Genomic DNA, 72,089 nt, shown 5'->3' with positions numbered 1-72,089 from the left:
TACTAGTTTTTTTAGCGGTTTTTAATAATCCCTGTTTCTAAGATTTCTAGGCATTTTTGTTGCTCTCTATTAGACTCTTCCTAATTGTCCATGTCCTTCCTGAAGTGCAGTACCCAAACTTGTACTCCATGGTACTTGAAGTGGTCACACCAGCACTGAACAGAGAGGAGGAATCACTTCATTTATTTACATTCAATGCTCAATACAGACCAGTATGCTGTTCTGCCAACCCTCTTTTTTGGCAACAAGAACACGCTACTGACTCATTTCAAGATAACCTCCAGATGCCTCACTGAAGGACTGTAGTCTAGCCCATCGTTCTCTGGTCTATATTTATGCATGTGAATGTTCTGCCTCTAATGTTGGATGTTGTCCTTTTCCTACTGAATTTAATTTAATTCCAGACTATTTCTCCAGTTTATCAAGGTAATTCTAAATCCTAATTCTGTCCTCCAAAATATCTGCAGCTCCACCCAGATTGGTATCAAATTTGCTAACTGTACACTCAGTCCCATCCTCCCAAAAATTACTAATGAAGAAAATTAAAAGTACTTAACCAAAGACAAGCCATGGGGAACACTATTTGATACCTATTCTTAATTAGACATTGAGCCATTGATGTGTACTCTTTGAGCATGATGATCCAACCAGTTAGGCACCCAGTTTACAGTACTTTCATCTAGACTTCTTTTCCTTAGTTTATTAATAAGAATGTCATAGAAGACAGTGCTAAAGTTGAGGTACATCATACCTACTGCTCTTCCCCATGCAGAGAGCCCATCATCTTGTTATAGATAGAAATCATGCTGGTCAAGCATAATTTGGTTTTAGCAAATCCATGTTAGCTGTTCTTATCACCTGTTATCCTCTATTTAGAAATAAATGTCATGATAACATACCCATAATGTTTGCAGGAGTCAGGGTCAGATTGGCTGAACTTTAATTCCTCAGATACTCCCTTTTCCTTTTGTATAAAGATAAGCACTATTGCCTCCTTTCATGGGTTCTTAAAGATAATAGCTACTGGCTCTGCATTTACTTCTTGGATGAATCTCCTCTGGCCCTGTGGACCTAAAACCATCCAGCTTCTCTAAATAATCCTTAACCTGTTCTTTCTCTACTTCAGGCTGATTATCTCTTCCCCTATTCAATTATGCTGAACATCTTATAGCTATTGTATTTGTGAAGATTGAAGTTAAATGGGCATTTAGTATCTCAGTCATCCCTACATCATTTGTTATTAGATTGTCTTTCCTGTTAAAAAGTGACTTATATTCATCTTACTTCTAGCAGAGGCCAGGTACAGAAGATACACTTATTGTGTGGTAAGCACAAAGAAAGTGTTCTACAGCCATAACAGAACAGATGGTTAGGGCACTGAGAGCCCTGTAAAAATTGTGGATCCCATTCTAAGATAGCCCTGTATGGATGTGTTTTCAGGCTTAAATGCTATAGGTTAGAACACTGTAATGAACATCTGTACCAAATCCCATCATGATTCACATTAGGTCACATGCCACTGACTACCCATGGGGACTTCACAGCACCCCACTTACCCCCCCGCAACACACACACACACACACAGGGCAGCATTCTAGCTGTGGCCAGAGTATGTGTGGCCTGCCCAAGCATTGGGCCAGCCCTGCCCCCAGACACTCAGTGACCCAAGGCAGCAAAGCCCCTCTTTCCAAACTTATCCCCATCCCACTTTCCCTCCAATCAGCTATAAGCCACTGTCCAGTGTTATTACTCAGTGTGCAGATTCCATCTACCCCATCTGGGCATTTGTAAATATTGCAGCTTTGGATTAAATGTTGCACTGATTGTGGACACTACATTCACACAGGGGGGTGTCCAAGACGCTCATCTTGTACAGTGTTGTTTTGAAGTATATGTATCTGGATCTCAATCTGTTCGGCTTCAGCCATGTTTCTCTGTCAAAGTCATCCCTAAGAGGGGCCTCTTTCATGTTAGTATAAAACACCATAGGATTAAATTTCAGACCAAATTACTCCAAACAATCATTTCATTATGATTCACCTCACCCCTTAATTAAACTTAGTGCACTGCACAAAGCCATGGTACCTGGCCTGCTGGGCTCTCCATGGGCCCAGAAACCTGGCAACAAGGGAGCATTTAGGGTCTGTCTTACGTCACTTGATCTAATGGCCTAGAGTGCAGGGAATACATCTCTATGTGGGTCGGTTGTGCAGCCTATGTATGAGTCTCTGTTCACTGTTAAGTACAGTGTTGAGCTTCTTAATGTGACAAGTTCTGGACCATACAGGAGCACAGTAATCCGCTGGGCCATATACCATTCCAAGTGCCGTGGTTCTGTACACTTCGAAGTTGGCACACCATGTCATGCTGGCTAGACATCTTAAGACAGCTACCCATGCAGAGACTTTACTGCTGACCTTCTGAGTGTGATGTTTATAGGTCAGGGAACAATCTAATGTGACTCCTTGGTAAGTTGGGGTATGCTCATGGGGAAGGATGTGGTGTTTTTCCTCTAATATTCAGTATGCTCTTTGCTCAATGGTTGTGCTGGTGCAAGACTGATACTGTTTTATTGGTGCTCCCCACTGACCTTGTGCCTCTCAAACACCTCCCCCCCCCACCCAACCTTTGTGCCATTGGCCTGGAATGAAGCAGGGGTACCGTGGTCATTACTCCCTACTTGTGTTGGGGACTTATCAGTTTGTTACACTGAGTAGGACCATAAATCTGGTTAATTGAGAATTTTTCACCCCATCCCTCAAAGTTCTGTTGCTTTCCTGAGAGAGGCTAGCATATTCACATGGATCCACTTAATGAAAACCCAAACACACCCTGAAAGACACTGAAAGCTTTTTTTGAGCCCCACAGCTGAGGTGTTACAATGGTTGCAACTCTGGGCACAGCTCTGGCTGCCATTTGGCAGAGTACCTACTTATGATCACTGCTCATACTTAAGAGTACGATTATGAGCCCACCTCCCAAGGCCAGGTCACTACCCCTGGCTGCTGGTGGTCACTGGTGTAGGTGAGGGGCCCTAAAGAGGTTCCAGATTAGTCCTGGAAGGGCACAGGACCACTCAAAATGGGGGTTTGGGAACCACCAGCCCACTGAACCAAGCCACTCCAGGTCCAGCTCCCTCCCTGCGGGAGCACAGCAGCCTGTGAGGCTAGGCAGCCCCCTGCACTTGGGTCCAAGTTCCAGCACCGGCAATGTTCCACAGTTTTTCTTTATTTTTCACATAAAGTTTAGCAGCTGCAACATTTAATTAAACGAAGGGGCATCAGTTTCATGCACGGCTGTGGCAGGCCTCCACGCTGCCATATAGGGGTTGGACTTCATCAAGCCAACTCTCCTGCCACAATTTATGTGAGATGTACTCAGCTCCCTTGAAGATCTTTCTGCTGGCTCAGGGTCCTCTCTGGCATTTTCTGTGGGGCTGCTCCTCCCCTACACCCGACCTCTTTCCTCTCGGGTGTTACAATGGATCGCAAGCTGTGTTTGAGGGCTTGATGTGATCTATTGGAGCGCAGCTGTGTGACATCCCTTCTGTAGCTGCTGACTGTGGAGTACTGTAGTCAGGATGAAAAAGGCTAACGCAAATGAAAATGAGCAAATAAAACATTCCTCAGCATGGGTGGGGCGGGGTTCTGTCACCCCGTGCTGAGCTGCTCACTCCTGAGCACTGGAGTTTTGGGGGGATTTCTGATTTCACTCCCTTTTCTCTTCTGTTCTTTGGGGCCCCTCAAACCCTGCCAACCACTCACCCTGGCCTGTCACAGTGTCCATGGCAATGGCGACATCAGCGGTAGCAATACTGGTGGTGGTGGCATCAGTGGCAGTAGCAGCAGTGGTGGTATCTGCATCAGTGGTGGTGACAGCAGCAGTGGTCACAGCAAGCCTCAAGTGCTGTGAGCTGTGTCCAGTCCCAACTTGGGTGCCCAGCATCCTCTGCACTGGCCCTGACTCTGGGGTGTTCTTTTATGTTTTGGCTGTAGTGTCATGCTCCAATCCTGGCCTAGCTTGTTAGCTGACGTAGTGGCAACTGTGCCGCACACAGCCCAGTCACCTGTACCACAGGGATCAGGTAAGTCAGGCAGAGGCTGACATTCCCCACAATGGCATTCCCCAAGGTTTCATATTTGATAAGCTGATCCCCTATGGGTTCCCACCCTCCTCTTTCCTCAATGTCATAACCACCCAGTGCAGCCAGGGTCTTTCCCCACTCTATAAATGTTAACTGAGAAGAAGGGTCCAAGTTCTTGAGCAGGCAACATTCCCCAGTTTTGGTTTAATAAACAAACTAAAAGTTTAGTAGCTTCAACATTTGAAATGAGGCAAATCTCTTCCTGTGGCTGCATTCCTGGTGTATGACCCTGGGGGGTGTTCAGGAGGTAGAAGGAAGGGGGTTGGTTCTCATGCAGCTGCGTTGTCAATAGTGTGCCCATGATGCAGGGCCAGAGGAGCCTGGGGCTGGAGACCCATGGCCCGGTGCTACAGCAGGGGCACTCAGTGCCCTCAAGTCTTATTCATCCAGGGGGTGCTCCCAGTCAACAATGGTAAAGAGCTACTCAACCAGGGCTTCATGATCTAGACAGCCTGCCACTGTGCAGGGCTGGGGCCACCAGCATTGGTGGGGGGGTGGGGGGGAGGGAATACAGGCATCCAGGTCACATGCACACGCATGGAATACAAGCATCTGGGACACATACATGTGCGTGCACACACACAAAATACAGGCATCTGCAACACACACACACAAAGAACCCAGGCATTTGAAACACACACACTCTCACACACACACACACACACACACACACGCACACTTGGTGGGCTCAGGGTGAGCATGGACAGAACAGCCAATTGATGGTTCATGGCCATGACAAGTCACTGCTACAACAAGTCCTTGTCTCTACCAGCCAATAATGAATGGCTTAGCTGTTCAGCTCTGCTTGGGTGTCTGCAGCAGCTCAGGGAGCCCAGGGGCATGCTGAGAGGCATGAGGGATGCTTCCCCCTAGCCTGCTGGGCTCAGGCCATATAGGCAGGTTCAGAGGCCCTCCCACCAGCACCATCACAATGGCTAGTGTGTGTTTTGCTTGCTTCCAGACTAAACCTGGGTGGTTTTAGTAAAGCTCAAAAGTTAGAGCACTTCTGCCTCAGGATTCTTGAATGCCTGTACTTAGCCAGAATATTTTTGTCGTTTAAATCCCTTGCTAGCTTCCTTTCAATCCATGACTTAATCTTCCTGACTTTCTCCCTTCATGGCTGTACTATACAATATACTCATCCCTAGGAATATGGTCAAGTTTCCATTTTTTTAAGATTCTTTTTTGGAATATCAACTTGCTGAAGAGTTCGCTGCTCTGCTATGCCAGCCTCTTACTGCACTTCCTGTTGTCCCTTCATATTGCTATGGCCTGCTGTTGAGCCCTGACAGTTATATGCTCCAGAAAGAAGATTCACAGCTATGAATCCAGTGTGGGAGTCTTTTGCAGCCCAGGGAGCCCACGATGCAAGGCTCCAAGCCCTTCTTCTTCCCCATACCAGCACCACCACCGTGTGAGAGAAAGACCTAAATCTCTGAAGGATGAGAAATAATCCTTACTCTTCACCTCTATTTCTTACTAGCTAGCTCAGGGGCCTTCCCTCTCAACTTGTCAACCTTTATATGTCACATTCTTGGGTACCTAACTCTTCTAATACATTGAATAAGGAAGTTTGGCCAAAAAACAGCCTGCAGGTTCTACTAGGCAGCAATGCACCTAAAAAGTAGATGCTGCAATGCTGCAGAACCTTGCAAAGCTTTCATTTGCACATCAAGGCTCTACTCACTGGTGCTTCCATTCAGACACCTCCACTCAGTGCAACATGTAAATCTATGCTTGTCCCATTAGCTTGAAGGCTTAATGATGTGCTTCAGCACTAATCTGAGTTGAGTCCTGTAAGTCCCTAAACACTCTTGTGAGGTACTGAACACCTTCAAAAACTGTTGTTTCTAATAGGAGTTGAGGGTACATCATCATTCTGTAGGAACAGGCTGCTGTGGCTTACTACAGATCCTACTGACATCAACAGAAAACGTCTGATTGACCATGAAGGACCTGACTAGTCAGATCCTTTAAAACGACTGCGGAAGGGGCTTTATACCTGTGAGCAGTCTCATTTTGAAACACTGACTGAAATACTGACTGAAAGAGTTGAGTGAGCTTTAGATAAAGAGCCCCCGCCACCGTTTTAAAGCATGAGAACACAAGACACTCCTGCAGACTCAATTAATTGAGCTTATTATCTTTACCTGCACATGAAAGAGAGATTTTGATTTTATTTTTCAAGTCAGTAGTGGAATGTAAGATATTTACCATAGGGCGCACAGAGTACTGCAGCACAGGGTAAGACTATTTTAACTGTAATCTGAGAAGTTACTTTTAGCAGGAGTCATAACTTGGCCATTATTACTGATGCTACTCATAAAATTAAGCTTGAGCTGGGGTCAGATTAAGGTCATAAAAACAATAATGTAGAATTATGATCATGGAAGGCAATGGTTGTTAGCTGTGGACCGGAAAACACTACAAAATTGTTGTAATCTAAACTTTTAAGGAATGCTCTGGCAAATGACCAGGAAAAAGTCATGATGTATTTGTGTTTTCTTAGAAATTTCTCTTGAGTCATAGGAACAGATTAAAACCTAGTTTATCTGTGACATGAGATCATTAACTCCAGGAAGAAACAAATGATTCTTCTTCTTGGTGAGTCCTTTAAATACTATTTCTAATCATTTGCTGGTTTCAGAACAGTCACAGGATTCTCATATTTACTGTTTCCAAAGCACTAATGGCTTTCCATTCGGTCATTTCAGGGCCAGCTATCTTGATTCATATAGTGTTTAATGTGATATGTCAGTCCTATACAAGGAGTATTTTTAAGCTATAATTTTCCTCTGAATGTTCACTGCTCTGAGAAGTGTCATATAAAGATGATTATATTTCCATTTTAGACGGGTTCTAATTGATTGTACCACTGTTAGCAGGCCTAGTAAAGGCAATATTGCCTGAACAAGATGAAGCCTCAGTGACCCTTTCATGCAGATGGATAATATTGTCAGAACAGAGGCAAGGCATATGGGTGAAGAAGTTTGCACTGATCTCATTTCTGCAGACACAGGGGTTTAGTTTCCAGTATTACTAACTGGGTATTTTCCTAAAATGATATAATAAGCGAACACATAAACCTTATTTTTCATTCTTATCTGGGGGGAGGGAGGGATGTTGCTTTGATTTTAAGGAAATTGTAAGTTGTAGCCCTGATTGTGGCTTTATTACAACTTTAGAAAGGCTGGAGGAAGAGCACTGTATCTGCAACAATGGTGCAGGAAGTGGTCACCACTTCACAAGCAGTGATCACATTCCATGCCTGGCCCAAAGCGGACTTTAGGTGGACTGTAAGCACGTAAGTCCAAAACTCCCATTCGAGCCCCCTCCTTCTTCAACCCATCATTGGAGGCCTATCACTAGGGGGGTCCACACTCGATAGGTCCCTCCTTTTGCACATGGTAGCTTCCTAGGAGACTGCAGCTCTGCCAGAACTGCTTGAGTCTGAGCAGCTCCTGCCTAAGTCATTCAGAAATGCAGACACTAGGCAGAGCACCCCTAAGTAAAAAAAAAAAAAAAAAAAAAAATCTTTGCACACTTGTTCCTGCTTAACATGCACCAAAATTAATCAGTGGTATAGCTGGTTTAGCACAAGACTGAGAAACCATCCATAGCTGTTTTGGGGGTTCTTTGTCTTCTTGGTGTGTGCTAGGAACAGTGATAAACCAGCAACACCGCTTCTTTTCTGGAGGATGCTTGCACTAAGTAGAAGTAAGTGAAGTGAGCTTCTCAATGGCATCTCTCATTATGTGTGCAGGCCATAAGACAAGCCAAGAGCAGTAAGAGTTAAAATCTGGAAGTCTAAAGTTCTGTGAAGAGCGCCATAGTGCGTCAGAACGTTTGGAACCTCACCAAGAACACTAGGACGTAGGGATCCACAGAACCTCCAAAGACAGCAAGGTCTCTTTCCTGAGTCATAACAGCAAATTCAGACCCCAAAGCTGTGTGTGTATAGCTGAGATTATTTTTCCCCAGGTGCATTACCTTGCACTTCTCAACATGGAAGTTCATCTGCCATTTTTTGTCCACTCACTTACCTATGATCTCTAGCCTGGCCTTTTTCTCAAAAACAGAAAACTGAATTTTAAGAAATACAGCTTGCAGAAAGCAAGCTGAAGGGTCACAGTAAGACCTCTGTACACCTCTTAAATCCTTGTTTGATTCTTTTAAACTAAATGCTGCCTCTCCACAGACTTTTACTTCTCATTTTGTTAGTTAAGAAAACATGACTTTTCATTCCATTAAAGACTTCTAGGAACCTTCCCCAGTCTCCACTAACTACTTTCTAAATGAGTAGACTCTTGTTATGGTAGCTGGAACCAAGACTGGCAGAGATAGCTCAGAGACAAATGATAAATCTCATAGTGGGGCTGTTCACATATATGTTACTAAAACTACAGCTTCACAGACTTCCAGCTACATATACTCTTCAAAAAGGTTAAATATACGTATATATTCTCACAAAGGGGCATCAGCTATGCCTCTAAATTCCAGGAGATCTACAATCAAACAAGAAGACTAATGAAGATTTTTTTTCAAGAAGGCAACCCCCCCACCGAAAAAAACAAATGGAGCCATTTTGTAAAAATGTCATGTGTTCAAACCTTCTGTGCCCTGCCATTAGATGGACTTTGGTATAAACAAGATAAATTATGCACAATAAATGTGAAGAACAGCCCTATATAAGCCTCCTTAAAATTTGTCACTAATCAACTTTACCCTTCTTTAGTTAAGGGCAAAAATTTAGTGCCTTCTAATTGAAATTTATTTTGTCAACAAACCTTTACTGCCAATTTTTAATTTAAACTGAATATCTAATTCATGCAAGCTGGCAGACCTTCTCAGTGAGAGAGATTTCATAAGGCTTTCTAAATCTAATCTAAATGACATAATGCTATTCATTTAATTTCAATTACTATTAAAGCTTGCTTAGTTAATTTATCCACTGTGTCCTTTGTGCACTGTATTTGATGAATTCATTCAGAAATGCCTGTATGAAGTAGTCTAACTAGACAATGAATCAGGAAAAGAATCCTGTCCTATAACTACAGGTCTCTCAAACTGTCAAAGTGGTTAAAGGAGGTAATTAGTAATTAACTGCGAATGACAGATATTTTCCCACTGCTGTATCTTTAGGTAGAATCAGTAGGTATTTTAGAAATGTTAATTTCTACTTTTTGCAATAATGAGAATTTCTAAGAAAGACAGATTCTGTACAAAGACACTCTAAAAATAACATAGACTCAGGAAGAATCATTTTTAGGCCTAACATAACTGGGAGGGAAAAAATGGAATTTTCACTCATTCTAACAAAAAGATATGGATTGAAAGATCCTTTTATCATTCCCATACTAATCTCTCCTGGCAATATATAGAATGGCCCATTAAATCCACAACAGTCCAAAAGCAGAATACATTTAGCACCACCAAGTAGGATCTTGCTAAAAATGTTAACACACTGAACCCTTAACTCTTGGGAATGGAATAGAAAGGGATGTGGAAACTCTGGTTTACAGTACAATACATCTAGCTAATTAAAGAAATATGAATTTCCATGTGCAGCTCTTACCCCATCGCTCTTTCACGTCCCAGGACTTTGAATCTGTGGAGATTTGGGGGACCCACTGCAAAATTTGATTTACTGTTATGTGGGTCATTTAATGCACAGAAAACTGTATGGTAAACAGCTTCATTTGCAAGCAAAAAAAATAAAAAGTCACAGATTATGACTACAAGGCTATTCCGCAGTTTATAACCTCAAAATAAGACCTACTAAATTTTCACATAAATGTGAATGTGACTTTTCCCTGGAGTTCATGTTGAATATTAATTTCTTACCCTTAAATGTCATACTGTAAACAGCTATAATCCTTTCTAACTTGTTATTTGTTCTTGCTTTTCACACATGATGACTAACTCCTGGGTTAATCTTCATTTTATTAAGTGTAACAATGGTTACTGATGGCTTTATTTGATTGGAGCCGAACTTTTTTTAGCACAGGTCAGAAACGTTTTTTTTATTTCTATAACTGATCACAGCAGCATAATCCAATGGTAGGTGTGACATGTCCCTGTTTGTGGTTTCATACAGAATCAGGCTATATAGCTCATGCTTTTTAACGTTCAAAATCTCCAAGTCAACAGCCAGTCAGCCAAGACAGTGGCCATCACAGTCACTAGGACTAATAATTTTAATGCCTAAACATGATGCTGGAATGTATCAACCTTATAATGTAGGGAGCTGATTTTAAAAAATCAGCTGAGCAATGGACAGTCATTCAAAAGGCACGAGCCTGAATTGATTCAATCATTGCAGGTCAGTCTAACCTGGCTAAACTGAACCAGTTTGCAAGCACACAGACAATTCCTCTGGACATGCCTGCAGTGACTCAGGCTAGAAGCTAGAGGGGGCCACTAGAGCGAGACCTCCCTTCCTGTCTAAAGTGCTGAGCTGGGAGGGCATGGCCAGGCCCCAGCAGGATGATATGATTAGAAAGAGGTTTTAATCCCCACCCTGGCCTGCACAGTCCCCAGCCAAGGTATGCCTGAAGTGGGAGGGGGAAGCAGTCCCCGCCAGGCTTTTCCCTACTTGCTGCTCAAGGGATGGGAGTGGTGCCAGACCCTGGCCCCGGGCTAGCACTCTGAGGCAAACAGGGAGTGAGGGACAGAGGACTGATTGTGTAAAATGCATGCATTTGTTGCTGATACTGAGCTTTTAAATCTTCTTCTCCCTGTTTCTTCATACTGTCTGTAGCAAACTGATGGCATGCACAGATCCCATGCATTGCAAATCAGGTCATTTCTCACACCTCGCTCTGTCCCCTCTTGAGCACTGATAGATTGTGGCTTTTGAAGCAAGCCAGCAGGGAGCTTATCAGAACACAAAGCTTATCAGCCATCAAGAAAGCACAAGTCTCTCCCTCAATAGTTCAAGCTCTTCTTCAATAGCTTCTTCCAAGGCACTTGTAAGAAAGAACAGAGGCACATTACCAGCTGACCTGTTGATTAGTTCCAAAAAGCCCTAAGTGGACACCATTCTGTCTGCCTTTGTTGCAGTGAAGTTGGACACACACACACACACACACACACACACATTCATTAGCTAGCATGGGGGTGGCCTGGCCAGACGCCAGCTGGGGTCCATGCCACTGTGGTCCCTGCTGTGGGGGGGAGGGTAACCCTGCTTGAGCAGTAAGCAAGGGGAAGCCAAGCAGACACTGCTGTGCCTGCAGTTTCCACCTCCTTCTCAGCCAGCCGAAGCTCCAGCTAGGAAGAAGAGGGGCAAGGCCAGCCCTACTCTCTGGAGCAGACAACCCAGTCCAGCCTGGAGCTGACAAGCATGCTGGGATGCTCTGATTTAACTTAAATCAGGAGGAGGTCTAGGGCAGAAGGTTCATAAACCAGTTTGACCCAAATCTGTTAAGTCTGAAACTACCATTCAGCCACATTTATCTTAAACCAGTTTTGGCCATTTTGAAACTGGTTTATGTGCACTGAACTTATGTTCTGTTATAGGTTTAAACCAGTTTCTGATCACTTAAACCAGTATATGTGTAACTTCTGTCTCTAGCCCTGGGGACCCTGATACTATACACCTATCCCCAACATCTTTCCAGTAAAAGGCAACATGTCAGGATTGGGGGAAATGGTCATTCTCATCACAAGCCAACAGAGAGACTATTTCTGCTTGCACACATTAACGTACCTCTGAGGCTGCTGCCAGAATCAAAGCTAGGGTTGGAGAGGTGCTTATAAATTACCTAGTCCCCTCTCCCCTTGGGTATGTTGAATGCTGACATGACACTCCAAAACATCTGGTTCATTACGTATAAAAACATTGTTAATGCTTAGATAAGAGAGCACATTATATTTTGAGATAAATAATAGGTGCAAGGGTAAGGACAGACCTATGCATAAATGTATTTTATTTTACAAGGCAGTCATTTCACTGCACAGTTAAAGTCTGTAGAAAAGTGTATTCTAATTTAAAATGTATAGGAGCACATTATGTTACGTTACGTTACATTCTATCATGTGAAATCTATGAAATCTATGTATTTGTTGTGACCAGTGGAGCCTATACAGGAATTAAGACCCTACTCTATTTGGCAGTTTTTACCCAAATATATTAGTATGGGGTGTAAAATATGTGGTCCACAGCCTAGATCCAGCCCATGGATGTAGTCATCTGGCCTGTGTGGCTTTTTGTCATCATTTGCCTGCAGCCACGGATTTAATGCTGCTGTTTTTCAACCCCATTGCTGTGGCTGCCAAATTCCTAGTGTTCGGCATGGTCAGTCCCAAGGGATATGTTGCTGCACAATTAAGTGCTGTTGGTTGCCACTGGTGATTAAAAGCAGTGGTGCTCACCACCACTGTGGCTCTGGAAGCTGCAGCTCTGGGGATTGAGTGAAAACATTAACTCCTTGACTTCTCATGCCAATGCAGCAGTGTCAACAGTTGTGGCCAGAAACCCTGCAGTCTTGGTATGGGTCATGAAAATCCCCATGGGTCAGATCCAAATTGCAAGAAGCTTTCTGGTCCTGATCCACCTTGGGAGGAGCCCCACAACCCTACTCTGGCCCACAGGGGCTAATGAGTTTGACACCCTTTGCCCAATGATTGAGAACCAGGTTCTAGGCCACCTCACCCAGAAGACATTTGAATGTGCATCTCCCCCTTTCTAGCAAAGTGCTCTAACCACAAGCTATGAACTAGACATTTCAGAGAGAACTCTCCAAACTCTTCTTGATGCTGGCCCCCTAGGCAGCCAAGAAAGGAAGATACGTGAGACCAAAAGGAAGTAAACAAGCTGAGAATGTGACCAAGTGAGATGGAGGATGCCCTTGATTCTAGCGCCACTGCAGAAACTATCCCACTTCTGTTTCTCCATCTTATTTGATGAATTATTAAATGCAAGGTGCAAAAACCCCAATGTGGGCCGGGGCAGAAGCCAAGGTGTTACATGTGTGCTGTAAAGTTCTTCACAGCCAGAGAAAAGCCATACAAAATGCTTTCGCATCTTTATCATGTGGATCTATGTGCAATTCAAACCCATTCACTGGAGTTGTATGGCCCTTTCGGCAGGGAGGAATAACTTGCAAGAGAAAACTTCCATCCATAGGGTTTGTTCGAGTGTCAGGGCTCATTCTGGCCCTTAGTAAAAGATATGGAAGCTTAAGTGAAGTGCTAGAAATAGACCAGAATGGAGACGAATGTAATCTAATTACACACATACCAAGGTGCAGCAATAGCAGTAGAAGGCCGCCCTCACTGGTCCACCAATATACCTCATTTTTATTATGGAGAAATTGCTTTTAGTACTTAGAGTGTCTCCATATGCAGTCTATTTAGCTAAGGATACCCACCCCTATAATACTTGAACACTCTTCTCTCACCTATGTGTGAAGAGCATAAATTGTAGTAGTAATGCTATATTATGAGCAGCCACATTAATAATGGAGCTAAGACCGCTCATTTACTTCACAAATGCTACCCTCCAGCCATCTGTTAATAATAACTTTCAGTCCTTTAGCAAAGGATATTGCAGGATAATTTTTAAAGGCAATGGTATGAGAAAAACTTTTAGGACGAAGAAGTTAATGTTTAAATGAATAAAAACCATTGCTCAGGAGAAAAATGATATTTGATGTGGAATTGAATGCAAATGTTTTATGCATTTCAAAGGTTTATCCACTGTCTCTGATTTGCTGATAAAATAAATGTTATTGTGTGCTTGTTTCATCACATATATCTTCTTGTTCATAGTGAAAAGACTACATTACAGTTAAATATGATTCATGACAGTAATTTTGTAATGAAACCCTAATAAGTTTATTAATCCCTAGAATCCAGTATATTTTAGAAAGCAAAGTGACTGCTCAGAGATTTTATCTAGCCAATCTCAGAAGTTATTCTTTTCTCTGCTACATATTATTGAGCTTGATATTACTGTTAAGGCTCAAATGCTTTTGTAATGGTAGATTGTCTTCTGTATGCTTCATGCAAGCTAATAAAATCACTGAGGATGATGGCTTAGATAAAAAGGAACTTTTTTTTCATAACAAAATAAAGCATCACCAACAGATATTACCTAAAAGGTCTGTCATCCAATCTGGAATTCAAGTGAGTTTGTAAGTATTGCCTGGATGACCTGGGGACTCTCACTATACACAGCTTATGATTTCAGTTTGATAATGGAGATGGTATGTGTGCATGTGTTTGGGTTCATGCTTCTGTGTGCATGCATGTGTCAAGTCACTAATTATATTTGAAATGCAGAGCTTAGTCACTTTTGCTATTTTACTTTATCCAGAGCAACAGAAGACCCTCCCCCAGGGCCTTATTCCCTCTGTATTAAGTTTATTTTTGCTATTGTGGCAGAAGAAGCATCCCCTGAGTCTTTTTCTACCTGGTCCCTTCATAGCATCAATGGATCACTGGTGAGATGCAGAGATGCAGCCACGGTTGGGGCTGGGTGAAAAGCAATGGCATACAATGGTAAGAGTTTGCCAACCTTTGATCTAAAGCTTACAAAATGTGGAAAGAGAAGTTCTTATTTCTGGCCCAGAGCTAACAAGATTTGTCTTTATCTCACCACTTACACGCTTTTGCTTTGATTATGCATGAAAGCATTTTCAATTTGTTTGGAATATCATTTTACTTATCCCTATCTCACTTCTGTGTTGTAGCATAATAGAGTTGCGAAGTATTACCTAAAGTGTTTGACTCCTTATTGTCTGACACTCTTGTGGGGGGTGTTTAATAGATCTCTCTTCCTTTCTGTTTAATAAATCCAATTTTATTTCTGTTTCTCCCAGATGAGATGAAAGAATTTATTTATTTAAGCAAATCTTTGGAGACTCCTATCTAATTAGAAAGTAAGGACTAACTGGCAAAACAGCTTCCCAAAGCAAAGGTAACAGCCACATTATCTTATAAAATCAATATGTCCTTTATTTTGAGGATAGTTTATGGGCAGAACACATTTAAGCTGCAACTGGATCAGCTGGAGTGGGTGCCACATGAACAAGATCTGGCATGCAGGAAAGGTTCTGTGAGGCCAATAGGACCAGGCCCACACCATTCATTCACCTGTGGGGCCAGATGAATTTGACACCTTTGCTTTTAGCAGACTTATGTGATGTTTGGCCCAGGATATGAATATTTGGTGGTGATGTGATTACCTGTTTTTATAATCAGCAGATTATATGAAACATCAATATCGTTAACAGCTGCAGATAGGTCACCTGTGAATAATACATATTGAATATCTTCAATTACTTGAATATTATGGGTTTGAAAGCTTCCCTCAAAATTAAAAACTTTCAAGGGAATACCCTCACTATTAGGCTAGACAGTCATGTTCTCTCCTACTTGCTCTTTGGCCCATAAATGTTACATTCTTGGCCCAAGGAGGCACAGCTTCAACTGAAGGTGTTAAGAGGGTTTCTCCCCCTCCATAGCCTATGGACTAGTGGCGAGGGCACCCTACTGGGAGATGCGGGTTTAAACCTAGTGAGGATGATCTGTAACCAGGTTCCCTTCTTTCCAGGTGAACACTCTCTGAACTATAATATAAAAGTGGGTGGAGACAGTATACTCACACCAGAAAAGAGTGAGCCAATTATCTGTAACCAAAAGGATATCTCAGGTGCTTTACTCCAGAAGGAGGTATTGACCGTGATTCTGACTTGGATGCCTAAATCTCCTAAGTCTGGGTGAGAGACAGGATTTCAAACATGTCCTCTTTCAGAATGCCCTACTAACTGGCTTAGATGCCCCTGCTCAGGATGCTTAGCTGTTGCGAGTCCTGTTCTTGCGAGCCCCTAGCTCTCTCTGTACTTTGCACAGGGAAAGTAGATACCTAGTTAGGTTTGTAAAATGCCACCCATAACATTTAGAGGTGGTGACACTTAACATTATAACTTGTTCGTCCAGTTCTGATGCTGGATGCTTTTCACAAACAGTCTGTCATAGCACTATGCCACAGGGCTTTCTTTGGATTTATACATGTAACACAAAACAGAGAGAAGTGGGGTCCTTTTCTGCTTAATCCTTACTGATATTGGCAAGCACTTTATGTGAGAATTTTCCATAAGTTACCATCTCACATAAGTGAGCAGAATCAAGCTGTAAGGGAAGTTTCAGTTAGATATTACGAAACACTGTCTCACTAAGAAGGTAGTAAAGCACTGGAACACATTACCCAGAGAGGTTATAAAGTCTCCATCCTTGGAGGTTTTTAAGACCTGGGTAGACAAAGTCTTGGCTGGGATAATCTAGTTGGGGATGGTCCTGCTTTGAGCAGGGGGTTAGACTAGATAACGTCCTGAGGTCCCTTCCAACCCTAATTTTGTATGATGCTATGATATTAAGCACATAACTAAAGAAATAATTTGCTAACATATTCAAAGTATATTGGGACAAAAGGGGTGCAGAAGGGAACATTTCTCTCTAGGCTAGTGTTTAGGGCACTTGCCAGTGATAACATAGTGATCCATGCTCTCACAGCTGTTATGTATTTTATCCAAAAGAGCAGGTACTAAAATACAGGATGCCCCTTTCTCAGTGCCCTAACCACTAAGTTTGAGAATAAGATCATTTGGGGTATGTGCAGAGTGGAAAGCCTAAATATCTAGGGACTTCTGAAGTAAAATATAAGGAATCTGTTGTTTAGGCCCCTTCAGGTTTAGGTGACAGCTAAGTTGGCATTTTGGATTTAGGTGGCTTGAGGTGGAACTTAAGTCCTTTTGGGATCGTAACAGGGCACTAAGGTGCTTGCTACTTGAAAAGCCAGAATAGTGGCTCAGGTGCTGGTTGAGGGGCAACCAGAGGGAGTTAAGGACACACACCTGTTTGGTCAGCTGAATGGAAGGGGCAGGACCTGGCTCAGACATAAATCACAGGCCAAAGTCCAGAGAGAAGGGCAGCCTGCGGCCAAGGAAGAAGGAGCTTGGCCCTGAATGTGTGAAAAGGAAAAGGCCTGGATGTGCGAGCAGCTAGTGACATGAGTGAAAGATGGGACACCTGTGGTGTAGGTTTGGAGGACGTTTTAGCCACGAGGCATAGATTTGTGTTATAGCCAATTGGCTTGTGTTTTGGTTGTTGTTACACCAGAGGTTCTGGGTGAGGCTATAAGGGGATGGAGGAGGCTTCATAGGGAAACCATGTTAGAGTGTGGGAGCCCCAGTCCCAGAGTGGCAGTGCAAGAAGCCCCAGAGAGAGTGGGCACTGCTGAGAGGCCCCGAGACCGTGGGCAGCGACCATGAAGCCAAAAAGGGTGCAGCAGAGGAAGTGTGCCTCCCAGACTGCCAGAAAGGACAGTGCAGGGAGGCCATTGACCCAGAGCATCCGTAAGGGCACAGCAGAGGGGGAGGTGTCATCCCTGAGCGCCAAGGCAAAGGCTCAGTATTGGGAGAGGGCTGACCCCGAGTACCCCAGAAGGCAGAACAAGGTCATGGAGAACCTGAGCGCCAGTGAGGCTCGGGGTGAGCGAGACGCCCCAGAAAGAGGGCAGCAAGAAGCCCCAGAGAGAGAGGGGCAGTGACCGTTTGAGCACTGTGAGGTGCAGTGTGAGGCAGGACTCCAGAGAGCCCAAGTGAGACAAGACTGTGAAGGGACAGAGCGTCAACAGGATGCGGATCAAAGCAGGGCTGTAGAGTGCCCAAGTGCCAGGGAGACCAAGGTGGGTCCGGCACATAGCAGGAAACCATAGCCAAGGGAACAAAGGGCAGCCTCCCTACAATAAATGCATAACATTGAAGACGTGGCAGGCGAGATTCCGAGGCTGCTTAGAGAACGCTTGGCACGGTACTAAAGGTGATCCCAAGGGGAGTGCATGGTGACCCTAGAACTCCCATCCTGCTATAGCTGACACCAATTCCCGCCCCATGCCCCCCCCACTTGCAGCTTGGGCCAAGGTAGGCTAGCCTTGGCCCAAGCTGTCTGCTCCAGCCAAGCAAGGAGGCATGCACTGGCCCCCCAGCCTCTAGCCTGGACCAGTGCAGGCATGTGGCTGCATTTCCAGAATCAAAAGTGAATGTCTGTTCACTTGCTTATCATGTCAATCTGCACAGCTTAAACTAACCTGCAAAGATTGAATCAATTTAATCTTGGACATTTTGACTGTCTGTACTTAGCTTTTACATCTATATCACCACTGCCAGCCAAGCCACATTTAAACAGTATACACAATGACCTAATTTGATAGGGAATAACTACTACACTGAACTCAAGACAACATGTTCAGAGGTTGGTTTTCTGAGTTGTTACTTAGGAATATCACTAAGTACTTTCAAAAGTACCGGAGACTCAGCAGCTCCCTTCATTAACACAAGCTAGCATGCTTTAGAACTTATGGGAGCTAATCTGGCACCCAGCTCTGTTGAAAATTCAGTCAGCTGCTGCACTACCTAAAGATGGACTTAAGACTCTAATTTAAGGCACCAGAGCTACTTCTGAAATCACATTCAATATATATATTTGGTCTATTCCCTGGGCAACCGAAGTACATGGGGCACTGCCAGCTGCTGTACTGCCAACGATGGCAGTGTGCTCAGCCACTACTTTAGCGGCAGCAGTTTTTGTGCCTCCCCACAAAGGTTGCACCTTGGACTACTGGCTTGGTCACCACCCCTCCCACCCCTAATTATGCTACTAAATCTGTCATGGTCACCCCATTTCTCCCCTTAATTATATTACTAAATCTGCTGAGGTCTGTACTAGATAAAGTAAAACTTACAAATTTTTGTATTCTCTTGCAGTAGAAGAAAGTCATGGGAATTGAGAGGCAGTGACTGATGGGTACCAACCACATTAGGAGGGTAACAGAATTGTAGATAAATGCAAACTAGTCACTACAAAAGAAATAGAGGTAACTGTGGGTCAAATAAATTCAACAAACAAGGGGTCCTCTCATAAGAAAACTAGCCCTCGAGTAAAAGATGCTGTTAAAATCTATTCATTTAACTTTGAACTACTTCCCCCAAAGGAATCATGCTGTATCTTGCTGTACAGATCTCCATCCTAAAATGCATTAAAAGTAGATTATTGGATCTGTTGCCTGCAAATTGTATCTATAAGTGGATAGCAATTCCATTTTGGATGAAATGCTGAAGACAGCATGTGTTGAGGGAAGATGCGGGTGCGCATGCTCCCCACATCAGATATGGGTGTGCAAGTTCTAACCCTTGATAACTGAGAAGAACTCTTCCTTAGATCAAGCCACAGGGAATTCTGATTCAGGAGAATGATGTAGTAAATTGTATCCACCGACTGTAAAGATAGTGAGGCCTGTGACCTCAGAATAGTTACCCTTATGAAGTCCCATGTAGTCATGCAAATAGATCTGAGTTTGAAACTGTCTTGGAAAAAACATGTGTGCTGCCAACACAGGAGTGGAGAATTCTGTAAGCTGATAAAAGCATGCGCCATGGCGACGGGCCTTGCAGGCGCCCTTTTCATGACCTGAAGGCTTGTCAGTCAAGTATGACCTACTTTCAGAGAAGCGCAGGCTCAGTTGTAACAGAGAGCTTTTTGCTACGCATGCCCAGCATATGAGAGATATGAGGTAATCTTTCTAGAAAGTTCGGTCTTCCTAGCAATCTAATTGGCCATGAGAGTTACTATAAAAGGTCTGATGACCCCTCCCTCAGGGAGAGACCCGCGGAACTGTTCAGGGACTGTCTTCCAGTTAGGCCCTTAGGCTTTTCGGTCTTCTCCTTCGCCTCGTGTTATATTATATTGATCTATCGGCTTACAACCTACCTGGCATCGATCTCTAACCACGACCTCGGATCACCCCTTGGACTCTGACTATGGTTTCGACTACTTACCTGGTTCTGGACCTCGGCAACCATCTCAACCACCCGACCGTTCAGCTGTCAGTGGACACCAGCGAGTTATGGTTCTGTGTTGTCAGTTGTTCCTCCATTATAAACTGTTGACCATCCCTGGGACTTATCCGACAGGCTTGTCCTGTCGGTGAACCCCGTGGGACAACAGGTTCCCCTGTTGTGAGTTGATACTGTAACTGAAGACTCCATACCTGCGCCCTATTCTCTTGAAAGAACTCAGCTCCCGTGTCATTCAGAACTCCATTGCCGCTAGACCCAGCCTGTTCGTTCGGTCTCACCGTGACACTTGGGACACTTCCCTGGGGGAGGATTACCCAGCAGAAACTATGTTCCTATCCTATGTAGGTTCTAGAAATGTTCCCATTCTGCACAGGGAAACTGATACCTTTCAAAGTTTTAAATGCAAGAAATACTCCTTATCATCTCATAAACCCCCCACCCCCCATGCAACAGAAACAGAAATGTTTCTCCCAGAAGAGAAAACAGCTTGGTGGTTAGGCACTTGACTGGGTTCTGAAAGGCCCACACTCCAATTGATTCAGGTTAGAGACTTGAATTTTAGTCTCCCATATCCAAAATGACTGTCCTGACCACTGGGCTACTTGTTATGGTAAAGATCTTTTCGTCTTGACCAGAAATGTCATTTACCAATTACTGTGTCATTGAAACTGGAGTATTTCCACAAAAAAAATTGACAACTCTTTTTTTATGAGAATCATTGCACAGAACCTTACTAGCCATATAAAGTCTTTCTTTTCTTTATCTTACATCTATACCGTATGTTTCTACCATTAAAATACTGCAGTGTTAGGAGATCTATGGGTATTAGAGGTATGGGTAGGCTTGAAAACCTCTGTACATTGTACACTGAACCATATATGTGATAAGTATTAGTGATGAAGTTGTATTTTATCTGAATAGCAGGAACTTTTTTTTAACTTGCTCCTTCATTTCTGTTCATCAGCCAATATTATGAACCATGGTTATACCCCTAGGTTATGCTGTCCATAGTTTTGGTCTTTTTTTTCATACAATTTTTTTTACTGCAGTATATTGATTGTGGACTATGCTGGATATAATATTGATTGGCACCCTGGATTGTTGCATAAGGATTACTACTAGAGTCTTTTTCCTTCTAAGGAAGCTCTGGGAAAGAAACACTATGTTTTTTAACAGTCTGTATTCCTCTATTCAATAGAACCAATGATGATCTACTAACACATTTTGCAAAAAAAGGATGTGTATTCATTTTGCCTTTCCCACAAGGTGGTATTTTCTTTACACTGGTTAACAAAGGACACATCTACACATTCATTAATGTGCTGTAGTTACTGTGCATTTAGTTTACTACTTGTATAACCAAATACTAAATCAACCTGCAGTAACTGGTACTACTACACAGTAGCACCGGCACACGGCTTTTTAGTGACACTAACTACAGTCGCCTAATACAACTGCACCGCAGCACATTAGTATCTTGAGTAGACACGCCCAGAGAGTTGCAAAATTCCCATCATGGATTAACAGCTGGAAAGAGCCATATTGCCACAGACTTCTCCTGCATGAAGATAATCATAGAATAATAGAAAGGTAGAGCTTGTAAGGCTCTTTGGAGATCATCTACTCCAACACCCTATTCCAGAAAAGGTCATCCCTATCTAAACTAGCCTAGACAAGTGTTTGTCTAACCTATTCTTAAAACTTCACAAACAACCCTCTCATACAACTACCAGACACAAATAAAACAGCTGAACTGCCCATATGCCTTCAGTCATCTTTAGCTCTCTCTCTGTTTTTTTATCCTCTGTCTACTTAAATATTCACACATGATGATTAATAAATTTGTTATAAAGGTTCAACAGTCATGGTCCTTTCTTCATTCCTACAGTTTCAGAGAGGCTAATATCAAAAAGAATAAAATTTTGCCAGCCTTACGGCCTGTCAGTCAATTATGGTGGTAAACCTAAAAGACTATACTTCCTGCTTTCCGATTAGCTGAAAATCATTCTGCATCAAGAAATACATAGTTTAAGGAAATGATAATGATTATTATTAATAAATCAGGCCATGCCTAAATACTTTTTAGAATAATTTATGACAATTTGCAGTTAAATTAGAAAATATTATAAGCTAAAATAGGTTGGTAATAGTTTAAATCAGCTGTCTAAATTTTTAATTTAGGTTTAATAAAGACATTATTATGCAATACTTAGAAATTATTTATTGTAAAGGAAACAAATTTACCTATAGTGTACAAATAAAGACAAACTGAGTTTCCTTTATGATTTCACCATAAATACACATATAATAGACAATTAAATACTAATTTATGGAGTAATTTATGATAAGCTTGAGCTGTGGAGCTGCTAATCTGTAGAAGCTCCAGTTGTATATATAAATTCATTACATATCATGTGTTAGAATAAGACAACTTCACCCATAAGATTATAGTATTATATGAGGAATTTTTTGAAGGCAGTCAAAAGGTCAACGCCATGACCTCTCTTTCCACCTGTAGTGAAAGAGAATAGAAAAGATTTGCCAAAAAGAAAAATAGTTATTTGTTTTTTTTAAAGATATTCAACAGTTTTGGAGGAGTACTAAAAAATTCATGCATTTAAAAATAAGCTGACCTGGTAATATTTTTTCAGATCATATCAACTCATTATGTTTCTCTTGTGTTGAATTGTTTTCCAAACTATTCATCTAGAACAAGCCACAAGATTTTGTGATGCCAGACTACCAAAGGGACTATGCTACAAAGTGAGATCTTGTTATCGTTTATGTAATTAATGCAAAATTATTTCAAAGCATTTCCACTGGGACTCTGCTATAAAGGCCAAATACTTAGAAATCAGAGGATTCCGGCTGCTGTTTGAGAGAGTAAAATTTATCATAAAAAATAAACGCTCATGATAGCCTGAAAGCACAGACAAGGGTATCCAAAACCAAGGCAGCCCAAATACTCTTCTGGCTTTATTAGGACTTCCAGAACTTGCTGCAAATATTTGACTGTACCATTGGTGGAGCCAGGACTGTGGGTTGGATCTTTCTCAAATGGGAAACTTTCACTGACTTTTTATCTAATATCCTCTCATACATTTGTGTAACACTTTGGGCATGAATTTTGTGTGATACCTTTTTTTATTTTGTGTGACAAACGGTAGAGTCGGGATGTTTGCAAACAAGCTTTCAAGCATCAAGTTCCCCTTCTTCACATGGGGACCCAAAAATGTATTCAACAGCTCTCCTGACTATATAGTTAAATAAAATACATCACAAAAAAATTCTTGCCCCTTGTACATTTCCTGGACTATCACAGATATAACAACACTCCAACACAAAGATGGATCCAGAGAGCGTCCAGTGATATGGATGCACCCCCTTTCAATTGCTGCTGTCCCTAGCTGATCTAGGCACAAGGGGTGCCCCAGAGCTGCTCCTGCCCTGCTCCATTTGTGATCTGCAGCTGTGTGGGGTTTCAGGCTCAGCAGGGGACAATGACAATGGTGCACAGATTCCTCTTTCCAGCACCTGCTCCCTGCCTGCTACTCCTTTCCCATAGGTGTCTCTGTTGGCTGGGAGCTGGCAGTGGGAGGAAGAACCTGCACACCATCACTACTGTCCCTGGCTGGGCCTGGTTCCCTGCACAGCAACTCCCCAGCACCCCCAGCTGAAGCAGGCCTGGAGCAGCTCTGCCCCACTCCCCCTGGGTCACTAGGTCTCTTGGGAACAGTGGCAATGGCAGATGGATCCCAGGGCCTCCCCACCCTTCATGTGCCTGCTCCATGCCCAGCTCCCCAGTGTCCCCCACCCCCAACCCTGAAGCTCAAGCCATGCCTCACCCCCATATCCCCATCCTCTCCATTTAGTAAATCCTGGATCTGCCAGTGCTTCAACCCTACTATAACATGTTGAAAAATAGGACTCCACTTGCAATTGAGGCCTCTATATTCAATTGTAATCCAATTATCAAATTACTATAACATAATAAAGGACCAGATCCTCTAGGTTTTACTCAGGTGGCTTTCTAGGTGTAAGGGATAAAATGGGGAATAGTTTGCTGCCATGACAAAACACAAGACAAAAATTAAGCACTATTATAGCTTTCCTGACAATTAAATATATATATACTGTAATTGATAGAAATGCATGAAGCTGAATTAAGACTGGGATGGCTAACTTCATTTTGAATGGCTATGGTTTTTACAGATTTCTGTATGAGCTTTTTAAATCTACTGCATTTAAAGACTTTTGAGTAAATACAGAAAAGAGGCTTTTTATTGGAACTGCAGTAAATTTCAAGAACTCTGCAGTGACATCATTCCTACCACTACAAAAAATCTGTAGTGTCTAATAGATCTGATGCTGTTAATATTGTATCACATTTCTTAATGATTCCCCAAAGTTACTGGTAAATGGTTTAGTGCAACATCTGCTGAAGAGATTCAACCAAATCCAACACCTGTTAAAATCAGTAGGAAAACTCCTGTTTACTTCATTGGGGAGTTGGTTGAGGCCCAGAGTTGTTAGCCACTAATTGTCTTGAGACAGAAGCTTTATATATTGCTAGGGTATTATGCACAGCTCTTACTATCATTATGACTATAGACTGTCGTTTTCTTTTCATAGAGCAAAAACATTAAGTGTTTTCTTTTACTTAAAATTTTTAAAAGACTGTTCTCTTGCTCTTCCTTTACCTATCACAGAATGACAATAGAGACTGAAAACGATATCAGAAATTGCAGCAGCAACTTTAAAACTCAAAAATGCTATGCAGTAGCTACTTGGTAAATATGCCAAATTATTAGTTGGACTTAATTAAACAATTTTGGCTGATTTCATCTCCACAGCACCTAGCTACCATTTTTCCTTACCCAATGATGCAGGATTGGAAGCAATTTATTGCTGCCCAGGAGACATCAAAGTTCATTTGTGTCCTATTTAGTTTCTTTACATCCATCCCACAGGAGATTACATCATGAACTCCTAAAACAGGTAAAAATAATGACAAGCGTGTTGCACAAAGGCGGTTCGTTTCTCTGGAGGCCACAAAAATCACAGACACACACTCATTAGGTGGCACAAAAGGTGTATTTGCAAATAGGGTCAGAGCAGAGTCAAGAACTCAGATTACTCCGAACCAACAAAGGAATTTTGCAGGCAGTATTTATCTTCTCCCTCCTGGGCACGTGTGCAGAAACAGGAACTCTTACAACTTACTTCCGTTTCATACAAGCATACATGTGAGTTACATCACTACATATATCGCATGTATAGTATAATTAACTACTTAAGTATGCAGGGCGGAGAGGTAAATATGCATCAGCTAATTAAGCATGCTCAGAAACTACAATAGGTCACCAAGAGTTTACTTCTCCTCCCCCCCTTTTCAAGGACACAGATAATTGAATTCTGGCTCCTGCAATCTGTATGAGAAAGACTAGGGAGAGGATGGGGGAGAAACTGCAATTAGCATGAGAAAGGCTGTAGCAAGGCTGGGAGAGGAAAAAAGTCCTTGGCAGTATCTCTTTCTTATCAGGTGCAAGATGCAAGCTGTGCATTTCTAAGACTATTCCCCCCTCAAGATGCTTTCTGCTCCCCATTTTCATTTAGGCAGATCAAGATAATTACGAGGAATTTTTCTGAGTACCATGACTTTTGCTACAGTCTGCACTTTGAGGGGGACTGCTGCAACTTGCATCCCTTCAACTGTGGTGGTTATCAATCTAGTGAGACAGGGAGTAAGGCAAGGAATAAAAATCAAACCAGTCAGAACACACAAAAATACAAACCCTACTTTCTTCCACCAGGATCCTCCAAGTAGATTAGACCACCAGTCTTTATCCCATGTGTTTTCCCACGTTTGTATTGGTACATGGGCTATTTTCCTAATTTCTTTGGCAATCTCTAAGACTGCTTTTCTGTTATCATCTATTTGGAGACAACAATTAGAAAGGTTGAACTTTCCACAGACTCCGCCATCCTCTGCGAGTAAATAGTCTAAGGCCATTCGATTTTGGTATATGGCTTCTCTCATCTGAGAACTCTGTCGGGCCAGTAACTCGAGAGCAGTGGCAGTTTGGTTAGTAATTATTTCCAAGACTACCTGCAACCTGATGATTCTATTTAACATGTATATTGGTGTCCGGTATCCCCAACTCCCATCATTAGCCCATGTAGCTGGTCCATAATACTCAATAATCCTTTGAGGGGTCCACTCATCCTCCTTCCACTTTTGGGAGCCACCCCGTGTCAAACTTACATCAATACTTCTCTTGGTCCTTTTCCAATCATCATACAAAGAGACTCCCAACTTATTTCCAACCTCAGATGGTAGCAAAAAGAAAGCTGGTACAATTACCCCAATATAGCAGGTTCCTGTCCACCTTTCTGGCAGTACCGTATAGGCTCACCTTCCGCAAATCCAATAATGTCCTTTTAAGGCCCTGTTCTCCCCTCCCAAGGCCAGGGGGTAGAAAAGAGGGGGATAGTATCTGTTGTCCCTATGCCCTAAAGGGCCAGTGTAATGGTCACTCGGTTTAAACCGACATCTCCATACGCCATTTTTATCCCTATACTCACACTCGGTTATTTCACTTGTGTCATTTGAGGCACTCCAAAATCTATTAAACCATGCCATCATGCCATTCGGGTGCACCCATTGCCAATTATAGAAATAAGGTATGAATCGTTCACTTCGGGTCTCATTATATGCCTGACATTTTGTAATGTTAAGATCGAAACGGGATACTCTTGCCCTTCTGACCTTTTTGAAGCAGGTGTCTTCATCATACAGGGATGATTGTGGAGTGGATGGGTTACATTTCATCCACGTGGAGTTTGGAAGCTTAACAGCAGTAGAATTCCATTGACCTGCATACCTGCTGCAATTAAGGGCATAACAGGTAGTGCATGTTCGGACCCATTTCAATGTCCATGTACAATGGCTATGTCCCAAACTCCTCCCTGTACCATTATTGCTAATACAGTACTCTCCTAGTGCCACTTGGGAAAGATCCTAGCTGCGGTTCTCATCCCATTCTTGGCCAGTACTCTTAACATCCACCTTATCACTTACCAACCATTTTGGGGCCAAAGGAAAAGCCCTCCAAGGCCACCGTTCTCCGGCCTCTCAGAGTCCCCCATAGGCCCAGCAGTTGGTGAGATTGAAGGTACCTGCAATCCTTTCCATCATGTCAACATACAAATTTGTTCCTGGGGGAGCATTTGGGGGAAGCGGGGATATAGGCTGGCAGCTAGGGCTGCTCAATCCTGCTTCTCTTACTACATAGATAACAACAAGGCATATTAAGATTCCCACCATATTTTCCTTTTCCTGAGATCAAATACAGCCTAAACTTTTTCTTTTTACTTTCTTGTCTAATTTTCTGAACTTTGATTAAGCCATCTCAGGCACACTTGGAGATCACCAGTAGGTTCACAGCTCCACTTGCTGGCTTCTTGTTCCGAGGATGACTCAGCTTCCGGAGTGAGTTCGTCCTGGGAGCTGGTGTCCTTTGACGCTCGTGGATGTCGTTTCACACGGGTATGGTGTATCCAACAGTCATGGCCAGCAATCTTTACAGCGGTGTGGGTTGTTAGAAGTACCTGGAAAGGGCCACTCCACCTCTCAGTCAAAGGTTCCTTTTTCCATCGCTGCACCAAGACCCAGTCTCCTGGGCAGAAGTCATGTACCGGAACGTCTAAAGGCAGACGCTGAAAAAGGCTGCATACCTGTGAAGAGAAGACAAGACAGACTGCAAAGCAATAACGTACATATGAAGCTCACTATTACCTAATTCAAAAGTTACATTCTCTCGCATCCCAGGGGGTAAGACTCGAGGGGGCTTGCCAACCATAATTTCATATGGGGTTAATTTAATGCCCCATCGGGGAGTGTTTCAAATGCAAGTAAGAGCTAGCGGCAATGCTTGAGGCCACTTAAGGCGTGCTTCAATACAGATTTTGGTGAGTAGAGTCTTTAAGGTCCTATTCATGCGTTCCACTTGTCCTGAACTCTGTGGTCTCCATGGTGTGTGTAGTTTCCAAGTGATCTTGAGGGCTTGTGCGACCTCTTGAACTACCTTTCCCACAAAGTGTTGTCCTTGATCCGACTCGATAGATTCAGGTAGAGAGTACCGGGGAATGATCTCCTGCAACAAATATTTCACTACTGTAGCCGCAGTGGCAGTCCTGGTGGGCCATGCCTCGACCCAACCGGAGAGCTGGTCTACCATGACAAGTAAAAACCCATGATGTCCGGACCGTGGGAGCTCGGCAAAATCAATCTGCCATGCTTGTCCAGGGTACGCTGCCCAGGGTCTAACTCCCATTGGCACAGGGGGTTTCCTTCAAGGGTTTACTTTCTGACACGTGATGCACCTGGTAGCAATACGCTGAGCTTCTACATATAGCCCTTCTACATATAGCCCTGGGGCTACTGCTTGGCGGATCACTAGATCACCCATAGCCAAACCTCCCATATGGGTACTTGCATGGAGCTGTTGCAGCACCTCCCGAAGCAATGGCCTGGGTATCATGACTTTCCCTCCTGGTACTATCCACCACCCCTGGGAGTTCTTTTCTGCACAAGCCTTCTGTGCAAATTTATCTTCTTCAGGGGAATACTGCGGGACTAGATCCCGGACGTATGGCCATATGGCATGGGACAAGGCCTGCCTGGATACTTCCTCTGCCTCTCCACCAATAAATGTGGCTTCTTTTGCTGCCGCATCAGCCCTTGCATTTCCAAGCTTATGTTTTCCCTCAGCAGCCTTCCCATGGGCCCGCACACGAATGACTGCTACCTCTTTAGGCTGGTGGAATGCCTCTAGTAGCTTGATAATCTGAGGTCCATTAGCAATTCTATTCCCAGCGGCCGTAATGAAACCCCTTTCTTTCCACAATAGTCCATGTGCATGAACCGTAGAAAAAGCATAGCGAGAATCAGTGTATACATTAACCCGCCGGCCTGTCCCCAGCTGTAATGCTCAGGTGAGTGCAGTGAGTTCCGCGGCCTGTGCCGACCATGAGCTCGGCAATGACTCCCTCCATACTACCTTATGCAAGGTTACCAATGCACATCCTGTTCGTCTTTTTCCATCGATGACAGAGCTGGAGCCATCTACGAAGTATTCAGCATGTAGGTCTTCAATTGGGTCCTCAGCAAGATCAGGTCGCACCTGTGTGGTTTGATTCAGGACCTCAAGGCAGTCATGCGTTGGTTTCCCTGGTTCCGGCAGCAAGGTTGCAGGGTTTAAGTCTGTAGTATGTTTGAAAGTAAGTCCTGGATTAGAGAGCAAAAATATCTCATACCGTGATTGTCTGGAGGGGTTAAGAAATTTCCCTCCCTCAGTCCCTAGGATCTGGGGAACTCCATGAGGAGTGAGTATTTCCATATCCGCACCCATGACTATCTTCTGGGCTTCTTCAACAACCACTGCTGTGGCTGCCACAGCCCAAAGACAGGCTGGCCACCCGAGTGCCACTGGATCTAGAACCTTTGAGTAATATCCCACGGGTCTCCAGGTCAGGCCCGATGGCTGTGTCAACACCCCTGATGCAACCCCTCGATTCTCATGAACATACAGTCGATATGGCTTTTTACTGTTTGGGATGGCCAGGGCAGGGGGCTGGGTTAATGCTGCCTTAAGCAGATCAAAGGCATGCTGCATTTCTTTAGTCCATTTCCATTCAGTGAGACTCTCCTTAGTCAGGGAGTCATACAGTGGTCTAGCCTTTCCACCATAATCTGGTATCCATAGTCGACAGAACCCAGTTAGCCCTAGGAATGCCCACAGCTCCTTGGGTGACTTAGGGGAGGCTAGACCTTGGATTGCCTGTATGCGATCCGCACTCAGGGCTCTGACTCCTTTTGAGAGCTTATATCCCAAAAATGTAACTTGAGGCTGACATATTTGGGCTTTCTCTCTAGAGACTTTATATCCTTTTTCCCCTAGAGTGTTTAGCAGTGATCTGGTGGCTTCCTCACAGAGTTGCAAGTTTGGGCTTGCAACTAGCAGGTCATCCACATACTGGAGGAGAGTCACTGCGGGGTGTGATCCCTTCCACTCCTCCAAGTCCTTCTGAAGGGCAAGTCCAAAAATATGGGGGGCTGCTATGAATCCTTGTGGAAGAACTGTCCACATGAGTTGGGCTTTGTGGAAAGTATCTGGGTCCTCCCATTCAAAAGCAAACAATTTTTTACTCTCTCGGTGAAGGGGAATGGAGAAGAAAGCATCTTTCAAATCTAGCACTGAAAATATTTCAGCTTCCCCCGGTACTTGTGTCAAAATTGTGTGTGGGTTCGGGACTACAGGGTAGTCTGAAAGGACCTTCTTATTTACTGCTCGCAGGTCTTGGACCAGTCTGTATGAGACCCCATCTGCCTTCGGCACTCCAAGAATGGGGGTATTATATGGTGAGGACCCTTCCACTAGCCATCCGTACTTCTTGTATTTCTCTATTAGCGGCTTGAGTCCAACTCTGGCCGCTCGGCTAAGTGGATACTGCTTTACCCGAACGGGCCCTTCCCCATCCTTGAGTATGATCCTTACCGGGGAGACCGACTTGGCTCATTAAGGGGTTCCATCAGCCCACACCGAAGGGTCTACTCCAGTCATGTGATCTTCAGAACTTACTACAGGGCATTGGTCCTCCAGGAGAGCCATCTGATAGTTCGAGCTCTGCTTGACAGGTAACTGGACCACCATCTGGTCATCTCTGAAAAATATCTCAGCTTGCAGTTTTGTGAGTAGGTCCCGCCCAAGTAGTGCAACTGGGCAACTTGGAGAATATACAAAGGAGTGCTCAAGCAAATGGTCCCCCACCTTGGTGAGGAGTGGCTTACAAACGGGGAGTCGGGATTGCGTTCCCTCAATCCCTTCCACAAGTACATGCTGTTCACTAGTTCCTGCACGGGGGGGTGGGTTTCTGGAATCATTCAAAATGTATCCCCAGTATCCACCAAGGCTTCAAAGTCTTTGCCACCAACCCTAATGGTTACCATGGGATCTTCTTGGGCTCCAACCCAAAGGGTAGTGGTCTTAGGTCCCCGTCCCCTTCATTCTGTGTCCTCACCCTTTTCCTCTGCCCGCATGAGGTGACCTCTTGGTTCACCCTCTCTCTTCTCCTTTAACTTTGGGCATTCCCTCTTCCAGTGTCCTTTCTCCCTGCAGTAAGCACAAACGTCTGCTCCCACTCTTTCTCCTTTCCCTTTCTGTATCCCAGCCTTTCCAGGATTACCTCCAGTTATAGCAGCTGCCAGCGCTGCCATCTGTCGCTGAGCCTTTTTATCCTCTTTGCGCTCCTGCACTTGCTCACGATTCCCATATACCTTATATGCAATTTCCACCAGCTCTGAAATCGGTTTCCCAGCATCTCCCTCAGTTTTCTGTAGCTTCTTATGAATATCAGCAGCAGATTGACCAATAAACATAAGATTTACCATGCGTTGATTATCTGGGGCTTCTGGATCTAGGTCCGAAAACCTGTGGAACGCCTCATACAGCCTCCCGAGGAAAGCTGAGGTATCCTCTTCTCTTCCCTGTCTCACTTCATACAATTTAGACAGATTAGTAACCCGGGGCACTGCCTTCCCCATTGCTTCCACTATAATCCCCAGATACCGTGCACTCAGCTCTCTTCCTTCTACAGTATGATTATCCCATCTCGGTTCCTCAACAGGGCAGGTATCACGCAAGGTACGACCAACAACTCCCTCTGCTTCTACCCTGGCTGCTGCAATGCGCTCTGCTGTCCCCAACACTAATCTCCTCTCCTCCGGGGTCAGAAGGGTTTGGAGCATCATCTGGACATCAGCCCAAGTGGGTCAATGGGTTTGTCCAATAGATCAAAACAGGTCCCTCATCTTTTCAGGGTCTTCACGAAAAGAGGGGCTCTGATTCTTCCAGTTAAATAAATCTGAAGTACTGAATGGGGTGTAGACAAAAGTTGCATTGCCCCCCTCTCCGATAACCTCTCGCATCGGGCAATTCAGCACCGACTGTGATTCTACAGTCTTGCGCAAATAACAGCCCTTATTCCCTGATTCAGATGGGGCACTTGGCTGAGGCTCACACTTTGAATCATTAGGTATGCTTTGATACGCCGGTGGTGGTTTCCCTGAGGGAGGGAGCGGTGGTGCAGAGGGACTGGATCCCGAGGAGATGTCTGATTCATCCTCACTACCTGACAGGGTGACCGGAAAGCGGGTCCGATACTCAGCCAATTCAGAATCTCCCCCCCACCCCATTAGACTCAGGGAGTACAGGCGGTCCTCCTCGAGTCTTTCCTTTAACATCACATGAGACTTTACTAAGCATTTCTTAATCCAAGGGGGCTGATTTTGAACCACCCACAACCAACAATTGATATAAGGAAATTGATTCCAATAACCGTTCTGCATTACTATTTCATGGATAGCTATCACTTCTTTCACTACAAAGGATGCTTTCGGGGTCCAGCGGACCCCAAATGTTGGCCACTCGAGTTAAACTTAATTAAATTACCCTTTTTCATCTTCATTCCATAATCTGCCTGCTTTGCAAATTTACTGAAGTTCCGTAATATATAACCTAAGGGCATATCCGAGTTTTCTACACGGGAGCAACCCGCACCCATATGCCCACAAGAGTGCACCCAACGCACACCAAATACCAAAAGATCCTAGTTACAGATGGTTCGCATATACCAGGCCGAAAATTCCCCAGTATTAAACCAAATAGAACACGTCTTTTTCCCGGATCCAGACCAAATTGGGCAAGGGAATTCGTATACTCACTCAGATATCCCAGAGATCTCAATCAGAATGCCGGAATGTGTGTCTGGCGTCCTCAGAAACCAAAAATTTTGCACAGGAGCCTTTAATCTCTCGGGTACCCCGACTCACGTCTCAAACCCCCTAGGCAAGCCCAAAAAGGCGGCTCGGTGTGCACTCCCCGTGGTGGCAGAGACGATTTTGTCACTGGGCCCCGAGGTGATCCAGAAGATGTCCCATCTGGGGTGCACAAAGGCGGTTTGTTTCTCTGGAAGGCCACAAAAATCACAGACACACACTCATTAGATGGCACAAAAGGTGTATTTGCAAATAGGGTCAGAGCAGAGTCAAGAACTCAGATTACTCCAAACCAACAAAGGAATTTTGCAGGCAGTATTCATCTTCTCCCTCCTGGGCACATGTGCAGAAACAGGAACTCTTAACAGCTTACTTCCATTTCATACAAGCATACATGTGAGTTACATCACTACATATATCGCATGTATAGTATAATTAACTACTTAAGTATGCAGGGCGGAGAGGTAAATATGCATCAGCTAATTAAGCATGCTCAGAAACTACAATAGGTCACCAAGAGTTTACTTCTCCTCCCCCCCCTTTTCAAGGACACAGATAATTGAATTCTGGCTCCTGCAATCTGTATGAGAAAGACTAGGGAGAGGATGGGGGAGAAACTGCAATTAGCATGAGAAAGGCTGTAGCAAGGCTGGGAGAGGAAAAAAAGTCCTTGGCAGTATCTCTTTCTTATCAGGTGCAAGATGCAAGCTGTGCATTTCTAACAAGTGGATGTTGTCACTGTCGTCCATAACCCTGCCCATCTAAATCTTCTACCAAGCATTGTAACCGTCAGAACTCCTACACCAGAAAAAACCTGAGAATCTAGGTTCTATGTTTCCCAAGGGAATTTGAACCTATATCTCCTACATTGCAAGACAGCAACCTAATCACCAGGTCGCAGACCATTCAAGACAGTGAGTATTTCCTATTGAAGCTAGGCCACTGTGTTGTCAAGGAAAAACACCCTGGAGACAAATGTAAAACAGAGACAGAGATTCCCTTGTGTATATGGCAAAGGGAAGTGAATGGTGTCTTAGCATACATAGAGCAACCTTTTCTTTCCATTGTTGTTTGTGCATTTTTTATTTCCAAGTTACTGGGGACAGAAAGCAGACTTCCTAACATGTTGCACTACCTACTTCAAATTCCCCACCCTGAAGGGCTGGAATACATACCCATACTGCACTAATTAGAATCATAGAGAAGTAGGGCTGGAAGGGACCCTGGAAGGTCGACTAGTCCAACCCCTGGCCCAAAGCAGGATTATCCCTATGCAAACCATTCTATATTAATCCATTCTCTAACCTATTAAGAAAACTACACATTTGACTTTGACACAACGCAAGACATAATACCCTAACCTACTGCTGGTAAATCAGGGGGAACACAGCGGCCAACATCATGCTGCTTCAAAGGTTGATAATATATACTCAAGAGATTTCAGGAAGAGGGCCATGCCCTCTGCTAGAGAGAAAGAAAAAAAAAAAACCATGACCCATACCAATCTGACCACAGAGTAAAATTCCTTCTTAACCCAAATATGTCAATCAGTTTGATCCAGAGCAGAGGGCGAAGACCCCCTAGCCATAAACCTTTTGGTTTCATGAACCTCTTGGTTTAGTTGCAGTAGGAACATTGGCAGACTCTTGGCAACATCTCCAGACTTGGCTACAGCCAACATCCTATGCTGCTGAGAAAAGCTTTAAAGAAGACCCTGCACACATAGCAGCAGTTGGGGGGTGGGATTTCCTAAAGGCCCCATACAGCAACTAGCAAAGCTCAGAAGCATGGGAAATACCCATAGTAGAACACAGGCATAGCTACGCCTAGATGACCCCTGACCAATGCCTATCCAACCTCTTATTGAACACCTCCAGAGATGGAGAGTCCACAACTTCCCTAGGCAGTCTTTTCCACTGCTTCAGTTTTCTGTTGCTATTTCAAGCCATTGGTCCATACCTGACTCTTTTCAGCAAGAAAGAATTCAGCTATTTGAAGATTGCTATTATTTCTCCTCTTAAGCACCTTTTCTGCAAGCTAAACATGCCTGTTTCCTTCAACTTCTACTTTTGTGACCTGCCTTCCAAGCCCTTTATCATTTTGTTGCCTGCCTCTGGACCCTCTCTAACTTATGTTCTCTTCTTTTTAACTACTGGCAAGTAGAAAAGCACTATCACCTCCCATGTCTTGCACCTAATGCTTTTATTGATGCACCCCAAAACCTTTTGCACCTTTTGTGAAGCTGCATCACACAACAGACACAAATTGAGTCTGTGATCTACCAAGACTCCCAAGTACTTTTCCATATTGCTACTATTCAGTCAGGTGTCACTCGTTTTGTACTTGTATTCAGGTTTATTCTTCCCAAGGAGTAGCACCATGCATTTATCCACATGGAACTTCATCCACTTAGATCTAGCCCACCTTTCCAACTGGTCAACATTTTTTCTGAATTGTGATCCTCTCTTCGAGTATGTTTACAGTCATTCCCAGTTTCATGTTATCTGCAGACTTGCTCAAGAAGCTCACTATTCCAGTCTTCCAGTCATTAATAAACATGTTGAACAACACTGTGCTCAGGACAGACTCCTGTGGACTCCACTCAAAAGCTTCTACCATTCCAGCATATGTTCATTTATAATTACACCCTTTGCTTGTGGCTATTGATCCAGTTGATTATCCACCTTATAGTTTTGTCCAGCCCATATTTCTCCAATTTGTTTATGAGAAGGTTGTGCGGGACCTTGTCAGAAACCTGGCACTCAGAAGCCAGGAGCAATGGGGAGAGGAGGGGTCCAAGCACACGTGTGTCCTGCACGCACATGTGCCCCCTTACCTGACCCGGAGCAGAGGCAAACACAGCAGCAGCAGACCTAGCAGTGGGGGCTGCAGCAGCTGAACCCCCTAAGCAGCTGAACCCCCTAAGGTAAGTGGGGCAGAGGGAGCTGAGCCAGATCCAGAGGGGAAGCCCCCTGGATCCCTCTTAACTGAGCTGGTAGGGAGATGAGCTCCCAAGCTGCACAAACAGGTGCACTCTGTAAGAGCACACCAGCGTTTGCATCAGCGTTTGCGTCGGCGGGCAAGCAGGAAGGGCCAGGAGGAAGACTCCCGCTAGTGCAGGGCAAAGGCACCGCACTAAGCCAGAAACAAGCAGCAACTCCTATGATGGTGTCGACATGGAGTGCTCCCAGGGCCCCTGCCTGTGGGATGCAGCCTTCCCGGGGCTTTTCTGAGGCCTCAACCCAGTCACAGCCCATGGGGGGGCTCGCGTCCCCCCACCCCCTGGCCTGAGGGAGTTGCCCATCAAGGCGTGGGGGGGCAGGGATTGGGGACCCCCACACCTGTCCTGCAGGTGCCCACCTTAGGGCCCTGGAGGTGCAGGTGAGGGAGCTCCAGGAGGAGGTTAGCAGGCTGAGGGGAATCAGGGAGGCAGAAGAAGAAATTGACAGCTATTTCCTTTCCCTGAATGGTCACACACCCAAAGAAAAAGCACCCTGGGAGGTGTCCTCTACTGCACAGTGGCAGATGGTCACCTCCAGAACCAGGACAACTAGTAACACAGCAGTACCAGTTCCTCCAGTCCAGCTGGAGAACAGGTACAAGGCCCTGGCAACACTGGAGGAGAAGGAAGGAGAGGAGGCGACCGGAGAGGAGGCAACTCCACGCTCTCCATGATCCAAGAAAGCTGAAGGAGCTAAGCAGGCCAGGAGGAAATAGCGTCGAGTGATTGTCATAGGCAACTCCATCCTGAGAGGTACAGAGGGCCCCATCTGTCACCAAGACCCCTCGACATGCGAGGTCTACTGTCTACCTGGAGCAAAGATTCAGGACGTGAAGGGAATGATCCAGGCCGTGATCCAGCCCACCGATTACTACCCCATGGTCCTAATCCATGTGGGTACTAATGATGCGGCCAGGAGAAGCCCTGATCGCCTGACGGAGGACTACCACACTCTGGGGTGTGTGCTAAAGGAGCTAGGCGCACAGGTGGTTTTCTCTTCTATCCTACCAGTGAGCGGACGTGGAAGACGGCATGCAACATGCATTGTAGAGACCAACTGAAGGCTTCAGGAATGGTGTCTCGAGGCAGGCTTTGGCTTCCTCAACAATGACTGGCACATCACAACAAGAGACATGCTCGGATGGGATGGGCTCCACCTTTCCCCTAAAGGTAAGTGTGTGTTTTCTTCTAGGTTGGCAGATATCCTCTGGCAGCTTTAAACTAGGCTCGTAGGGGGAAGGGGAAGATGAGGGCAGAGGAAACATTGGACTGCCAGACCAAGCAACACCCAAAAGTACAGCCCGGCCTAGGCCAATGAGTGGAACATATGCACAGGTAAGCGACAGGGTCCAGGGTAATGCTGAAAGTAGGGGGCCAGTGCATACATCCACAGGAGGCCTCAAATGCCTCTACAGAAATGCTCATAGTATGGGAAACAAGAAAGAGGAACTTACCCTCCTGCTAGTTGACACCAACCCAGACATAGTGGGAATCACTGAAACGTGGTGGGGCCCAACGCATGACTGGGCGGTGAATGTCAAGGGCTATAGGCTGTACAGGAGGGATAGGATAGGAAAGAAAGGTGGGGGCTTGGCACTCTACATTAAGGAGGAATACACATCATCGTCAATTAGCAAAGAATCAAAGGAGGGGCACTCTGAAGTGCTCTGGGTTAGAATACAAGGCAGTCATGGGGAAAGAGACTTAACGGTGGGGGTCTACTACAGACCTCCCAACCAAGGGGAATTCTTAAGTCAGCTCACGGAGGTAGTTAGGTCAAAGGGGGACCTGAACTTTCCAGACATCTGCGGAGAAGAGCAGTCAGCCAGGTCTGACTGCTCACATAGGTTCCTAGCCAGAATGCAGGACCTCCGTCTAACCCAGGAGGTGCAAAGCCCCACCAGGGGAGATGCCTTGTTGGACCTGGTGCTGGCCATGGGTGATGACCTGGTGAGGGGGCTGTGGGTGCTTGACCATCTGGGCAACAGTGATCATCGCCTGCTGGAATTCACCATCCAGCACGAGGTGACAAAGGCCTACAGCAAGGCAGCAGCCCTAGATGTCAGGAAGGCAGACTTCAATGAGTTAAGGAGAATAGTCAGGGAAGCACTGAGGTCCCAGAGGGGAGGGGAGGGGAGCCAGGTGTCCAAGAAGAGTGGTTGCTCCTTAAGGAGACAATTCTCCAAGCCCAAAGGGAGGTAATCCCAACACAGATCAAAGGGACCAGGAGGGCACCTAAGCCCCCATGGCTCACCAAAAGCATCTGGGAATGTATCCTAGCTAAAAGGGAGGCGTACACCCAATGGAAGGGAGGGGCCATCACCAAGGGGAATTATACTGCGGTTGCTCGGGGATGCAGGGGCGCAGTCAGGAAGGCAAAGGTGGAGATGGAACTGAGACTAGCTTCCCTGATCAAGGACAACAAAAAGTCCTTTTTTAAATACATAGGGGGCAAAAAGAAGGTTCTGGGTAATGTGGGACCCCTGCAAGACATGCTAGGAAAAGTAGTTGTCACGCCAGATGACAAAGCTAACCTATTTAACAACTTCTTTGCCTCCATTTTCCTGAGCAGGACCAGAACAGTCTAAGCCCCGCTTAGATCCCAGGGGGTGTGCACTGAGGCCAAGGGTTAGTGAGGAACAAGTTAGGGAACTTCTGGAGGGTCTGGATGTATTCAAATCAGGTGGTCCGGACAATCTCCACCCCAGAGTACTGAGAGAATTGGCTGAAGTCATTGCGGGACCCCTGGCTTTATGAGCACTCATGGTGCTCTTGTGTTGTGCCAGAGGACTGGAAGAGGAACAATGTGGTTCCCATCTTCAAAAAGGGGAGGAAGGAGGACCTGGGAAACTATAGGCCAGTTAGTCTTACCTCAATCCTGGGCAAGCTTTTTGAGAGAATTATTCTGGCACTTGTCCACGAGGGGCCAGCAGGGGAGATTATGCTTAGGGGCAATTAACATGGGTTCATTACTGGCAGGTCCTGTCAGACCAACCTGGGGCCTTCTATGACCGTCACCAAATCGTTAGATGCAGGGGTAGCAGTGGACATATTCTTCCTGGACTTCCGGAAGGCTTTTGACACCGTCTCTCACCCCATTCTCATTAAGAAACTGGGGGACTGTGGTGTCAACACCCACACAGTCAAATGGGTCACCAACTGGCTGGAGGGCCACACCCAGAGAGTGATGGGTCATTTTCACCCTGGAGGGATGTGGGCAGTGGGGTTCTGCAGGGCTCGGTCCTTCGGCCCGCACTGTTCAACATCTTCATCAGTGACTTGGACAAGGGGGTAAAAAGCACCCTGTTCAAATTTGCTGATGACACTAAGATGTGGGGGGATGTGGGCACACTAGAAGGGAGGAATAGGCTGCAATTGGACCTAGACAGGTTACAGGGGTGTGTGAGAGAGAGAACGAGCCAGCAGGCTCCAAGGCTCCCGGGCTAAGCAGAGGCTCAGCGGGCTCAGGTCCACAGCCCCAAGGAGCCCGGCAGAAATTCCCCTTACCCAGGTGTGTTGGGAAGGGAGGGGCCGATATTTTCCCCGCCAGTATAAAGAGGCCGGGACCGGAAAGCGGCAGCACCACAGAACCGGAAAGAGGAGGAGGAGGAGAAGCACGCCGGTGCACACTGCAGGGAACGCTGGGCTTTGGAACCTGGTTTACTGGCCCCTGTGGGAAGTAGAACTGTCTGTTTACCCGCCGGGAGCTGAGACCGGCGGGAGAAGAGTACTGTAATAACCCTAATAGAGGGGCACTATTGACTTTGGGGTACCGTAGTCCCTGTAATGGGGCACAGTACAAGAGTTAACTTGAGCTGTTAAAAAGGAATCTCGTCAAGCCCTACAAAGGGGATCTCCAAGAGCCAACAAAGGGGTGGTTAACCCCTCAAAGGTCAAGTTTGAGTTGGAAGGTGGCTGCAGACAGACAGAGCAGCTATGAGGACCAGAGAAGCCTTCTTGGTTGTCGTGTTTGTTTTGATTGACCTTTCTTTTGTAGATTATCTGGGAGGAACTGAGGATACGTGGCCGGACCAGCCGGTTGGCCACCACCCAGTGGAATGGGCGAGGGTGTAGGGGTGGTGGAGCCCTCAGAAACTCGGGACCTTGCGAGACGCCAGGAAGACTCATAATTGGATTACACGCAAAGACATCTGAACGAACTCCATTAATATCAAGTCATGGCAGGAAAAACGTACGTGTGTGAGACCCCAATTACAGCTGATGACACCCTAGGCAAGCGGAAGGCGACGTCTGTTAGGTCCACAGGGGACGGTGATCCCCGACAGGATGGGCGGATGAGCATAGGATGGGATTCAACACCGGCAAGTGCAAAGTGATGCACCTGGGAAGAACAACCGGCATCATATCTACAGGCTGGGGAACACCCTTCTCTTCAGTGCAGAGGCAGAAAAGGATCTTGAAGTCATCATTGATTCCAAGATGAACATGGACCGGCAGTGTGGGGATGCAGTCTGAAAGGCCAACCATACCTTGTCATGCATCCACAGATGCATCTCAAGCAAGTCCAAGGAGGTGATACTCCCCCTCTATGCGGCACTGGTCAGGCTGCAGTTGGAGTACTGTGTCCAGTTCTGGGCACCGCACTTCAGGTGGGATGTGGATAACATGGAGAGGATCCAGAGGAGGGCCACTCATGATCAGGAGGGCAGCAGGGCAGACCCTATGAGGAGAGGCTAAGGGACCTGAACCTGTTCAGCCTCCACAAGAGAAGGCTGAGGGGGGATCTAATTGCCTGTTACAAACTAGTTAGAGAGGACCAGCAGGCACTGGGGTAGTCCCTGTTCCCCCATGCACTACCAGGAGTGACAAGAAATAATAGCCACAAGCTGGCAGAGGGTAGATTTAGGCTCGGTATCAGGAGGCGCTACTTCACAGTCAGAGCAGCTAGGATCTGGAACCAACTTCCAAGCGAAGTGCTGCTGGCTCCTACCCTGGGGGTCTTTAAGAGGAGGATAGATGTACACCTTGCTGGAGTCATTTGACCCCAGTACTCTATCATGCCATGGCAGGGGGTCGAACTCGATGATCTGCTCAGGTCTCTTCCAACGCTAGAAACTATGAAGTCCATATATTGCTAGTTCTGCTGCAGTATCCACAGCCTTCCCTTTAACCACCCCCAGTAGTTACTTTGTCAAACAAGGAGATAAGGTTTGTTTGACAAACTGTGTTCTTAGTAAATCTAGGCTGACTGTTTGCAATCAGCCTTCCCTGCTCCAGATGTTTGCAAATGGACTTCTTTATGATATACTCCAGTAATTTCCTGGCTATTGATGTGAGGTTAACTAAGGGTGGGCAATTCTTTCAGCAGAAGGGCCACTTAGTGACTTTTGATGATATGTTAAGGAGCGCAAAGGTAGCACCACCCCTTGAGAAGTGCCCCATCCCCTAATCACCATCTTGGAACCAGAAGCCCCACCCCTAACCCCTGACCTTTGCCACTGGAACCCCACCTTGCCAAATCCCAGAGAGCCTTTTGGGAGGGGGTTTTGCTATCTTGGAACCAGAAAAAAAACTAATCATATACTAAATATCAAATATCTACTATAATATATTTTTATTTTATTTTAAACAAGTATTTTGTCCTGGTTTACATGTGTTTGCATCGCATATAGAGAGGTGATTGTATAATTTTAAAATAAAGTCATATTATTTAATATTGTTTGAGGGGGGTGAGGGGTTTGTGAAGAGTTGTGGACTTTTGGGGCTATTGTGAATGGGTGTGCGGGGTGGTGGGGTGTGTGGGTGAATGTGGGTTTTGTGGGTGGGCCTTTGGGGGGTGGGTGTGGGGCTTATGGGGTGGCAGTGTGTGGGTAAGTGTGGGATTTGTGTGGAGTTGGTGTGGGGACATATGTGGCTGGGTGTGGGATTTGTGGGTGGGTATTTCCCCCCACACACCCCACCATAGCATCCAGTCCTTCCCACCAGTGGCAGCAGCAGCACGCATTGGGACCTCGGGGCACTCCTGGTCCATAGCAGGCAGAGTCCCCCAGTGGCAGACAGCTCTGGCTGAATCCATGCTTCCATGTCTGGCTTCCAGCACTCCCACCCAGAAACCCCTACACCCACCCATACACCCCATACCCACTGAGTTCCCACTGCCTGTTGCTGCTGCTGCCTGTAGCAGGGGCTGTGTGCTGAGGCAGGGTGGCCTGCACCCACCAAGGAGTGGCCTGCACCCCACACCCACCCACTCCCACCCACAAATCCCACACCTACTCTCCCCCTGCAGGCAGGAGCTCCCCTCACTACTTACCAGTTGTCCAGTCATGTGCCATTATGCTCTATGTCTCCACATGGGGCTCCCAGAAGGAATGCTGGGAGCCCCACAGAGGTGGAAGTACAGAGCCTGCCCGGTTTTATGGTGCATGACCACCAGCTTTCAGAGGGACAGCCGTTGGCTGGTAATAATTGTTTTTTGGAGGGGCTGCATGGGCCAGATAGAATGGCTAAGCCAGCAAGATCCAGTTCATGAGCCATATATTGCCCAACTAAAGCATCCTAGAACATACATTTGTCTCTTGCTATTCTTCTTGTCCTTTGAGAACCTTTGCGTGACAGTCCCCTTTTCAGTGCTAATCATACAGGAGAGATCTGGAATCATATTAAATCTCACCAGAAATCACACTTTTGTGTAAATTGGTAATCATATTGCTTTCAGATCATCCTATACAATGCAGGCTAGAGTCGCATCCCACTTGCATTATTGTAAAATGTAATTCCATGTAGTACCATGACTCCAGATCTGTGTCAGTGTTTGTGTGGTATTTGGTTTTAAGGTATCTCTGAGCAAATTGTATAAATAGCCTCAGGAGCAGGAAAGTAGTTTCTTTTCAGTGAACTACCATGGAATTAATCTCCCTCCTGCTTTCTCTCCTTCTGGTTCCATAATTCCTGGCTGCCCACTTGGCTAGATTCCAGAGGAGGGTAAGGGTGAAAGTTGCTCATAGCCATGTCTGCCCTATAGCTTGTGACATAGGATATCATGTGTTCAAACCCTCCCTCAGCAAGCTAGGCAAGTTCTCACGTTTGGTTGTTTATGGAAGCAGAGCTTTCATATGTTACCAACAGACAAGTAGCTGTCAGGAAAAATGCCGTTCTGAGATGCATATGCCTTAAGAAGTGAGAAGAGAGCATGTTTCTGAAGAATTGGACCTATCTTAGCACTAGTTTAAAATTTGCTACTGGAATCAAGGAGCAGCCACGTGTCTCCTGTGTAACTGAGGATCCATCCTGAGAGGCATTTTAGTGAAGCCCATTGAAATGAATGGGGGAGCAGTGTACTTCTGTGGGCTAAAGTTGGATTCACCTACAAAGTGCACAAGCAGTAAACTTGCAGCCACTGAAAATATCTAACAACTATGCAGCTACACAGGGAAAATAGGATGCCTCGCTGATTCTAGTCATCTTCATCAGCAGCTTGCCAACATCTACACACTAGACATCTAGTAGGTAAAATAGGATGTAGTGCCAAGGGACTTTTCTTCTCTTCTGAGTCAGACAAGCTGACCCATAACTTTAAAGAGGAGTATTTACTTGAGTGAAAAAAACAGGATTTGGGCTGTACTTTTTATATTGTGATCTATTCTCTTGTATTTAATTATTTTTCTAAAACTTTCTGTAGGCATACCTTTCTAACCTGCTGCTGAGTATATGATACAAACCCCCAGCAGTGTCTAATCCACAGCTATTACAGCCCCTAGGTATAGATTCTTGTCTTTTTAGTTCTGGAGGACCCTGATTCAACCCTACTGTTGAATATATTTTAATTTTATTTAAAAATATGTTATAGTCAATGTTTGATATTTAGTATATGATTTGTTTTTTTCTGATTCCAAGATGGCAACCCCCTCCCCACAGTACTTTTGCCACACCTGACTCTTCATGTAGGATGTTCCTCATAAATAGTATTTTTGAGCTGATCTAAAGGAGAAAACATTTATCAGTAACAGAAAAGTAAAGCAAACTCCACTTTGTTATAACCTTTTTTATCCTAAACTGCTGTACAAATTAAAGTACTGCGTGTCTAGAAATCACCCAGTATATATCAAGGCTTTTCAACTGTTAATTTTTTTTGTAAAGTGTTTTGTGTAACCATCACACTGCATTGTAAGTGCTGCATACTATTAATTATTATGATGCCTAAAATAACCTGCTTGTGCACAGATCCATTAAATGCCTTCTCTAGATAGCTGTTACAAACCAAGTGTTTGTATAAGAGTAAAAAGAGTAAAATTTAATACCGTGCAAAGATCCATACAAAGGCCGTGCACACCAACGTCACTCTTTAGGGCAGAATTCTCTTTCAACTACTGGGTGACCAAAGTGCAGCTTATGACCAATTCTGCAGTACCCTATTAAAGTGTAAGAATGATTTTCTCAGCCCCATAGTCACCTAAATGCCCTTATTATAGAATTAAGGAAACTATGCATTTCTGTAGTGTGCTTCTATTCCTATGAGGCAGTTATAGGTGCAGAGAGAATAAGAGACTAGTTCCTACACTTTAGTCAGGTAGTTCACAAGGTACATTTTAGTCATTCACTAAGTGAAAAATAATTCCTCTTTTATTCCTCAAAATATAGTTTTTCATTCCTAGCCCTTGTGCTGCACCTCTGCCAGGCTGTGAATTTCAAAATGTAGAAATTTTATGCATGGTGAGCCCTACTTTGATATCTTTTGTTGATCTTCAGTTAAAATGTTTTATCTTAGCCGATCAAAAATACTCCTTTTTTTAATTATAAACACTTCTACATGTTGAGGACCTGATCTTGTAAATATGAAAGCATGTGAATGATGAGTTAGGTGAGTAGCTTAAGTTTTCTGGAGCTATCCATGCAGACAGCTGAAACATTTGCAGAATCAAACCATTACAGTTTTTCTTTTTCATTTTTTTCCATTTCATATTATCATTGATGGCCTCAACTCATTGTATAGCCTGAGGATTAATAAATGTCTGTAACTGAGACTTTAGATCATTCCTTCCTCTCAGTCAGTTTAGAAATCCCTAAGAACTGCTTGCTCTGTACCTTGATTGCTTAATTGGAGCATGTATTTTTTCCAATACATACAGCTTGGGTCATCTTGGTATTGTTCAAAGGCTGTGCACTTCAAAAATGTAAATAATGTTGAGATTTTGAAAGATTACCTTTTTAATATGGAACAGGCTATGGTTTGCAACTCTTCACATAACTCAGGAAGGGAATTTCTTTAAGTGTGCTTTCTCCTAATTAATTTAAGCATTTTCTGTATCTTTGCCATGTACAGCCATCCTCTGGGACTGTGGTGATGAAGGAAAATTATCATACTGTAAATGTGGGAGGAAGGAAAGAAATACAAAAATGCTTTTAAATCAAATCATTTTACACAGTGGAGATATTTTTTTAAACTTTCCATAAATACTGTAATATTCTTTGTGCTGGTTAAACACAACATGGAGCACAGAAGAAAACTAAGAAGATATTTACCCAAGACAGACAAATCATCCTAGGGCAGTCAGATTTCATTACTATCTGTCAGAAACCATTATGATGATGCACTAAGAGCAGGACACTGGATTTCAAAAAGAAGAGGCTTCACTACATACAAAGTCTAAACAAGACTTCAAGCTGAAGAAGTTAAGACTAATTCATATACAGCTTCTTTCAGATTGGCCCACATGCCTTACCATAGCAGGACTTTACTGCTAAATGGCAAAGATCTTTCTTTTATAAACAGGCAAGAAATAAGAAAGATCATTTGAACCAAAATAATTAAAATAAATATCTGGAAGATATCTAACATGGTCCCCATCTTCAAAAAAGGGAAGAGAGAGGACCCGGGCAAGGATAGGCCCATCCGTCTTTCCTCTATCCTTGGGAAACTCTTTGAGAAGATCCTCAAGGAGCTCATCTGTGATGGGCCGGCTTCAGGGATGATGCTCAAGGGCAACCAGCATGGTTTCATTAGGGCAGGTCTTGTCAGGCCAACCTGATTGCCTTTTATGATCAGGTCACAAAGGCAATGGATGCAGGTGTTGCCGTGGACGTAGTCTTTCTGGACTTCAGCAAGGCCTTTGACACCGTCTCCCACCCCATCCTCATTAAAAACCTAGGTGACTGTGGCATTGATGATTACACAGTCAGATGGATTGCAGATTGGCTCAAGGGTTGTACTCAGAGGGTGGTGGTGGATGGGTCATATTCGACCTGGGCGGAAGTGGGCAGCGGATTCCCCCAGGGCTCGGTCCTTGGGCCTGCGCTGTTCAATTTCTTCATCAGCAATTTGGACGACGGGGTGAAATGCAACCTGTTTAAATTCACTGATGATACCAAATTTGGGATGAGGTGAGCATGCTAGCAGGGAGGGAAAGACTGCAACAAGACCTGGATAGGTTACAGGAGTGGGCTGACATAAACAGGATGCGTTTCAATACTGACAAGTGCAGGGTGCTGCACTTAAGCAGTAGAAACCAGCGGCACACTTATAGAATGGGAAACTCCCTTCTTGAGAGCACGGAGGCAGAAAGGGATCTTGGAGTCATTATTGACTCCAAGATGAACATGGACCGACAATGCAAGGTCACAGTTGGCAGGGCTAACTGGACCTTGTTGTGCATCCACAAGTGCATCTCAAGTAGAGCCAGGGAGGTGATCCTCCCCCTCTATGCAACACTGGTCAGGCCACAGCTGGAGTACTACATCCAGTTCTGTGTGCCCCATTTCAGGAGGGATGTGGACAACATGGAAAGTGTCCAGAGGAGGGCCACCTGCATGATCCGGGGACTATGGGGCAGACCCTACATTGAAAGACTGCAGGACCTAAACCTGCTCAGCCTTCACAAGAGAAGGCTGAGGGGGGACCTGGTGACTGTCTATAAACTCACTAGGGGGGACCAGAAGGGTTTAGGGGAGACGCTGTTTCTCCTAGCGCCCCCTGGCATGACAAGGAACAATGGACACAAATTATTAGAGAGTAGATTTAGATCCGCAAGAACTGCTTCACAGTTAGGGTGGCTAGGAGCTGGAACCAACTTCCTAGGGAAGTGGTGCTGGCTCCTATCCTGGGGATCTTTAAGAAGAGGCTTGATGCCTACCTGGCTGGACTCATTTGAGTCCAGTCTTTTCTCCCGCCCAGGTGGGGGGTCAGACTTGAAGATGTACAAGGTCCCTTCCAACCCTACTTCTCTGATTCTATGAAGAAAGGTCATTTGAACCAAAAATAATTAAACAAAAGCAAATAATGTTCTATTCTCCTGTATGTTGTGTTTTTCTTTTTCCAGCCTTCATACCTATCTGAGAAACTAAACAACAAGATTTTTTCATGCAACTTTCTCATTGAGGGAAAGTCTGCATTTCAGTCCAGACATACATTTACTGTTCACAAAGACAGACCTGAGATAGTTTTAAACCAGTCAGCTCTAGTATTGATAGCTGTGTGGCTATGGCAACATACAGCACACAGTGAGATGGCTTCCCAAGGATTTACCTAAGGGCCCGATTGAATATTGCAGCCCATGCTGAACTATGCCACCAGCTAATATTAAGCTACCTTTGATAGGACTACATTAATTGCAGTTTCTTTGCATACTGGCTTACATCCTGTCTTCTATATATCTCAGCTTGGTAATTAATCTACTTTGGATGAGGTTTGTAAGTAGAACCCAGAGCCACCACAAGCCCCACACAGCACTTTGAACTCTACATTTAAAAGCAAGTCTTCAGCCCATTGCAGCCCAAGGTCATACAAGTACTAGGCATATGCACAGCAGAGGAAATGAAACAATCCTTACCTCCTAGTGGAGCTGTGAAGCAACCCCTGGGGATCAATCTGGGTCAGTCTACCAGGCTCACAGGGTGATTCCCAAGCAGTTGGGCTCAACTTCATCCAAGGAATCCTCCACAGGATTCCACCAAAGCATTGGAACTGCACAATTCTGCTGCAGAACCAGCCATTGGGTCTTTCTCCTAACACTAGGACCATATCCAGCAAAATGTCCTTATGGTCAAGTTGGGAAAATGTGGCCTCAACTATTTCATGGTCCAGTCACTAGGTAAGTGGCTCCATGGCAGGACCCAAAGAGTATTGATAGAACTAAGCCATCATGGTGAAAGGTGACCAGTAGCATCCCTCAGGGTTCAGTACTTGGACCAGTGCTCTTCAACGTGTTCATTAATTATTTGGATTCAGGTATTACAAGCAATCTGGCCAAAGTCACTGACGACACCAAAATATGAGGTAGCTTTATCATGCTCAAAGACAGGCTGGCAATACAGGCTGATTAAGTGGGCAGACCTCAACCTGATGCCATTTAATACAAAGAAATGTAAAGGGCTCCATCTGAGGAGAAATAATCCACAACACATTTACAGGCTTGCCAGCACCACAACTGAATGAGATCTGGTTGTTATGACTAACAACAAAATAAACATGAGCCACTGATGCAATGCCATAGCTGGCAGAGCTAACCAAACACTGGCATGCATCCACCAAGGCATCTCCTGCTCTACTTGGCCTTGGTGAGACCACAACTGGAGTACTACATCCAGTTCTGTGGCCCATGCTTCAAAAAGGATGTGGAGAAGCTACTCAATACAGTCCAGAGGAGGGTCACACACATGATTAGAGGTCTAGAAACCAAGACATGTGGAGAAAGGCAGAGGGACTTGGGATTGTTCAGCCTGCAGAAGAGAAGACTCAGGGGGAACTTTGTTGGAGCCTATAAGTATATCAGGGCATACATCAGGGCTTGGGGGAGCATCTGTCCCCCAAGGTTCCCCAGGGGTGGGCAAGAAATAATGGACATAAGCTGATTGAACATTGCTTCAGGCTAGATATAAGGAAAAATTCCTTTACAAGTCAAGTGCCAAGGGTTTGGAACAGACTTCCCCCAGAGGTGGTACAGTGATCCACCCTGGCAATCTTCAAAAAAGTTCTTGACACCCATCTTGCTGGGGTCATTTGGTGCCAGCAGTCTCTACTGCTCATGTGCAGGGGGCCTGGACCTGATGATCTATAAGGTCCCTTTAAGCCCCTAAGAACTATGAAACTATGAAAATAAGCTCTAGCCATTTTCTGGTAGGCCAAATTGGGTCTATCATGTTATCTTTACACGTGCACCCACAGCGCCTCATGTATGCAGTGTCCCACACTTCAAAATGCCAGTGGGGGCACTTTAACTAAAGCTCCATTAGACTCGATTAATAACGCCTGCTCTGGTTCATGCTAGTTACCATGAGTTTGAGCAGATGTCTGCCCTCAGAGACCAGCAAGGTATAGGTGCCCTCAGCAAGTATAGGTACCCTCAAAGATCAGCAAGTGGAGAGCTTGGAACAATCCTGAGTATGTTGCCCCAGGAGGGAGCCCTGAGAGAGGTATTAACGCATTCAGGAGCACTCTAACCCACTGACCACTGCTTCTGGCAGTTAACTCTATATGATTGCTAGTCTCTTGTGCACTTGAGCAGAGGCAATTGGTTATAGTTTACTTTGGTAGTGTCAATTCCACAGCCAGGAGGGAATACATCTAACCTACCCTAGATGACTGTACACTCAGGATTTTCTCATATGGATAAGAGTGATGCATAGGGCCCTGAGCAGGCCTTGTAAGAGTCAAGGTGAACTACCCTGTGCTGCATGTAAGCCAAGCTCTCTACACCTCATGAGTTCTCAAATAGTGTTTTCAATTGGGAAGGCTGTAAGACAAGCCATTTTACTTATCACTTACTTTACACATTTCCTGTGGATTCTGTTTGAAAGGTGTTCTCTCTGGATCGCATAGCAATTTCCTTTAAGTGATATCTGAGATCCATGACATGCAGAGAAAAATTGCACAAGAAGTCTAAAACCAGATACCCTAATTGCTAACTTAGTCCTGTAAACTGAATATTAACTGGGGAACCCAGGGGTTAAACCTCATCATGTAAATCACAAAGTCACATAGTGAAAGAATTTAAAGATTTCAAAAAGCTACTTTCAATTTTTCATAGACTTATCTTGTTACCAAGTGTAGGGAGGGGCCTTAAGGAAGATTATAAAATATTAAAAATCCAGTTCCGATATCTAGTCTTACATTGTTAACAGAGAGACACAGCAAGTACACAACCTTTGGATGAATTGTACTTGTCATCTTATTAAAAGGTTTTCAAAGCTGCTTTTCTAGGGATTATTTCTTAAAAATTCATTGCTCTCAATCCATGTGTTAGGTCTGCATTACATGAACTGTGGGGGCTATTTAATATTTTTGCTTTCTGTGCATCAATTGAGAGTCCTTGAGTAGAATAGAATTCATTGATATGGATATTCTTAACTAGGTCGAGCATCTTTACTCCATTTTGAAACTACTTGTGAGGCACAGGAACTATTTCAAAGTGATGTTGCTACTGTTAGTGCTATTGAAATCTATAAACAAGACAAAAAAAAAGCAAAAGGGAAAAGCCTTTCCCCAATCCTCATAGGCCTTTCACTATGTCTGAGAAAGTATGTGAATTTTAATGGAGAACAAATTAAAAGATAGTTTAAATTCTGTGTGAGGGGAGGTATACATGTAGTGATATCAGTGATTTTATTCACTACAGTGATTCATCTTATTTTGGATCAGTAGTGTCTTTCTGAACTATAATATGATTTATTTATCTTCCTTCAGCATTTGCCAGGGAGATCCAATGGTCTGTTTCAGGCACTGACCCATTCAGGTCACAGGACCTACCACATAATTTTGAATGAAGGCCCCTAATTTTTTCTTTATATTTTTACTCCAAAAACTCCTTCAAAAATCTTCTATCAAAATAGCTAATTTCTGAACACTAAACAGTAAAACAGCCACCTGTATCCAGGACTAAGGACATGCTTCTTAGGAAATTATGGGAGTTCGTTATACAGTAACTTCCTAAGTAGGCCAGTGAGGGAGGGACAGTGTGTGTGTGGGGGGGGGGGGTGCGCGTACGCATGCACACAGTGAAGGAGAGACAGAGTGTGCGTATGTGTTCAAAGGCAAGTCCCACACGCACCCCACCATACACATCCACCCACACCACACCCCCCTCACTGCCACACACACAGCCCCCCACACCCACACCCCCTCACAAAGCTCAGCTACCTTCCCACCCACACATATCCCCCAACAAACCCCATACCCACCTACACCTCACATATCCACACACCCCACATGCTCCCTCACCCCACATCTATCCCCCACACACATCCACACCCCACATATCCACAGCCCTGCACAAACCCTGTACCCACACGCCATGCCTCCCACCCCCGACAATACACATTTCCCTTGCCAACCTCGGTTTTGACAACCATGGTTTTAAGTATCCACATTTAATATTCTATATACCATTTTGGCTACCACGGTATACAGTTTTGTGTAACCACAGTTTTCTGTGGCTGTGCATCAGCCCGCCACCTGCCATTTCAAATCACCCGCACTCTTGCTAGCCCCTCGTGGTGCTCCCATCTCCTCATGCACACTCAGTCTCACATTGTGCTTCATGCCATTAACATCCAGTCGCAAGTGCTCTGCATTTTTCTCCTGATTTGTGATTTTTGCATTTTGCTCTTAATCATGGCCTGTAAGTGAGTGAGTGGTGAAGATGAGCAATTCATGAAGAGGGCAAGGAAAGTGATGTCCTTAGAAACAAAATTGGAGTTGCTGGATTGTCTAGCACATGGAGAAAGTGTGGTGAATGTAGGGAGGCCTTTGTTATGAACAAATTCACTGTGAGAACTATTAAGAAAAGTGAGGCTACTATTAAAGCTAGTGTTGCAAGTAGTACACCAGGAAGTGATAAAGCTTCTTTAAAAGACCCACTGCTCAACAGTGAACCTTCCTTAACCTATTAAAGGTAAATAAAAATGTTTTTTCTACACTGTATGTGCCTTTATTATTCATATTCAAGTCCCTAACCCCATTTTTCCCATAAGCCTTTTGTCTTACCAACCACAGTTTTGCCAGCCATGGGAACTTTCAGGAACCAAACACCCAGTTAGCAAACCAAACACCCTGTATATAAGAGTAAGACTTAATTTTAAGATATTGTGCAATCACCTCTATGTACACTACACAAACACATACAAATCAGGACAAAATATTTTTTTTAAATCAAATTAATGAATGTTGTAGATGTTCTATTTTTAGAATATAATTTGGTATTTTTCTGGTTCTAGAATGGCAAAACCCCTTCTGGGGGCATAAAGAGCGACTTCTGGTGGCAAAGGTCAGGGCTTATGGGGAAGGACTTCCAGTTCCAAGATGGTGGCCAGAGGCAGGGAACCTGTTAAGGGGCTACCCATGCAGCCCTCAGCAGCTTACCAAAACTTGGTAAGTGGCCCTCCAGCCAAAATAATTGCCTGGGTCTGTTGTAGCACCTACTAAGGAAATGAGAGACTTGGGTTCAGCTCCTTCTTCTGCATGAAGGAGTTCAAATCCACAGCTTTGACTTCCCAGGAAGGTGCCCTCGCTATCAGTTCTAGAATAGTTTCAGCTATAGCACTCACCAGTAGACCTGGGTCATTGACAAAAAAAAATGAAGCGTCAGATTCTTGTTGCTAGGAAAACATGTAAAAAGAGAACATGACTGTGTTCTAGTCTCTGCTTCAGGGACTGCTTGTTCTTTTCAATTTGGGAGTCATTCAATAAACAGCACAAGGCTCCCCTCATCACTAGGATAAATACATTTGTATTTAGATGCAATACAATTTCTTAATTAAGAAAACAAATATAATCAAAATTAAAATGGAAATTATGACATCTATATTAAGACCCAACCTTATAGAATCTATTAAGAAAGTTTGAATCAAATAAAAATATCATAATAAAGCAGAAAACATATGCTTGAAATTTAAAGGATGTTACAAACTGAACTGGTGGAATCACTTACTAAACCATAGAACCACAGATATTTTAGAGCTAATCAGCAGGACTTAATCAGCTTTTGGGATCAGCAGCCTGGTCCTCAGAGACAATATTTTCTTCTTTATATGTTATTTACCTAGCTCAGTTCAAAGCTAGAGACTAAAAATGTTTCATTCAAAGTTGAGATTAGGAGGTGGAAAAAAAATCAAGGAAGTCTGATTTTTTGTCTACTCTATAAACAAAAATTTAGCATAAAAGGATGAGATCTACTAGTTTTAAAATCTTGCCACACATACTGAGCAGAACCAATCAGTTCAGGTCACTAGCTACATGTTTTTGTTTAACAGATCAACTTTAATTGCAACAGTTGTTTAAATCAACCTCCATTTTTATTCACCACATTTAAATTAATTGTGCTTAAATAATTAAAAATCAGATTGATCATACTAATTTTCTAATCCAATTACAATTTCTATCCCAATGCAATGTAGGATGGAAACACAAAACATGAGTAAATTATCTGTAAGGCAAGGTACAGACAGTCAAAAAGTCCAAGGCTGAATCAATTCAGTCTTTGCAAGTTAGCCTAAGATGCACAAATTAAATTGAAACATATGTGAACAGACATTTACTTTTGATTCAGGAAATGCAGCCGCATGCCTGCAGGGGCACAGCCCAGAAGTATAGATTAAGTCCCATGTGCCATCTAGAGTGAATATTGCACTGGTTTAATGTACATGGGCTGGTAACATCCTGTAATGATGGTTTAATTCAGTGAAGAGCACTGTATGTGGGCCCTTTGTCCAGTTGGCCCCAATGTGTAGGGACCTACTCAATTCACAACTTTGCATTACATGGAAATCATAAAATCAGGCATCGTGCATGAAATCAGAAAATGCCCACAACGTCTGTGAAAAAAAACTTAGCAAAAATAAAATGCTGACTCCCCAGTGGGAGCCAGCAGTCATCATGGCAGATAAAGCCCAGTCACACAACCCAGCAGCGGGGAGCTGCCAGTGTGAAGGAGCCCAGTCAAGATGGCAGCCACCACTGCCCCTTGCCGCTGATTGGCTGAGAGGGCTGCCCATCACACAGCCCCACCCATCTCCAGCCAGCAGTGAGGGATGGGGTTGCACAACAGACAGTCCTCTCAATCAATCACAGCCTCTCCACCAATCAGAGGCATAGTGGGAGTGGGGCCCACTGTGATAAATCCACTAAAATGGCAGCCAGCCCCATGTTTGGCCTGTGAAATCAGCCACCCACCTTTTCAATTTTGGTAGGTCCCTAAAAATGTGTCCCTAATCCCAAAGTGAGTGTCAGATGTCTCTAGGTAAAATGAAATGTCAGTTGCACCATTTGTTGATGCACCTCAAAATATATTTCACTCTTCATGACCAAACCCACTTTCCTTTTCCTTTTTTTTTTGCATGTGTTAGTGTTGCTAGTAATGCAAAGCACCAATCACTTCAAAAACAAAGACTCTTACAACATAATGATGTCATCACTAAGAGCGGGGATTGAGGTGAATAGCCAGAAGAACATATGCTGAATAGCCAGAAGAACATATGCTTTTCCCATGAGTGTCTGGATTGAGATGTTTTGCAGATATGTATGTGAAGTTGGGATCCACTTCAGGTTACACAGTATGACTTTAAACTTGCAAGAAGTTTCCTCAGTGCATGATGTCTATGGGCAATATGACCTGCCAGAAAGCGAAAAAACGGAAGTAATGAGATACTTCAAGATTGGCATGACAACCTCTGAAGTATTCTCATATTTGCTGCCTGTATATAGTAGAAGACACTGCAGATGCCTACAAGGATAACATTTCTGTCCTCCAAATGGAACACTAGATCATAATGAGTTCATTTGCCAGGTTTATGGAATGGTTTCCCAAAAATGGCAGCACAGAGACTTTTAGTTTTAATGATTGTTTTTACAATGAATCCATGTATTGTGACTGCCCAGAGTCCTAAGAATGCTGGGATTGGTAACAGACAACAAAACATTAATCCTGTAGGTTTCAAAACCAAGCCAAACTAAGTATTGCTTAAATGAAGAATAAAAGATTACAAGATAACCTACTATATATCAAGATAAACCTACTGTAGTGTTGAACATTGTAAAAGAGATACACTAATAGACAAAGATCAAAGATAGACAAAGATATTGAACACAGCTACTGAAGAGGCAAGAATGAGTAACCAAGTATTCAACAGCAAACAATTAGAAATGGTGTTTGTTTGCACTATTTCCTAGTGAGACAAACTCTGTAACACAATATTTGCCTATTGTATTTTTACAATAAGAGAACCTTTCAATCTCATAGAGCCTTTACCTCAAATCATTTTAATTAATGAAGCTAAATAAAACTTCTCTGAGATCAGGTAACAAAATCTTAATGTTTCTATGATATAGAGAAGGCAAAGAAATTGTCCCAGGTCACTCAGCAAAAGGCACAGTCAAGAATATAACTAAGGAGCCATGACTCCAAGTGCCAGTTGCTTTCTCAAATTGATAGAAGGAAACTAAAGAAAAGTCAGATCAGATGGCATGATTTTTTTTCAAAGAAGCTAAACACCTATATTACTTACAGATTTCAGTAGGACTGAAGGATTGTCAGCCCTTCAGAAAGTGAGACTATAAGCATAGTTGTATTCATACCTTTAAAAATAAAAAAGATGTAGTAATTAGGCAACCTGCCACCTTTGTTAGTTAATGTGGTTAAATAAGAACAAAGAAAAGCTGAAACTCATTGATTTATTGACTGAGCTTCTTTCTTTACATATCTCTTGCAGTCTTCACAAAGGAGTAGAATAAAGGTTCCCTTACAGTAAGTTTGAACAAAAACTTAAAATAATGAAGCAAAGTCTAAAATCCAACCTTATTTTTCAGTTACTTAAATGCCCAAGTATGACTATCTGCCTGTTCATCCTGTCTGTTCTCAAAAGATTCATGCTATTCTCTTTCATGGCTCAGAGGAAGCAATACACTATTATAATTCAAGTTTCTTTTGATTCTTCTAAGTCTTTCCCTATAATTGCCATAAACCACAGTGTGATTAAACTGTACTTCCCATTTATACCTCACATAATTTAATGAAAAAGGCAAGGTTGCTACTTTTAAAAAAATGATGTGCTTGTACCCAATTAAAAAAAGAAATCCTTTTTAAGGATAATCATATGGGAAGTATTAAATATATTTCTCTGTCCCTCTTAGAAGTATAAACATACCAATGCTAACATTTCAATTTTGCTGAAGCCTCCAAAGGGAACTACATTTTGAATCATTTGAAAAAAGGCTGGTTAGACTAAAAGCAATAAAAAAAAAAATCAGAGCTAATATAAGACTAGCATTTTTTCTTTTTTCTTTTAATACCAACATTATTATTATTATTTTATTCTGATTTATATTTAACTTAATTTTCCAGTGGATGAAAGGAGTAAGAATCCCTATTGAAAGAAAAAAGCATCCTGTTTAATAAATCTTATTTTAATACTGAGGAACAAAGAAAATAAAATGCTTTTTAGTGCTCTAAATCTGTCACGATCATAAGAACAGGATTATTGCTTCAGTATTATAAAGTCAAAGCCATTTTGTGTGTTATTTGTCCCATGACATTGTACAAATGCTTACATTTTGTCCCCCTCCCCTAATTATATATAATGTTTTCATGTTAGATTCCTAAATCAAAGCCTAACAAGAGTTCATTATCCTGCAAAAGTATGCTCCAGGTAGCTTCAGACTCAGGCATCTTGTGTGCATTTTGCTGTCTACAACAGACTTCCTGTGTGATCTCAGAAGTAATTTAAACACCTCTACATCTCTTTTGTTCAGATACCATTAACACTGTAAAAAACTGCTGGTCAGCTGCTGCCTGACACCACAGATGTCTAAGTATGTGATGGTAGGCACAAGTATATATGTCTACCTGACTACTGACTGCCACCTTGCGGGGTGAATGGCAGACCCCTGGGCTCCAAAGCTGCATGAATGCAGGGCCTCCGGCCACAGTCTATGCCAACCAGCTGGTGAACAAGAGCTCACAGCACTTGTGAAGTTCAGGCAGGAATTGCCTGACATGCTGATGAGCTCAGAGAGCTCGCTGCACATGCATCACTCAAATAAGTGGGTGAGACTGCTGATGTACCCACCATGTATCACCCCTGGTCTAGATGTCCCTATCCCGCAGAGGTGTTGTATGGATACATACTTAACAGCCTAATGTGCCCAGATTCTATTGCAACAGTGGCCAAAGATACACTGTTCTACCTTGGACAGATGACCGATAACCTATCCCACCTTACTCTGTTCCCCATCATTGTGATATTTATTTATACAAAGTAAAGGAGCTCCTTTTAGAAGCTCATATATTAAGGCAGTGTGCCTAACAACAGGCATGTATAGGTCATTCCTTCTCATATCCTCTCCCCAAGGAACAATCATGATATACAAACTGGTGTTTTGGATTTTTTTTTTTTTGGCGTGTTTATAAAGTACTTCTACACAATGCTATGTAGTTATATCAGGAAAGACAAGGTCAAGGAAATGGGCCATGAACTTAGAGCAGAAGGTGATGAGGATGAGGCAATTCTTAGTTCCTAGGGGAGTTAATTCTGAAATCTTGGATAGCCCCTGAGAAAGATTTGTCTGCTGCATAAATGCGCTTTGCTCATGAAGTGGACAGGTCTGCTGTGTCTGAGGAACATAATCGGTAACCATAGTCCTCATCTTTTAGCTTTATGCAATCAACATATGATGCTACTGTATAGCCAGCAGTTCCTTCTGTGGTTGCTTAATCCATGCAAGGGAAGCATGTGTCCTGATACTATCAGCAAAGGCCGTGTTTAATTAGTTTGGGAGCTACTGAGCCTAGGAGAACTGCATTGTCTTTTGTGTCCAGTGGTCTAAATATAGCCTCCCCTCTACGGTCATTAGAGCTGCCATGCCTCTTCTCTACTTTTAGGGTTACTACAGATGTTGTGTTCACTCATTATTAATATGATCCATTTATAACATCCAGCTCAGTGAACTTTTTTCATTAGAGTTGGGACCTCTGGTGAATCGCCTCTTCATTGCTTTTACTGCTGTACAGTGTTCACCAATGGAAAATCATTATTGACTAAGAAATACAATAGTACTGGAACTTACCACAATTTTATTTACAATGAATATAGCTCTGATTCAACATAGAATTTAATTGTGTGCTTAGCTTGAAAGCACATGCCTACATCAGACTAAAGTATAGACTTAAGAATATGCTTAACTGCTTCGCTAAATTCTCTAATATCTTTTCCTCAAAATCTTTTCACAAGATGGACCACATTTTAATCAATTGTCTCATAGAACTGCAAACTGCAAATGTATCTTTGACTTGATAACATCCCTTTGACCACTACAGCAATCGTGTACTTGGAAAAAATATTTAATAAATTGTGAGAAAATGGTGTATTTAATTAGATCATTGTTTAGACATTTTTAAAGGAAGTTAGCATTACTTTTTACTTTTTCTAGACATCTCTCCTTTCTTTTTTTAAACAGAATACAGAGCGGGGTGGCACCTGATTCAGAGGAATAAACAGAAGGGATTTTAAATGCAAAGGAAAGAGGGAGGGGGCATTACTGTGAGATATCATGATGCTACATCTGACCACCAACAAGCTTCCAGTTGGAGTGGAGCTAAACTACCAAATCAATGGTGAGTTGCTTAACTTCAGCCAACTCCAAGCCAAAACCAAGAGCACCCTGACTTCAATCATTGAGCTCCAATATACTGATGATACTGTAGTGTGCGCTCACTCAAAAGCAGACTTTCAGACAATTGCCTACATCTTTACCAAGCCATCCAAGAAAATGGGACCCACGTTTAGCATTCAGAAGACTATGGTCCTCCACCATCTCCTAATGAACAGTGCCCAGCTCCAGTAATCCAGATCCACTGTGAGACTCTGGAGAACATTGAGTATTTGTCATGTCTCAGAAGCCATCTTCTGCAGATGGCTGATATTGATGAGGAAATCCAACATTGATGAGTGGTCACCTGGGGGACAGTGACCACCGAAGAATAGAATTCATCATAAGGTGTAGAGTGGGTAAGGTAACTAGTAGGGTGGAAGTGTTTCAGGAAGGCTGACTTCAGCAAACTCAGGCTTTTAGTCAATGACGCACTGCAGAGTAAGAGATTTGGCGAGATGGGAGTCCAGGAAGTGTGTCTGTGCCTTAAGGAAACGATCCTTCAGGCACAGTAGGAGATGATCCCGATGCAGAAGAAAAGGGGGAAAGGGGCCAAGGGGCTTCCTTGGATGACCAGAGAAATCCAGAGCAACCTAAGGGCAAAAAGGGGGGCATATAAGCAGTGGAAACAGGGACTACTAAAAAGGAGTATATCTCCTCAGCTTGCAATTGTAGGGAGAAAGGCCAAAGCTATCATGGAGCTGAGGATGGCATCCCAAGTTAAGGATAACAAAAAATTATTTTTCAGATATATAGAGGGTAAAAGGAAGGCCCAGGGTGGAATAGGACCACTGCTGAATGGGCAAAAGCAATTGGTGACAAACAGGGGGGACAAGGCTGAACTCCTCAATGAGTTCTTTGCCTCAATGTTCCTAAACAAGGGACAAGACAAGTCTCACAATGGGATTTTAGAAAGGCAACAGCTGGGTGCCAGACTACCAAACATTGACCCTGAGATGTTGCAGAGTCACTTGGAAGGACTGGATGTGTTTAAGTCGGCAGGCCTAAATGAGCTCCATCCGAGGGTACTGAAGACATTGGCTGGTGTCATTGCACAGCCACTAGCAAGAATATTTGAGCTCTCATGGTGCACAGGCCAGTTCCTGGAGGACTGGAAAAGGGCCAATGCGGTCCCTATTTTTAAGAAGGGGAGGGAGGAGGATCCAGGCAACTATAGGCTAGTCAGTCTCACCTCCATCCTTGGCAAAGTCTTTGAAAAGATTATTAAGGCTCATATTTGTGAGAGCCCAGCAGGAAAAAATATGCTGGGGGAAAACAGCACGGGTTCGTAGCAGGTAGATCATGCCTGACTCATCTAGTGTCTTTTTATGACCAGGTTACAAAACACCTGGACACAAGAGTAGGGGTTGACATCATTTACTTAGACTGCAGGAAGGCCTTCAATATGGTATCCCACCCCATACTGGTGACCAAGTTAAGAGGCTTTGACTTGGATGATTACACAGTCTGGTGAGTGGCAAATTGGCTAGAGAGTCATACCCAGACAGTAGTATTGGATGGGCCAATATTGACCTGGAAGGGCATGGGCAGCAGGGTCCTGCAGGGCTTCGTCCTTGGACCGATACTTTTTAATGTCTTTGTCAGTGACTTGGATGAGGGAGTGAAGTGTACTCTGTCCAAGTTTGTGGATGATACAAAACTATGGGGAGAAGTGGACACACCGGAGGGCAGGGAACAACTACAGGCAGACCTGGACAGGTTGGACAAATGGGCAGAAAACAATAGATGCAATTTAACAAGGAGAATTGCAAAGTGCTGCACCTAGGGAGGAAAAATGTCCAGCACACCTACTGCCTAGGAAATGACCTGCTCGGTAGCACGGAAGGAGAAAGGGATCTTGGAGTCCTAGTGGACTCCAAGATGAACATGAATTATCAGTATGACGAAGTCATCAGAAGAGCTAACTGCACTTTATCATGCATCAGCAGATGAATGACAAATAGAACCAAGGAGGTTATACTTCCCCTCTATGGGGTGCTGGTCAGACTGCAGTTGGAATACAGAGTGCAGTTTTGGGTGCTACACTTCAAGAGGGATATGAATAACCTGGAGAGGGTTCAAAGAAGGGCCACTCGTATGGTTAAGGGCTTGCAGGCCAAGCCCTACAAGGAAAGACTAGGGTACCTGGACCTCTTCAGCCTCCGCAAGAGAAGGTTGAGAGGTGACCTTGTGGCTGCCTATAAATTCATCATGGGGGCACAGAAGGGAATTGGTGAGGCTCTACTCACCAAGGCGCCCCTCGGGGTCACAAGAAATAATGGCCATAAGCTTGCAGAGAGCAGATTTAGACTGGACATTAGGAGGAACTTCTTTACAGTTAGAATGGCCAAGGTCTGAACTGGGTTCCCAAGGGGGGGACACCCTACCCTGGGGGTCTTCAAGAGGAGGTTGGATGGGCATCTGACTGGGGTCACCTGAACCCAGCACTCTTTCCTGCCTATGCAGGGGGTTGGACTCGATGATCTATTGAGGTCTCTTCCAACCCTAAAATCTATGTGTTGGAGCAAAATTTTAAGTATAGGTGCTGCCAATGCATGAACTCAGTTTGACTGAGAGTGGAAAATTCCATACAGGGCCTGAGCTACCCTTTCTATGACCTCAGGAGCTGCCAATCAGCCCTGACCCACTTTCAGCCCTGTGCAGACTCAGTTGCTACACAGATCTTATTGCAGAGCATGCCCAGTGTACAACTGGAATGAGGTAATACCTCTAGAAATTTCTCTCAGCCAAGCAGCCTGATTGGCTATAGGGCTGCTATAAAAAGTCTGGGGGCCCCTCCCTCTGGGGGAGAGAAGATCGCGTCACTGGAGACAGAAGCTGGTGTTTCCAGGGACTGTCTGGCAGTCAGGCTCTCGGGCCTACTGATCTCCTTCCCCGATTGGCACTTCGTGCTATAAGAGCGATTGCGGTTTTGATCTCCTGGTTCCCTATTAAGTTTCACCGATTACTGACTACGATTTGGACCATCCCACTGCGACTTCACCTCAGCATTCTGGCATCCTGACCTCAGCATTACTCTCCGGCTACCCGATCGTCCACCAATTGGGACTGACGTCACATCTTATTTCATCATTCACCGCGTTACAGTTTCATTTTGTTGTTTGTGTTATCCATTCAATGAGCTGTTGACCAGCCCTGGGACTAAGTCTCCAGACTGAACCTCGTGGGCCAACAGACCCCTTTGTTGTTCTTGTCATTCGTAAGTTTGCTAACTATAACTGAAGACATCGTTTTCCTACGCACCTAAGCGTAAGTCAAATAAATTCCACCTTTTTTAAGAAATCGCTACGCTTCCCGTGCCTCAGTTCTCCATAGCCAATAGAACCTGGCCTGTTTCCATGTCTAATTGCCACCCTGGCCCACCATGACTCTCGGGCTTGGTTCATCCCCCGGGACACTATGAATCTATGAATTGCCTCAAATGTGAAAGTGTAGCCTTTGGATGCCTGAAGAAATGGGTTTTTGAAGATTGTGACATCAGATCCAAAGCCAAGATCATGGTTTATCAAGCAGTCATGATTCCCACTGTGCTGTATGGAACTGAGACATGGACGATGCACAGGAGACATCTAAAGTTGTTGGAGAAGTACCAGCAGCTCTGCCTGCAAATCTTCTGAATTCATTTGGGAGGACAGATGCATCATTAGCATCCTTCTGCAAGCAAACACCAGGAATAAGGCAATGATCATCCAACATCAGCTTTGTTGGACCAGCCATGTCATCTGGATCTCTGACTCCAGACTCCTGAAGCAAGTTTTATTCTCCCAGCTCAGTCAAGGCATACACTCAAGAGGAAGACAGAGAAAGCATCTCAGGGTTGTCCTCAAGGCTAGCTTAAAAAATGCAACTCATTGGAGACTATCACCCAGGATAGCCCCAAACGAAGGAAGAGTCTGCTGCAGGGATCTCAGTACTTTGAAACCTTATGACAACAACAGGAGATGGAAAAGTGGGAATGGCAGAAACAGTGTTTTGTGGACCAAATCAAGAATCCAACTCCACCAACCCCACAAGGAAACACTTGTCCAAACTGTAGTAGAGTCTGTTGATCCCAGATAGGCCTCATCAGCCATCTTCAGACACACAGATAAGACAATCACGGAAGACAATCATCCTCGACTGAGAAAAACTACTGAAGAAAAGAAGATCTGATGGTATATTTGACACTGGTAGAAGAGAAAGCGAATGAATGTTATAATATGTGTTGTTTGGTCTAGTGATAATACGATCTGTATTGATAAGGTGGCACAGCAGGCATCTGTAGCAAGGCCTGAAGAATTGGTGAAAATTGGAGCTAGGTAACCTGCTGCTTGAGAGACCCCATTTGAGGTTGGGGTGGGAGCTTTTTAAAGCCAGGACAAGCTTGTCCCCCAAATCTACTTTAAAATGGTTGTTCATTTTCCAGAAGTTTGAAGTAATTAATGATATGTCCAAACTGTTCAAACTGGTGGCTGTAGGTGATTACCAGAGGGATTCTGTTATTCTTGTCTTGGTGTTGGTATTCTGGTATTGTTTCAGATCACTAAAGTATGCACCCAAGTAGGGGAAATCTGAGAAGATACAGTTGTAATGGAGAATTTGCCTGTAGATGATGAATTTAGTTGTGTGCTTAGGATGAAAGCTTGTGGCATGGAGGCAATTGTAGTGGTCGGATGGTTTCTGATACAATATGGTGGCAACATGACCATTCCAAAGTTTAAGTGGGGTACAAGAAATGAATTTGCTGGGTGGAGTATTCCACAGTCCGACTGATGGAAGAATGGAAGTCATTAATGTCCTTGTGGAATTTCCCTAAAGATTCTTTCCTATGTGTCTATATGACAAAAATGTCATTGATGGACCTTAGTTAAACCAGAGGAATGAGAGGGCAGCTGTGAAGGAAGCAGATTTCAAGCTCTGTCACAAATATATTGGCATACTGTGGGGCATGCATGCACCCATGACAGCACCCATGACAGCATCATTCATTTGTAGGCAAAGGGAGTCTTCAAATATCAAACAGTTGTGTGTGAAAGCAAAGCAAGAGAATGCAGTGGAAATAGAAACAAGAATAATGTTCCATAAGGCTTGTAATCCATCCTTATAGGGGTAGTTGGTGTACAGAGATGTGACTTCCATGGTAGCTAATATGGTGTTTGCTGGAAGCTTGTCAGTAAAGCCTAGTTTCTTCAGGAAATGTATGGTATCCTTCAAAGAGTGGGCAGCTTCAGTGGCATATGGGAATAGGAGCATCGATACAGTGAAAAACATCCTCCAGTGTTGTCAGTGCCAAAGACAATGGGGTGTTCTGGGTTGCCAGGTTTGCGGATCTTGGATAAGTACAAGTTACTTAGCCTAGGTTCCTGAGAGGGTGGACACATAAACCCTCTCCTATGTTTCCAGAGGTAGAGTCTCTAAGAGCTTGCAGAGTTCCCTCTGGTATTGTTTTTTGGGGTTTTGGCTAGGGGATTGTAAAATTCCATGTAGGAAAGTTGTCTCCTGGCTTCCTGCACAAATGCTGTTTTGTTCTTGACAACAGTGGCACTCCTTTATTAGAGATGCTTGTTATAGCACAATATCAAAGTTGTTTTATGTCTCTCCATTCTGCAATGCTGAGATGGTCATGTAAATGTTGCTGGGTGTTTGGCAATCTCAAAGTAGGAAGAGGTAGAAATCATTAATGTACGCTCCCAGTGTGGAGCTGTGGAGTCCAGGAGGTATCCTTCATCCTGTGCTGTGTGGGGTTGCATTAATTACTGCACCACTCCCTGTTCTGGAAATATTTCTGTAGTCCAAAGCAGCAGAAAAAAAAGCCTCCAGGTCTCCATCAGCTGTTCTTTATTGAGTTGTGTAGTGGGGCAGGAGAAAAACCATGGGATAGTACAGGCCCTGAGCATGACTGAAAGTGTGGCTGGATAGACTGATGTTATTGCTGTGGGTTGTAGGGCTGTTGCTGGAGCATGTAAGTTTGGAAAGTTTTGTTTCCTTCATCATCTTCTAAGAGTGGAGGTTTGTGATAGGTTTCATGGCTGGATGCGCAGGTCTCCTCTTGGTAAATAGATGTTACATCCAGATGGTTTCTCTCTTTTTTAAGGCCATAGACACTCAGGTAGCTATCCAGGCTAATCCTTTGTATTTGCAATTATCATTACAGGCTTTCAGCACAGGACAACTTGAGAAACAGCTGAAAACAAGAAGCAGCAGCCAGCAGCATGCATTGTGCCAGCTATCCCCAGACTGCCAGCAATTCTGTGCAGATTATCAGTAGTCCGTGGACAGCAATTTTTGTCTCTCCAAAATAGGAGCTACGGTGATAGCTGCTACAGTACCTTTGGCATTGGTATGTTCTTCATGCAGGCTAGTTTATCTTTAATAAGGTTAATTAAAACGTCATAAGTAGAGCTAAGCAAATAATGAAAAAGTATTTATGACTTATTAAAATAAATTACTATGAATTCATATCAAATGTACAACTTTTCATGTGCAATTTTTACTCACTTCCTACCAAAAAAATTCTCTGGGTACAAATATTTTTTTACGCTCCCCAAACAGTTGACACACATTTCTGCAGAAACTAACAAGCTGGAAACCCTTGTAAACAATTTTAAGAGTTTCCTACAGTCCTAGGTTTTATCCAGTCATCAAGAATAACTAATACTATGTGCCTTGGATGACCAGTCAAATCATAATTAATGAATATGTGGTGGACTTATCAATTCTGCACAGCTCAAATGGGCTCAGAAAATCTTCATTTTAATTGGTGGAGCCCATCCACCAATCAGGTAATGTCTGGGTGGGGGGGGGGCATCCCTGCCCCTTGCATGGAGGGGAGGGCAGGGGTGAAGAGCCTCCTGGACCTAATTGAAGTCTGCGTTCTGCAGGTCCAGGAAGACTTTGGGGTCAGAGCTTCTGAAGTGAATACAAGGACCTGCATGTCCAGCACACAGGGAGACACGTTGGGGGATGGAATATAAGAAGGGGCAGAGGAAAGCTGGAAGAGCTGCCTGGCAGATGGAGCCAGCTCCTCGAAGAGCCCCAAAGACTCCCTCACCAGGACTGATGCCTCAGACCCATTTGGTGCACAGCACAGTGCACAGGGCTCAGAACCTGGGAGCTGCTCGAGGCAGCTTGGGTCTGCAACCCCTGGCAAGTGGCCAGGGCATGGTGCACATATCAGTGCATGGCACTCAGACCCTGGGAGCCACTCAAGTCATGTCAGGTCTGCAACCCCTGGCAAGCAACCAGGGCAAGGTGCAGAGATCGCTGCATGGAGGATTTGGAAGTGGATCATGACTCAGGGAGCTGTTTTCGAGCAGCTCAAGTCCCCATTCCCTGGCATGCCACCAGGCAATTGATGCAGGCAGCATCAGCTCCAAAGGCCCAAGAGCTGACTGAGCCTCGGTGCCGCATGAGGTGGCCTGGGCCAACCTTCAGCAGAAGAGCAAGCCCCGCAGTGCATGTGATGGTGCACTGGGCCACAAGCCAGCTATGGAGTGGAAGAGAGCCTGGACAGCAGAGGGCCACCCCTGCCTGGAAAAGGAACCCGAATTGGGACAGCTGGAGATAGCCCCAACCTCACCAGGAGTCACAAGTTGTTGGGAAAAGGGGGTCTCCTACAGGGAAGGGAATCCTTGGGAGGGAACCAACAAAGATTCCTGCAGGGTAAGAGGTGTCTGACAGTCCACAAGAGGTAGGAAGGCCCAGGCATTGTTCCTCTCCCTAGCAAGTCACATCAGGGCTCCTCAAAGTTGAAAGGGGAAGACCAGGTATACCGAGCACCACTGGCACCTCTAAGGGGGTGAAACCACCTTATATTTTGTTATATTTCAGGTTATGCTCAAACTCTCCATGATGCATAGGAGTCTAACCTTTGCCTGTTGATTCCTGGTCAATGTCCTTCATAAATAGTCAATAGTTACCCACTGTTAGCCTGTGTTTGAATACTGTTGTACTTACCTGTGCTTACCTGTTCCGGGACCCAATTACTCACCTGTGCTGGGTGTTGATTGTTTGTCTCTACCTTCACTTTCCTGTTCTAGGACTGGTCACTTACCTGTGGAGACTTGATAGCCAATGGTGGTGGTACTCTTTCTTGGCCATTGTTTGTCAAATGTGGTTGTATATGTAAAATAATATTGTAAATATTTACTATACTTTTAAGGGTCTATATTTATGTGTATATATTAATAAACTTGTACATAGTTAAGTTACATGTCCTGGCCTGGCTCTGTGGAGAAATAGAGGGAAATGATCCAGAGGCAACCAGATCCCTCTCACACCACAACTGCCTAACCACCTATCCTTTCCATTTGAGGATGGGGCACACCCTCAGGTATACCTGGGCTACAAAACTTTGAAGCAAGTATCACAGCAAATAGGTTTGGGGTTTTTTTTATGAGGAAGCCATATGGGACAGCTGGACAGTATATGGGACAGTAAACACCCAGACTGTAATATATATATTCAAAATAATCCATCTATATGTTTGCGGGGAAAGAATTGAATTAAATGATTACTTGGTTCACTGCAACAAATTTAGATAACATTCATGGGCATGAATAGTCCCTGTTTAACTCTATATTGAGAGGTACCATAAGCAAAAGGAAAAACTAAAAGCTGAAAACTGAGCCAAGAAGAAAATTCATACTTCCCCAAGCACAACAGAAAACAGACCAATATTGCTTCTTCAATTGAATTGATTGATACCAACTTATTGGTTCCTTATTATAGAATGAAGGCAACAAGGAACAAAATGAAGAAGTAGCTACCACTCACTGTCTTGGAAGGGCTGTGCTATCCAAGTAATGGAATTGAATCTGTCAGGATGATATGTGTTAAGGATGCACCATTACTATACCATAAAGGATGCAATTTCACATGGCACAAACTATGTTGTAACCTTTCAATAAAGAGAAAAGGAAAAAGCAAAGGGCAGAATCTGAGAAGAGAGATGTCTTAAATTTATTTTGTGTCTTGGATGTTGTGTGATACATACTGAAACTTAGTATTCTTGTTGGTAATTTTCTTTAGTCTGAAGGGAACAATTTCAAAAAATAGTAATGGAAGCTGAGAGACTTTTTTTCTCCCTATACTCAATAGGAATGAAGATGGCTTATACTCTGTTTGTGCCTCTTCAAACACAAAGGAATTCATAATCTTTAAGAGACAGTACTTCTCTCATTCTTGACAATGAGGTGGGCTAGAAGAGACTGTTCAGCAGAAACAAAAAGCTCATGACTCCTTGAGGGTTTATGCACTTTGCTGGGGATAGGCCACTGGTCTTCTGAGTATCTAAGGAAAAATGGTACAATATTGTTCATCACCACTTCTGCAGACAAAGCCTGGGTCATAGTTCATAGCAGCATGGATCAACCCTAACTGCAAAACTTTTTGGAAAAGGAACACATGCTTTTGAGATTTTGACATATAACCTGAATTATCTCTCCAGGAATGCTATCTTTTCCCCTTGCTTATGGTACCTTTCAATAGACTGTTAAGCAGTGACTATTCATGCCCATGAATGTTTTCTGAGGAAGATTTTATTCCAATTCCTGACTTCAGACTAACCTGGATAAATACCTCTCTCTGCTCATATTTGTAGGTATCTATGAATCGGTAATTCAAAATCATCCATTTATTAACATGACTCAGAGGCTGTGGGGCCAAAATTTGCTACAGGAATTTCCAGGCAGGGAAAGAAAAAAAAAACTAAACAAAAAGTGGAACAGTGCATGCACAACAAAAGTTTAACAAAAGTTAACTAATAAAAAATAATAATTAAGCAAGCCAACCCAACCCAGATCATCTCCTCCAAACACATCAAACCAACAGGAAAAAACAGCATGAAGGTGGGACTTAACCTGCTACCAAAGACATCTGTCTCTCCATTCCTCTGGTATAACCATAAGAAATCAACTTTGTGGTACATTCTGAAGGTCAAGTCTGACAGAAGGGAGTCTTTCCCGAAGTCAGGGACTTTTTGCAAAAACTTTTGTAAACGCCATTAGGGTTTGTGTCAGGTCCTGTTAAAACTAAATAAAGAGAAAAGACCATTTCTGTACTTCATTTTTACCCTTCTCGACACCTGTCCCTCAGGTTAGGTGCAATCCATGAGGAAAACCTCTTCCTAGACCACAGGGAATAGGAAATAATAACCATTTATCATAACAGAAACAAGTTGACAGGTAGGGGAAATACTACTCTTGCCCACTCTGGCTGCATCCAGACATGCAGGGTTGTGCACTTGCAGCAGCAAAAATTGCCAGTGCATGCACCTGCATGTGTGTTTTGTTGAGGGACAAATTGTCCCACAATGGGCAAACTGCCCTTGTCCAGCTCTTCCTGGTTCTTCAGCCAGGGAAAGCTGAAGGCTAGGGCCAGTGCTGGCCCCAGTAGTCTTACCTGGTGGCCTAGAGCAGCAGGGGCATAGGCATAGGCAGTAGAAGGGGGGTACTAACAGGGCTTAGCTCCCCGAAATGCAGAGCAGCAGTAGGGCTGCAAGGCAGCCCAGCCATGGGCTTCCGGTGGCTGCAGCAGGGGTAGGGAGGGAGTGGGAGTAGGGCTAAGGCAGGCACTACACAGCCAGGACGGGGCACAGGATGGAACTGTGAGTGGCTCGTCCAGTGGGTGTGGCAGGGGGCATGGCTCCTGCTGCTACATGCACCCCAGGAGGGCATGGGGGGCATGTGCCCCCAGATCTGGAAAGGGGGAGATGGACTACTACTGAGGCTGGGGCCAGGGCTGCACCAGACTCTTCCAAGTGGCAGGGGGTTGGGAGGTTGGGCCAGATTGTGCTCAGGGTGGGTGGCAGCAGCAATGGGAGGGCAGCTACAGCCACCCCAAAATTCACTGTAGCCCCCCTTCCCCACCTCCCAGTGCTGCCATCACCCGCCCCAAGCGAAGCACAGCCCAACCCTCCACCCTGCTGCGAACAGCCCGGCGCAGCCCCAGTAGCAGCCTACAATGGCAGCCCACCTCCCCCCATGCAGATCCAGGAGCACACGCTCCTCCCCCCATTCCCTCCCACAGTAAGTGCAGCAGCAGGAGCTGCCACCCTGTCCCTGCACCGGGTGCCACCTGACAAGTCACTCACAGTTCCATCCCATGCCCCATTTGGGAGGCTTGAACATGTGTGCGTGCACGTGTGCGTGTGCTCAGCCCCCTCCAAATAATTTTTTCTCTCTCTACCTATAAGCATATGTCAGGCAATGTGGAGGCCTTGCTGGCAACCAGAGCATTGCTCTGGACAGCCTAGCCTCCATGTATGCTGGTGCATGCTTGTTGTGTATTCACTGTGCCACTTTTTGTTTGTTTGTTTTTCCTACCCAGAAATCCCAGTAACAAATTTTGGTCCTGCAGCCTGAGTCCTGTTAATCAAATGGATGATTTTGAATTACTGGTCCATAGCTATGTACAAATATGAGCAGAGAGAGGTATTTAGCCATGCTTGTCTGAGGTCAGGCAGAAGGCAGGGTAGAGATATTCCTTATAGATTAAATGAATCAGAGATGCATAAGCTTTGGTGAGCAAGAGCTCACTTCATCAGATGCTATGAAATGGAATCTACTGAGCTCACGAAAGCTTTTGCACCTCTGATTGAGTTAGTCTTTAAGGTTCATTTCTACCCTGCCATTTACATGCAAACAGTTTTGTAAGAAAAGACCCATAAAAAAGGCTTATTATGTAGATGTTTAAATGCTGTGGTGATAAGAAGTGTGTAAATAAGATAGGGTAGGGAGTGGTTGTATAAAAAACAACCAAAATTTGGCTAAGACTATTGTTATCCCAAAACTGCTTGGCTTGGCTCAAACTGTCAGCTATCCACATTCATACTCAGAGCAGCTCATCTTCAATGCTGGTGGCAAAATTGTTACAAAAAGGGCTCTGTTTAGTGCAGCTTATGTTGAGAACACCTAATGTTCTAAAAAATGAATCTGGAAAACTTCCCAGATTGTACATCTGCCCCTGAAACTTTCAAATAACAGACTGAAGATGAGCAGGGAGGATAAGTGAACTATTCCCTCGCCCCTAAATCTGTGCAGAAGCTGAGGGTCACCTCAGCCATCACCTCGCATAATTCTGGCAGCTGGCTAACAAAAATAAAACACCTGCCTGACATGCAAGTGTGTAGATGTGACATGACAAATCAATTTGTTGTATGTGCACCATATGTCAGTTGTTGGAAAGAAGACTCTAATAGAGAACAGGACACTCCAGGATTCATTAGCAAGTAGTATGTGAATATTTTTCTTCACATTGGATGCAGGAGCCCAAGAAAAAGGAAATAAAAGGGAGAAGAGCAGTCTCAATAATGCTGAATCTTCTGCTGCATGAAGCACTGAAGTTACTATAGGATAAATATATTTGATTATAGAAGCACAGCATTTATGGATGAAAATAATCCCTAGGTCATCTATCTGTATTCCAGCTTTTCAGGATGTCTGCAAACTCTGCATTTTCTTGTGTTGATCTATTCTGCTTGAAATGACTAAAGCAATTAGGCTTCAACTGTTGCCTTGAGATAACGCCATAGCTAAATAAATCTCTTTATCATAAAATATTTTCCTGCTGATAAATCTAAACATTCCATTTCTCATATTCATCTCATTAGTCAAACCATATGCATCAGATAAAAGAATTCATTTCCCTTCTTTGTGTTTATATCCTTCAGAAGTTCATGATGACCTTCTGAAGACATTACATGTCAAAGTTGTTATAGGCTACCTGGTTACTGCATACTTTCCTTTTATAATTCCATGTTTTTAATTGGTGAAGTTGAAAACATTCAAACTTCTACCATCCAGGTTAAAACCAGCCACGCTGGATATCTGCCTTGTGTTGATTTTAAAAAAAAAATCAGAAAAATTAGTTTCAGCAGAAATGGTTTGATATTTACAGAAACACGAGCCTGACCTTGGAAGGAAGAGAGATAACTGAAAGAGTATATAGGAAAAAAAGAACCTCCTCTTCTCCCATGGACAAGGGAAAGCGCAGAGCACAGCAGGATGCTGGAGGACCCAGAGGTCCTTTATTATGCTCCACTGATGATGCATAAAAGAAATGCTTAATTTTGAAACACTTCTAAATAATATTGATTTTCTTCAGAGTTAGTTTTTGACTGACTGGGGAAGGAAACTAGTACTGAAACCCAGGAGAGGATGTGGGGATAGAGAAAGGATTTGGACCAAGATGGAAATAGTTGCAAGGAACTCAGGAAAGAAGACAGAGATAAATCCACACTGGGGAAGAAGATTTGCACTTCGTCTACAGGAAGAGATTAGGACTATAATGAAGAGCCTGAGAGGGTGAAGACTAATGGTGCACATTAATTTTAGGTAGCTCCTGGAGCTCTTAATCCCTAAATTGTCCACACATTAACACCTTAGGCTAGTTTTAAGCACTCTCTAGGTGGCTTAAAATTATGCCACTCCAGCCTATGTTTATCTCCTGAAGCACTCCAAAAATGGAGAACTTAGACAACAGACAAATGTTGGAGCAGCTCTGCAGCTCCTATCTCCTGGGAGCTACATCTCCACTGTCTTCCCCTGCCCCACAAAAAGGGCAGTGGAGTAGAGCCAATGTCAATGAGCACCTTCCCATTCACTCCACCTCTGGCTTCCTGGAGCATCACTGCCAAAAACAGGAGACCAGAC

At 44.1% G+C, this 72,089-nt stretch overlaps 1 pseudogene; it reads left to right on the top strand.

Annotated features, from left to right (window-relative positions):
- Window positions 1-36,010: 36,010 nt before the first annotated feature.
- LOC149872632 (uncharacterized) lies at window positions 36,011-67,242 on the top strand (annotated as a pseudogene).
- The last annotated feature ends 4,847 nt before the right edge of the window (window positions 67,243-72,089 follow it).

Source organism: Crocodylus siamensis, chromosome 1 (genome assembly GCF_052110815.1).
Source record: "Crocodylus siamensis isolate JL-2025a chromosome 1, ASM5211081v1, whole genome shotgun sequence".
Lineage (NCBI taxonomy): Eukaryota > Metazoa > Chordata > Crocodylia > Crocodylidae > Crocodylus > Crocodylus siamensis.
This window is presented reverse-complemented; position numbering and strand designations above follow the sequence as displayed.